The sequence below is a fragment of the Vulpes lagopus genome, chromosome X (genome assembly GCF_018345385.1).
Source record: "Vulpes lagopus strain Blue_001 chromosome X, ASM1834538v1, whole genome shotgun sequence".
In the NCBI taxonomy this organism is placed as follows: Eukaryota; Metazoa; Chordata; class Mammalia; order Carnivora; family Canidae; genus Vulpes; species Vulpes lagopus.
Window position 1 is genome coordinate 105,603,485 of NC_054848.1, and position 72,089 is coordinate 105,675,573.

Sequence of the window (72,089 nt, forward strand, 5' to 3'; positions counted from 1 at the left end):
ATTCCATTGTATACATAAACCACATCTTCTTTATCCATTCATCTTTCGATGGACACCGAGGCTCCTTCCACAGTTTGGCTATTGTGGCCATTGCTGATAGAAACATCGGGGTGCAGGTGTCCCGACGTTTCATTGCATCTGAATCTTTGGGGTAAATCCCCAACAGTGCAATTGCTGGGTCGTAGGGCAGGTCTATTTTTAACTCTTTGAGGAACCTCCACACAGTTTTCCAGAGTGGCTGCACCAGTTCACATTCCCACCAACAGTGTAAGAGGGTTCCCTTTTCTCCGCATCCTCTCCAACATTTGTTGTTTCCTGCCTTGTTAATTTTCCCCATTCTCACTGGTGTGAGGTGGTATCTCATTGTGGTTTTGATTTGTATTTCCCTGATGGCAAGTGATGCAGAGCATTTTCTCATGTGCATGTTGGCCATGTCCATGTCTTCCTCTGTGAGATTTCTCTTCATGTCTTTTGCCCATTTCATGATTGGATTGTTTGTTTCTTTGGTGTTGAGTTTAATAAGTTCTTTATAGATTTTGGAAACTAGACCTTTATCTGATATGTCATTTGCAAATATCTTCTCCCATTCTGTAGGTTGTCTTTTAGTTTTGTTGACTGTATCCTTTGCTGTGCAAAAGCTTCTTATCTTGATGAAGTCCCAATAGTTCATTTTTGCTTTTGTTTCTTTTGCCTTCGTGGATGTATCTTGCAAGAAGTTACTGTGGCCAAGTTCAAAAAGGGTGTTGCCTGTGTTCTCCTCTAGGATTTTGATGGAATCTTGTCTCACATTTAGATCTCTCATCCATTTTGAGTTTATCTTTGTGTATGGTGAAAGAGAGTGGTCCAGTTTCATTCTTCTGCATGTGGATGTCCAATTTTCCCAGCACCATTTATTGAAGAGACTGTCTTTCTTCCAATGGATAGTCTTTCCTCCTTTATCGAATATTAGATGGCCGTACATTTCAGGGTCCACTTCTGGGTTCTCTATTCTGTTCCATTGATCTATGTGTCTGTTTTTGTGCCAGTACCACACTGTCTTGATGACCACAGCTTTGTAATACAACCTGAAATCTGGCATTGTGATGCCCCCAGCTAAGGTTTTCTTTTTTAAAATTCCCCTGGCTATTCGGGGTCTTTTCTGATTCCACACAAATCTTAAAATAATTTGTTCTAACTCTCTGAAGAAAGTCCATGGTATTTTGATAGGGATTGCATTAAACGTATAAATTGCCCTGGGTAACATTGACATTTTTACAATATTAATTCTGCCAATCCATGAGCATGGAATATTTTTCCATCTCTTTGTGTCTTCCTCAATTTCTTTCAGAAGTGTTCTATAGTTTTTAGGGTATAGATCTTTTACCTCTTTGGTTAGGTTTATTCCTAGGTATCTTATGCTTTTGGGTGCAATTGTAAATGGGATTGACTCCTTAATTTCTCTTTCTTCAGTCTCATTGTTAGTGTATAGAAATGCCATTGATTTCTGGGCATTGATTTTGTATCCTGCCACGCTACCAAATTGCTGTATGAGTTCTAGCAATCTGGGGGTGGAGGCTTTTGGGTTTTCTATGTAGAGTATCATGTCATCCGCGAAGAGGGAGAGTTTGACTTCTTCTTTGCCAATTTGAATGCCTTTAATGTCTTTTTGTTGTCTGATTGCTGAGGCGAGGACTTCCAGAACTATGTTGAACAGCAGTGGTGAGAGTGGACATCCCTGTCTTGTTCCTGATCTTAGGGGAAAGGCTCCCAGTGCTTCCCCATTGAGAATGATATTTGCTGTGGGCTTTTCGTAGATGGCTTTTAAGATGTCGAGGAAAGTTCCCTCTATCCCAACACTCTGAAGGGTTTTGATCAGGAATGGATGCTGTATTTTGTCAAATGCTTTCTCTGCATCTAATGAGAGTATCATATGGTTCTTGGTTTTTCTCTTGCTGATATGATGAATCACATTGATGGTTTTACGAGTGTTGAACCAGCCTTGTGTCCCAGGGATAAATCCTACTTGGTCATGGTGAATAATTTTCTTAATGTGTTGTTGGATCCTATTGGCTAGTATCTTGTTGAGAATTTTTGCATCCATGTTCATCAGGGATATTGGTCTGTAATTCTCCTTTTTGGTGGGGTCTTTGTCTGGTTTCGGAATTAAGGTGATGCTGGCCTCATAGAACGAATTTGGAAGTACTCCATCTCTTTCTATCTTTCCAAACAGCTTTAGTAGAATAGGTATGATTTCTTCTTTAAACGTTTGATAGAATTCCCCTGGGAAGCCATCTGGCCCTGGACTCTTGTGTCTTGGGAGGTTTTTGATGACTGCTTCAATTTCCTCCCTGGTTATTGGCCTGTTCAGGTTTTCTATTTCTTCCTGCTCCAGTTTTGGTAGTTTGTGGCTTTCCAGGAATGCGTCCATTTCTTCTAGATTTCCTAATTTATTGGCGTACAGCTGTTCATAATATGTTTTTAAAATCGTTTGTATTTCCTTGGTGTTGGTAGTGATGTCCCCTTTCTCATTCATGATTTTATTAATTTGAGTCTTCTCTCTCTTCTTTTTAATAAGGTTGGCTAATGGTTTATCTATCTTATTAATTCTTTCAAAGAACCAACTCCTGGTTCTGTTGATCTGTTCCACAGTTCTTTTGGTCTCGATATCATTGAGTTCTGCTCGAATTTTAATTAACTCTCTTCTACTGCTGGGGGTGGGGTCTATTTGTTGCTTTTTCTCTAGTTCCTTTATGTGTAAGGTGAGCTTTTGAATTTGAGATCTTTCCAGTTTTTGAATGGATGCTTGTATTGCGATGTATTTCCCCCTCAGGACTGCTTTTGCTGCATCCCAAAGATTTTGAACGGTTGTATCTTCATTTTCATTAGTTTCCATGAATCTTTTTAATTCTTCCTTAATTTCCTGGTAGACCTTTTCATCTTTTAGCAGGATGGTCCTTAACCTCCACGTGTTTGTGGTCCTTCCATATTTCTTGTTGTGATTAAGTTCTAATTTCAAGGCATTATGGTCTGAGAATATACAGGGGACTATCCCGATCTTTTGGTATCGGTTCAGACCCGATTTGTGACCCAGTATGTGGTCTATTCTGGAGAAAGTTCCATGTGCACTTGAGAAGAATGTGTATTCAGTTGAGTTTGGATGTAAAGTTCTGTAGATATCTGTGAAATCCATCTGGTCCAGTGTATCATTTAAAGCTCTCGTTTCTTTGGAGATATTATGCTTAGAAGACCTATCCGAGGGTAGAAAGAGCTAGATTGAAGTCACCAAGTATAAGTGTATTATTATCAAGGTATTTCTTGAGTTTGGTTATTAATTGGTTTAAATATTTGGCAGCTCCCACATTCGGGGCATATATATTGAGAGTGTTAAGTCCTCTTGTTGGATAGATCCTTTGAGTATGAGATAGTGTCCCTCTTCATCTCTCACTATAGTCTTCGGGGTAAATTTTAATTTATCTGATATAAGGATGGCAACCCCTGCTTTCTTTTGAGGACCATTTGAATGGTAAATGGTTCTCCAACCTTTTATTTTCAGGTTGTAGGTGTCCTTCTGTCTAAAATGAGTCTCTTGTAGACAGCAAATAGATGGGTCCTGCTTTTTTATCCAGTCTGAAACCCTGCGCCTTTTGATGGGGTCATTAAGCCCGTTCACATTCAGAGTTACTATTGATAGATATGAGTTTAGTGTCATCATATCTATTCAGTCCTTGTTTTTGTGGATTGTTCCACTGAACTTCTTCTTAAAGGGGAATTTTAAGAGTCCCCCTTAAAATTTCTTGCAGAGCTGGTTTGGAGGTTACATATTCTTTCAGTTCCTGCCTGTCTTGGAAGCTCTTTATCTCTCCTTCCATTTTGAATGAAAGCCTTGCGGGGTAAAGTATTCTTGGTTGCATGTTCTTTTCACTTAGGACCCTGAATATATCCTGCCAGCCCTTTCTGGCCTGCCAGGTCTCTGTGGAGAGGTCTGCTGTTACCCTAATATTCCTCCCCATAAAAGTCAGGGACTTTTTTTCTCTTGCTGCTTTAAGGATCTTCTCCTTATCTTTGGAATTTGCAAGCTTCACTATTAAATGTCGAGGTGTTGAACGGTTTTTGTTGATTTTAGGGGGGGATCTCTCTATTTCCTGGATCTGAATGCCTGTTTCCCTTCCCAGATTCGGAAAGTTTTCAGCTAGGATTTGTTCAAATACATATTCTGGCCCTCTGTCCCTTTCCGCGCCCTCGGGAACCCCAATTAAACGTAGGTTTTTCTTCCTCAGGCTATCATTTATTTCCCTTAATCTATCCTCATGGTCTTTTAATTGCCTGTCTCTTTTTTCCTCAGTTTCCCTCTTTGCCATCAACTTGTCTTCTATGTCACTCACTCGTTCTTCCACCTCGTCAAGCCTCGTCGTTAGGACTTCTAGCTTGGATTGCATCTCATTTAATTGATTTTTAATTTCTGCCTGATTAGATCTAAATTCTGCAGTCATGAAGTCTCTTGAGTCCTTTATGGTTTTTTCTAGAGCCACCAGTAGCTGTAAAATAGTGCTTCTGAATTGGCTTTCTGACATTGAATTGTAATCCATATTTTGTAACTCTGTGGGAGAGTGGGCTGTTTCTGATTCTTTTTTTTGAGGGGTTTTCCTTCTAGTCATTTTGCTCAGTGCAGAGTGGCCAAAAACAAGTTGTATTGGGAAAAGGAGAAAAAGAGAGAGAAGGAAAGAAAAGAGAAAAAGAAAAAAGAGAAAGAAGAAAAAAATAGGGGAAAAAGAAGAAAAAGAAAGAAAAAGAAAGAAAGGAGAAAAAAGAAAAAAGTGGGGGTGGGGGAAGCAATCAGAAATCAAGAAGAAAGAGAGAAAAAAAAAGCGCAAAACAAAACAAAACAAAAAAAAACAAAAACAAAAACAAAAACAAAAAAACAAAAAACAAAAAAAAACCACGGGGGAGTATCTTCCGATTCTGTGTAGTTTAAGTCCCTTGACTTCCCTTGGAACTGGTCCGTCTCGCTGGTCTTCTGGGGGAGGGGCCTGCTGTGCTGATTCTCAGGTGTTGGCACTTGGGGGAGCTGCTCTGCCCCTGCCTGGTGCAGGGCTCGGTGGGGGTTGTTGACCCCGTGAGGCCCCGGGAGGAAGCCACAGTGGCGGGGGCAGCTCTGGGACCCTGGATCCAGCCCCCGCAGTAGCTCCGGGGCTCTCCGTCTGCAGGGCCTGGGGGCTCCGGGGCGGGGCCGCTGATCTGCTCAGTTCCAGGCAGGAGCGTCCTTGCTGTCCTGGGCCCTCCCGGCCTCTGCCTGTCCCGGGGGAGGCCGGATCCTGGGCTGTGTCCCGGCGCCCTGTGCTCCGGGGCCTGCGCTGTTGGATTCGCGCTCCCGGCGGTGCAGCCCCCTCCGCGGAGCCGCCGCCCGAGCCTCTCCGAGCTGTTCCCGGAGCCGCGCAGCCCCCTCCGCGCGGAGCTTCTTCCTCTGCGCGAGCCGCCGCCGCTGAGCTGTTCCCGGAGCCGCGCAGCCCCCTCCGCGGAGCCGCCGCCCGAGCCCCTCCGAGCTGTTCCCGGAGCCGCGCAGCCCCCTCCGCGCGGAGCTTCTTCCTCCGCCCGAGCCGCCGCCACTGAGCTGTTCCCGGAGCCCCGCAGCCCCCTCCGCGGAGCCGCCGCCCGAGCCCCTCCGAGCTGCTGCGGGTCCCGCCGAGCGCTGCAGCCCTTAGGGAGCTCGGCGCACTCTCCGGGGCGCAGTTCCTCTGTTACTGTCCCAGGGAGCCCGAGGGCGTCCCCGCCTTTCTGGGGATCCTGCTCCAATTCCCGGGGAGCCCCTTTCCGCGGGGAAGGTCGGTGCAGCTCCTGCTCCTCCGGGCCGGGGCTCTCCTGTCCTGGGGACACTCGCCCCGGCCTCAGCCCGGCTCCTCGCGGGGCCCCTCCCCCTTGGAGGCCTTTTGTGTCTTTATTTCTTTTTCCCCGTCTTCCTACCTTGATAGAAGCGCGAACTCTTCTCACTGGAGCGTTCCAGCTGGTCTCTCTTTAAATCTCAGGCCGAATTCGTAGGTTTTCAGGATGATTGGATGGTTTTCTAGGTAATTTGCTGAGGACCAGGTGACCTGGAGACCCTACTCCGCCGCCATCTTGCCCCTCCCCCCCCTGCAAATATATCCTCTCACTACTTTTTATTTGACGTGTGCTTCCCCCAAATATGCCACTCACAGATTGTGCCTGCTAATGCTTTCATCCGCATTATATTCTCCCAAAAGTTTTCTTATGCAGGTATTTAGATATTTCTGCATGCATGTATTGATATGTCTATGTACAAAAGATAAGATGTCATATTACACATAGTTGTGTAATCTTGTATCACTGTAGTGATTGAATTTTGCCCCCCCCCCAAGAAGATATGTCCAAATCGTAATCCCCTATGTCTGTAAATATCACCTTATTTAAAAATAGAGTCTTTGTAGATGTAATTGAGTTAAAGATCTCAGGATGAGATCAGCCTGAAGTTAAGGCGGTCCCTAGATTCAAAGACTGCTGTCCTCCTAGGAGAAAGGAAAGGGAGCTTGCACACACACACAGGGAAGAAGATCGTGTAAAAATGGAGGCAGAGACTGGACTTGCACTGTCACAAACCAAGGAAAGCCAGGAGCTACCAAAAGCTGGATGAGGTAGGGAAGGATTCTCTTCTTGAGGCTTTGAAGAGAATGTGGCCTTGCCAACACCTTGATTTTAGACTTCTGATCTCCCGAACTGTGAGATACCAAGTTTCCCTTGCTCTAAGCTACAAATTTTGTGGTATTTTTAAATGGCAGCCCTAGGAAACTAATACACCTATTAGCAACATATTTCAATGTCATCAGTTGTCAATACATGTCAGTCTAAATCCCATTTTTAAAATCACTATGGGAATGGTAATACCAATTATGATATGTAAAAAATAAATAAATGTGGCTAAAATTTTTCATGTGCTAGATATTTTATGTATGGTTTCATTTAATGCTCACAGCACTCCAGTGAGGTAGATACTGTTGCTAATTCCCATTTTGTGGGAAAAAAAGCTGAGGGACACAAAGAACAAGGACTTGGCCAGGACTGCATATTCAAGGAGCAGGACAGGTGGGGTCTGTACCCAGTACTTCATGCTCCAGAGCCTAGAAACTGCCAAAGATTTGCTGTTCATTGACAGAAGCAGTCTGCATAAATATTCATATTTTAGGAGGCTATTTAAATGAACACTCAGTAAGTTAACATACTGAGATGAAAAAGCTGGACCTGGTGACAAAAGATGGCTAGTGACCTCAGTGAAAGCACATTCATTGTAACCATGGGGAAGGAGGACATAGTGCAATGAGGTAAGGAGTCTGTGGGAAGTTGGGAAGTGAGGAATAATAACAGGGAATGCAGAAAACAATTTCTGGAACTATGTCTTTGAAGGGGGCAAGAAGAGAGAGAGACAGAGATGGAGAGAGAGAGAGAGAGAGAGAGAGAGAGAGAGAAAGAGAGAGAGAGCCGGAGCATGAGCGAGCCACCTCTGGCTTAACAGGGATGAGGGGTCCAAGGAGGGACTTTTTTTAATCTTTAATGCCTATAAACGAATCCATTTAAAAGTTTATGTGAAAAGGGAGCCTGGGTGGCTCAGTCGGCTAAGCGTCTGACTCGGTTTCAGCTCAGGTCATGATCTCAGAGTCAGAAGATTGAGTCCCATGTCAGGCTCTTTGCTCAGCATGATGTCCGCTTAAAATGGTCTCTCTCCCTCTCCCTCCCCACTCTGCTCCTACCCCTTCCCCTGCTCAGGCAGTCTCTCTCTCTCTCTCACACACATAAATAAATAAATAAATAAATAAATAAATAAATAAATAAAATCTTTAAGAGTTCATGTGAAGGAGCCGTCTCATCTCACATTTAACATTTGAATTTTCCCATATATTTACTTCTCTTCTTACCCCCTTGTTTTAACTACAGAGTTAATGAGATGACTCTAATGGAACAGTATGAGTACTGTTGAATATATATAGTACCACATATATGTAGTTATTAGTGAATGAAAGCATGAATAATTGTGTATCAAAGAAATGTTAGTTATTTGGAGGTTTTTGCCTTTCGAGGGGGCAGCAGACAGCTGTAATCCTGGTGGAAGTGGCTGGATAACATATGACCCGAGGACCCCTGTACTGGTGATTGCAGGAAAGGTCCAAAATTTTCCTATAAATGTATTACTATACTAAGCAGTCCAGAAGCAGCAGTTAAGCAAATACCACACTTTGCTATCCTGGTATTATTTATCACTAAGCTCATCAGGTGAGTCAAAGACAGCCTGTCTTCCTGGTGTGGAGGACTACATCAGGGTCAGCTCAGAGGCAGGATGGTATTCAACAGCCGTTTTGGGCTCCTGAGTCACCGAAGAAAGTGGAGAACCTTCCCTCCAATACCAAGGACCCTCAAAGGCAATGTTGTTTAGCTGAATGTGGGTCAGTGTTATGGACTGATGTCTTCTGCCCCCCTCTCACCCCACCACCAAGTCTATGTTGAAGTTCTATCTTCTAAGGTGATAGAATTTGGAGATGGGGCCTTCAGAAGCTATTTAAGATTACATGAGCTCATAAGGGTGGGACCCTCATGATTGGATTAGTGTCCTTAAAAGAAGAGATACCGGAGAGCTTGCTCTCTCTCTCCCTCTCTGCCAAGTGAGGACCCAGCAAGAAGACAGCCATCTATATCTACAAGCCAGAAAGAGAGCTCTCCCCGGATACCAACTATGCTGGAATCCTGATCTTGGGTTTACAGCCTTCAGAATCATGAGAAAATAAATGTCTGTTGTTTAAGTCACCCAGCCTATGGTATTTTGTTATGACTGCCCAAAGCTGACTGATGTGTTCACTTTCACTTTCTCCTTATTTGTATGTCTTGTAATATCTTTGAAAACGAGACATTTTACATAACACATGTTTGCAACTCTGGCTTCTGATTTTCCCCAATGAATGTTCTGTTGTTGCTGGATCTATCGTTTGTTTGTTTAGCAATATATCTGGGATAAACCTTTGAAATGTGTTTCCTTTGTCAAATACAGCAGATGATGCCTTGTTCAGTTTTGTGGGCATGCGTGTGCGTGTGAGCAGGGGGTGTATGTGTATTTGTGTGCACATGTGGGTGCATGTGTTGCTCAGTTTTGTTCTTGCTTCTATTTATAGGTCTGTCTTACTAGAAGGTATCCACTGGTTCTGTATAGTCTAAGGGTGAATAAATAAAGGGTTGGATAGAGTTTGTATTCTGACAACTCCAGTAAGGCTTCCATCTTCTGTCATTCTATCTGTGTGCGAGTAGGGGAACACATTCAAAGTTCTGAGTCTTGTCACATCTCCTCTGCCCGTGAATGCTCCTCACCACTAGTCAGGAGTGTGTGGTTAGCTGGGCCCTTTCTGATCTCTGCTGCACATTCACACAGCTGCAGCCAGGAATTTGCTTGTCCCAACCATGACCACAAGCTCAGGTTAGCAGAGCCATTACAGCTCCCACTTATCCACTTCAGAGATAATCAATTTCACCAGCAACTCCCCAAATCCAGCCAATCCTGTTAAGCACATCATAAAACCTCCTGTTCCTTGTGACCTCCCACACTGTAGAATTCCATACCTATCAAGCTTGGGGATGGGGTGAGATGGAATAGGAGCAGCCCCTACCCGAACATCAGAGAATCCCACTATTTTACACAAAGTTCAGCAGTTTTCGAAGCATAAACATTTCTCAGATTATTGTTCACCTCTGGCCATTTTCCAAGGCATGGAGATAGTTGGTTATTGAAATGTTGTCCAGCGTCATAGTTGCTTTTGGGGGACAGGACTTACCAGTCCTTTCAGTGGCCATAGCCAGAAATCCTCCTCCTTCTGAAGCCAACCCTTCTTTCACAATTGTAAGTAACATTGTTCTTGTTGGCTACTCTCTGAGCTCCCAAGATGAAGAAACACTTTGTGATGTCAGCTTTGGGTCTGCTGCTGCCACTGCCCTCTTCATGTGCTAGTGATGACTCAGCCTGCAAAGGTGGCAGTGGTTGCAGCCATACCCTCTGGTGAATCTCATTGAGTAAGAGTTGAATCAAGTTCTCATAAAAACAGCATATGTATTTTGGTTTAATAGACACTAATCATCAGAGGCTTGTAAGGATATGGGGACTGATGGTGAAGGCTTTACACATTTCCAAGCCCTTGTTTAGAATCCCAGTAAGAAAGACCCCTGACACCTCCTGCTTGTAGGTAATGTGTAGGCTGAAGGCCAAAACCTGAAATAAATATTGCAGCTGGGGATCATGACCTCAACTTGTAAGAAAGACTGTCTTCTGTCCATGGCCAGCTTTCACACATAAATCTGCATTTATTCTATTTTTATTTATTTTATTGGGGGGTATTATTTTACTTAGTAAGATGATAAATCCACACAGAGAAAATTCTTAACTTCACTTTCTTTAAAGACATTTTTTAAAAAGCAACTTTAGGTCTACAACAAAATTGGAGGGAGGGAGAGATTTCCCAAATACTTCTTGCCGCCACATATGCATAACCTCCCCCCATTATCACCATTATCATCATTATTATCATCATTATTCACCAGAATGGTACTTTTTCTTTTTAACCAAGGATGAACCTACATTGACAGGCCATAATTGCCCAATGTCCATAATTTGCCTTTGGGCTCACCATAGGTGTTGTACACTCCATGGATTTAGACAAATAAATAATGACACATTTCCATCACTACAATATTACACACAATATTTTCATTGCTCTTAGAATCCTCTGTGCTCTGCCTATTATTTTTCTTACCCTCCACACACACACTGTCAACCTTTTCATTGAGTCTATAGTTCCGCTTTTTCCACAGCGTCATATAATTGGAGTCCTACAGCATGCAGCCTTTTCAGAATGGCTCCTTCCACTTAGTAATATGTATTTAAGGTTCTCCCATGACTTTTCACAGCTTGATATCCTACTTCTTTTTTGTGCTGAATAATATTCCATTGTCTGGGTACATCACAGTTTATCTATTCTCAGACTGAACGGCGTCTTGGTTTGCTTCCAAGTTTTGGTAAAATTGTGAATGAAGATGCTATAAACATCTGTATACAGATTTCTGTGCATACAAAGGTTTTTAACACCTTTGGATAAATGAACAAGATATATGTTTGTTGGATAGTATGATTAGAGTATGTCTAGTCTTGTAAGAAAGAACCAAACTGTCTTACAAAGTGGCTGTACCATTTTGCATTCCCTCCAGCAATGAAAGAGCATTCCTGTTGTTACACATCCTTGCCAGCATTTTAGGTTTTCAGTGTTCCGAATTTTGGTCATTCTAATAAGTGTGTGGTGGTCTTAATTTGCATTTTCCTAATGACGTATGATGTGGATCATCTTTTCATAGGCTTATCTGCCATCCGCATAACTTATCTGATGAGGTTTCTGTTAAGATCTTTGGCCCGTTTTTAAATCAGGTTATTTGTTTCTTGTGGTTGAGTTTTAAGAATTCTTTGTATATTTTGGATAGCAGTCCTTTGTCACATGTGTCTTTTACGATATTTTCTTCCACACTGTGGCTTGATTTCTAATTTTCTTGATATTGTGTTTCACAGAACAGAAGTTTTTGTTTTAATAGAGTCCAACATACCAATTATTTCTTTCATGAATAGTGACTTTTGAATTTTACCTGAGAAGTCATCACCATACCCAAGGTCATCTAGATGGTCTCCTATGCTATCTTCTTGAAGTTGTATAGTTTTCCATTTAGGTCTGTGATTTACTTTTTTTTTGAATTAAAAAAAACTGTTTATGTTTATTATTTTCTTTTTTTAAGATTTTATTTATTTATTCATGAGAGACACAGAGAAAGGCAGAGACGCAAGCTGAGGGAGAAGCAGGCTCCCTGCAGGGAGCCCGATGCAGCACTCGATCCCAGGACCCCGGGATCACAACCTGAGCTGAAGGCAGACGCTCAACTGCTGAGCCACCCAGGCGTCCCAGGTCTGTGATCTATTTTAAGTTAATTTTTGTGAAGGGTATAAGGCCTGTATCCAGATTTTTTTAATCATTTCTTTTCTTTTCCTTTAAAAAAAATTTGGCATGTGGATGTCCAGTTTTTCTTGGACCATTTTTGAGGAGAAAATTTTTGCACCACTCCTTTTTTTTTTTTTTTTTTTTGCCTTTGCTCCTTTGTCAAAGATTGGTTGACTATATTCACGTAGGTCTATTTCTTTACTCCTCTATCCTGTTTCATTGATCTATTTGCCCATGATTTTTGTCAAAATTACACTGTCTAGATTGCTGTAGATATACAGTAAGTCTTGAAGTCGGGTAACTTCAGTTCCCTTTGCTGTTCTCCGTCAATATTGTGTTGGCTATTCTGGGTCTTTTGCCTCTCCATATAAACTTTAGCATTCATTAGTTCTTCTAAACGGGTTTAGATAAATTGATTATCAAATATATTGGGCAGAAAAAGCAGCAAACATAATCAATAAACTCTGAAAAAGAGTGTTTTGGGAGGGGGTGGCAGCTAGTCCGAACAGATACTGAAACATAGAATATGCACAATAAATGAGTGTGGCATTTCCCATGAATAGATAGAGAGACTGATAAAAGAATACAGAGAATACTTAGACCCAACTATATGTGGGAATTTAGAATATAATTAAGGCATTATTTCAAACCTGCCAATATATCATGGATAATTTACAAAATGGTACTGTGAAAACTTGATGACCAATGTTTAGAAAGTATAAAAAGGTCCATTCCTCCAACTCACTATAAATCTCAAAAGTTTCCAATTTAAATGTAAAAAATAAATCCAGCCAAGCGTTAGCAGAAAGAATTTTGAATCCTCCTAAAATCTATGATTGAAGAAGACTTTCCTAGCTGTGACTCGCAAGTCAAGAGCATAAAAAAAAAAGAAAAAAGAAAAAAAGATTGATAAACTTAACTATATAAACATCACAGCAACAGCTTCGTATGGCTAAATAAATAAATAAGTGTTAGCCAATAAAAACACACTGTGAAAAAAACATTCCCAAATAATATCTCTGACAGAGTCTTGGTATCTTTTACATATAAAAGCATTTTAGTGTAGTGGCATTAAAAACCTAGACCTTATCAAGGATGTGTAACAAATATGAACAATTAACTGGAAAAACAATACAGCTAGCCTTTACATATATAGGAAGAGGTTCAAACTTGGTTTAATAAGAGAAATAAAATTAAACTACACTAAGATTCCATTCCTCAACTCTCAGATTGTCAAATTTCCAAAGGTTTGTCAACACACTCAGTTGGTGAAGATATGGAAACATGTGTGCTTTTGTACCCTGCTCACAGGGATGCAAAACAGTATGATCACTGTAGCAGGCTTAATACTGCCCCCCAAAGATGTCAGGTTCTAACCTCTACAGTCTGTATATGTTGCTTATGTGTATATGTTGCTTATGTCTGGGCTGATGTAATTAAGAAAAAGATTTATAATGTAGAGATTATCTGGGATTATCCAGATGAGCTCTAAATGCAAACCCAAGTATCTTTAAAACAGAGAGGCATAAGGAGAGTCAACACTGATGGAAAAGAAGAAGACAATGTGACTAAGAATGCAGAGACTGGACTAATGTGGCCACAGGCCAAGAATGTTGGCAGCCATCAGAAACTGGAAAAAGCGGGGAACAGATTCTCCCCTGGCACCTCCAGAAAAAGTGTGTTCCCAACGCCTTATTTTTGCCCAGGGACACTTATCTTGGAATCCTGGCCTCTAGAACCGTGAGACAGTAAATTTCTGTTCATTATATACATCAGTACTTTTGGCAATTTGTTATAGTACCATAGGAAATCAATGAAACCACTCTGGAGAGGAATTTGGTAACATCAAATATCTAGAACAATTAATGTTTGCTCTTACACACTGAGTAATGTATAGAGTTGTTGAATCACTATACTGTACACCTGAAACTAATATAACACTGTATGTTAACCATACTGGAATTAAAATTGAAAACTGATCAGGGAAATACAAATCAAAACCACAATGAGATACCACCTCACACCAGTGAGAATGGTGAACATTAACAAGACAGGAAACAACAAATGTTGGAGAGGATGTGGAGAAAGGGGAACCCTCTTGCACTGTTGGTGGGAATGAGAACTGGTGCAGCCACTCTGGAAAACTGTGTGGAGGTTCCTCAGAGAGTTAAAAATAGAACTGACCTACGACCCAGCAATTGCACTGCTGGGGATGTACCCCCAAAGATACAGATGCAGTGAAACGCTGGGACACCTGCACCCCTATGTTCATAGCAGCAATGTCCACAATAGCCAAACTGTGGAAGAAGCCTCGGTGTCCATCGACAGATGAACGGATAAAGAAGATGTGGTATATGTATACAATGGAATATTCCTCAGGCATTAGAAATGACAAATACAAAAAAAAAAAAAAAGAAATGACAAATACCCACCATTTGCTTCAACGTGGATGGAACTGGAGGGTATTATGCTGTGTGAAATAAGTCAATCGGAGAAGAACAAACACTATATGGTCCCATTCATTTGGGGAACATAAAAAATAGTGAAAGGGAATAGAGGGGAAAAGAGAGAAAGTGAGTGAAAATATCAGTGATGATGACAGAACATGAGAGACTCCTAGCTCTGGGAAACGAACAAGGGGTAGTGGAAAGGGAGGTGGGTGGGGGTTGGGGTGACTGGGTGACGGGCACTGAGGGGGGCACTTGACGAGATGAGCACTGGGTGATATGCTATATGTTGGAAAATTGAACTCCAATAAAAATAAATAAAAAGAAAAGAAAAGAAAATTGAAAACTGAATAAAAAACCAAAAAGCAATTATGTTTGCTCTTACATTTTGACTCATTGCTCACATTTCCAGGAAAAACTATATATGAGTACATATACATGTGAATGAAAAAATATATATAGTGTAAGAGCATATAGATATAGATATGACCCCAAAAACTATATTGACAATGACACAAAAATTTTATAGATAATAGCCATTGTGATGGTATTTGCATAGCGGAAAAATAGAAGCTACTTAAATACCCACCAGTTGTGTATTGGATGAATGAATGTTCTACAATGATGTAGACTAAGTAACTTTAAAGAAACATGATCAAAGTCTTTATATAAACTTATGGAGGGATCTCCAAGGTATACTATTAAGTAAAAAAGCCAATGCGCACAGTGCTGTGATTGCCATGGTACTTTTATTTAAAATCAGTGGATGGGATGTTATTTTATAAGATTTTACTTGTACTAGAAATTGAAGGAAGAGGCTTCTATTTGGAGTACCAGAAGGAGCGAACTCACTTCTTCCCATTACTTCTGGTAGATGCACCTCAAATCCCTGGATGTTGTTTGAAGTAAAGCAAATATAAGGCTCTGAATGGCTCTCATTAGGCAAAGAATCAGGTAAGGGTCACTAGCAAGCAAGAAATCTTTTAGATCGTAACTATCCTACTACAGCCAAATACCACAGAGGAAAACCCAGCTCCGCTCCCACCAGGCCAGCAAAGTCTGAGTGGGGAGCACATCCATACTCAACGGACTATAACCAGGCACCTCTCCCCAACCTCCAGGATGTTATCAGAGACCACATGGAGAACCTAAACTTGCATCCCCATCCAGCTGTTATGAGATGACAACCTCCTCTCTCCATTGGAATGGTATCACAGAAGGTTATCTAAAAAGTACAATTTAAGTAAGATGCAATATTGCATAGCATAAGATCCTAAAGTCTTGAATACAATAAAAATCCATCTTCTAAGTACCAGGAAAATGTCAACTTGAAAAAGAAATGATAATCAACAGACAACAATATCAAGATGACACAGATGTTGGAATTCTCTGACAAAGATTTTAAAGTATCATAAAAAGGTTTCAGTTTGTGAACATGTTTGAAACAAATGAAAAAAAAAAACAAAAAGTCTCAGAAGAAATATAGAAAATATAAAGAGGAATAAACAAAAATAACTTTCAGAACCAAAGTGTTTTAGGGTTCTTGGGCGGGGGGAAGGACACACACATAGAGGAAGAGAGAGAGAGAGATTCATTTTAAAGACTTGCTCACGTGATAATTGGTAAGTTCAAAATCTACAGTGGGCTGCCCAGGCTTGAGAAGAATTGCAGGGAAGAATTGCAGTTCAAGCCCCAAAACAGTTTGCTGGCAGAATTCTTTCTTGCTCAGGAGAGGTCAGTCTTTTATCTATTAAGGCCCTCAACTGGTTAAATGATGCTCACTCACATTATGAAAGGTAATCTGCTTTAGTGGACTCAAAGTCCACTAATTTAAATTATAACTTCACCCAAAAAAAAAAATAACTTCACCCAAAAAACAACTTCACTGAAAGATCTAGAGTAGTTTTTGGCCAAATATCTGGGTAAGAAGGCCCAGACAAGTTGACCCATAAAATTAACCATCACACAAGTCTTACAATAATTGAAAGAAAACCTGAATGGATAAACTCAACAGAAGACCCACCATTTGCTTCAACGTGGATGGAACTGGAGGGTATTATGCTGAGTGAAATAAGTCAATCGGAGAAGGACAAACAGTGTATGTTCTCATTCATTTGGGGAATATGAATAATAGTGAAAGGGAATATAAAGGAAGGGAAAAGAAATGTTGGGAAATATCAGGAAGGGAGACAGAACATAAAGACTCCTAACTCTGGGAAACGAACTAGGGGTGGTGGAAGGGGAGGAGGGCGGGTGTTGGAGGGGAATGGGTGACGGGCACTGAGGTGGACACTTGACGGGATGAGCACTGGGTGTTTTTCTGTATGTTGGTAAATTAAACACCAATAAAAGTTAAAAAAAAAAAAAAAAAAAAAAAAAAAAAAAAAAAAAAAAAAAAAAAAAAAAAAAAGAATGGAGAAGAAAGAGAAAAGATTCTGTGAACCTGATGATAGAACAGTAGAAATTACCCAACCTGAAACAGCAGAGGAAATAAACTAAAATAGACAAAAAAATAAGTAAATAAAACAAAGCTTCAAGGGCCTGTGGGACTCTAACAATACTCATGTCAGTGTTGTCCTGAATGGAGAGGAGAAAGAGTGCACAGGAGGAAAAGTATTGGAACAAATAATGGCTGACAGCCTTCAAATCTGGCCAAACACTTTCAGAGGCTAAGTAAATCCCAAAGAGAATAAGCCCAAAGAAATCCTTGAAAGGACACATCATCAAACTTCAGAAGGCTAAAGACAAAGAAAAAGCTCTTTAAGAAGCAGGAGGAGGAAAAAAAAAAGCATTCTCTAGAGGAGAAAAACTGTACAAAGAATAGCAACTTGGGACGCCTGGGTGGCTCAGAGGTTGAGCGTCTGCCTTTGGCTCAAGGCGTGATCCCGAGGTCCTGGGATCGAGTTCCCTGCGGGGAGCCTGCTTCTCCCTCTGCCTGTGTCTCTGCCTTTCTCTCTGTGTCTCTCATGAATAAATAAATAAAGTCTTAAAAAAATAAAGAATAGCAAATTTCTCCTCAGAAACCATGACGACCAGAAGAAAACAGCACACCGTTCAAGTGCTAAAAGAAAAGAACTGTCAATCGCAAATTCTGTATGCAGATAGATTATCCTTCAGGAATTAACAGGGATATAAAGACAGTTTCAGGTGAAGGAAAATAATAAGAATTTGTCACGAGTAGATGTACCTTAAAGGAACGGCTAAAGAAATTTCGAAAACAGATGGGTATTGATAAAACAAGGAATCTAGGAATATCTGGAAGGAAGAAAGAACACCAGAAAGAACACAAACATGATTAAATACGGTAGATTTTCCTTCCCCTCCTAAAACTCCTAAATGCTTCTTGATGGTTGAAGCAGAAAGTATAATACTACCTGATATGTTTCTCAGTGTATGTAGAGAAATATTGAAGACCATTCTAGCATAAGTGGTGGATAGTAAAGGGAGTTTATTGACCGTACCAATGGAAGGAGTTGGGCATGCAGGCACTCACCACTGTTCGGGGTCGTTACCATGCATATATGAATCAGTGAATGAATGAATGGTGGATATCCTGGAATAAGAACATACACACTTTCCGTATTTTATGAGTATACAAGATCAGAAATCACCCTCTTGGAACCTCAGTTACTTTAGTCTCGATGCTCTCCCCTCTCCCCTTACAAAATATCTCTGTTGTAACATAATGCTTTCTATACGCTTCACTCTGCCCTAATATCTCCAATTACATTTTCTTGGATCCACTCCCTGGGTATTTAATGCCTCTGCTCCAAATCAGAAGATGCAAAGCAGCCTAGGAATCATGTTTTGCACAGAATATATAAAGAACACGGTACAATAAGCCAGATAGTGTGGATGATTGTAAAAATTAAATTTAAATGAAGTATGCCAAGCCTGTGTGTCTACACCAACAGAGAGTTGCCCAACCATAAATGATTGTGTGGTCAACAAATGCAGATCTGTTCTGAGGTAGAGGTCAGATTTTAGCTCTGCATAAATGATAAGTGCACAAACACAACATATAAAAGACAGTGAGAGTGAGTGTTTTTGTCACAGTTCTCCAGAGAAACAGAACCAATAGCATGTATGAATATACATATATATATATGTATATGAAGATATATGTGTATATATACATATAAATGTGTATATTACACACATACACACATTTATATATGTACATATAAACATATAGGTGTATATATGCATATACACACACATATATACATATACATATATATACATATACACACATATATAATGGAATGGGTTCACATGATTCTGGGACTTTAGGAACCGGCAAGTCAGAAATGTGTAGGGCAAGACAGTAGGCAGGAAATTCTAGCGGGTGTTGATGTTGCCATCTCAAATCCAAAGGCAGCCTGGAGGAAGAAATCTTTCTTCCTCAGGGTACCCCAGTTTTTTTCTCTTAAGGACTTCAACTTTTTCCATGAGGCCCAGCCACATCATGGAGGTGATCTGCTGTACTCAAAGTCTACTAGTTTAAATATTATTCGTATCTTCAAAACAGCTTCACAGAAGCATCTAGACTAGTCTGCCACCAAAACACCTGGGTAACAAATCTTAGCTGAGGTGACACATAAAATTAGCCATGATAGGACACCCCCCCCTTTTAACTTGGCACCCATACACATCTCCTTAAACCATACTTAGTCCCCAATAAAACACAATAACAAGGTCATATTTCTGCCTAGCATATACAGCTGTCCTGTATATAAGTGAAAAGGCCTGACCCATTCTGCTGAAGATGGTGCAAAGTACTTGGGTGATTGGTTTACTCTTCTCCTTGCTATCATGTAACTTATGTAACTCGCTATCATGTAGCTATCAGGTAAACTTAATACTTAAATACTATGATGTAAAGCCAATACATCTAATGTTACATGATACGAGGATAAAAGAGGAAAGAAAAATATGCCGTTCATATCATAATATATAACAAACATATGTTTACACACACACATTCAACAGAATTAGGAAGACATCTTCACAACAATTAGAGTTGTATCTGGTCATGTGGTTGTAGCTAGTATTTTGGACTACATTCTTCCACTAACCATTTTGTGTTCCCATTGCTTTCAATTCTCCTGGTTCTTTGCTGGGTGGAGTATCCAATACTTTGCCCCCTGAAGGACCTGAGCCACTAGTAGTCTCATTCCTGAATTGGGTTGTTTTTGTTTTCCATTGACTCACATCAACAGAGCATGATAGCACTGGGAGACACCCTAAGGGAGCTCCTGTATTCCAGACACCCCATTCCTTACCATCGTTGTAGAGGTAGTAAAATTAAAATTTCTTTTAATGGGAATCAATCACCCTGTCCTGTAGAGTAAATCCCTTCTTTGCCTGTTGATTGAGAGACATGAGGAGCCCATAGTGACTGGATGGCAGTCTTCACTTCCAGTTCAATGAAATCATTGGGTGTCTCTTGGTGGAAGCATTCCTCCCTTTGGAACTAACACCTCTAGACCAGCAGAGCATAAGGTGGCAGAACAGAAAGCAAATTTTTGCTGGTGGACTGCTGGCGGTAATAGTGAGTGGTGTCACACTCATTTCCAACCCATGATCCCTAGACCCATGAATCCTAGCAATGGGAGGATACATATGGGATGCTGATGTAGAACACAAACAGATTCCCAAAGCACCTTGCCTCATGCCTGCAATGTATTGCCAACTAGCTGGCACTGTATCTGAGTCTTCAGAAAACCATTCCATTGTACTATCAAACCAGCTACTGCATGATGGTGGGAAACATGGTAAGACCAGTGGATTTCATGAACGTAGTAGTCCCATTGCCCCACTTCATGTGCGGTGAAGTGAGTTCCTTGTTCAGAAGCAATGCTGCATGGAATATCATGGCAGTGGATAAGGCATTCTGCAAATCCAAGGATGGTAGTTTTGGCAGAAGCGTTGCATGCAGGGAAGGGAAATCCATATCCAGAGTTATTCTAGTAACTACATACTCCAGTAAGAACCTAATACTGCCCCCTCCATGATGGAAGTGACCCACTGTAATCAACCTGCCCCTGGTTAGCTGGCTGTTTGATCTCCTCCATTTACCTGAGCCAAGCATACCCTTCTTCCTTGCCACCCTGAACCACGTTGGTCATGATCCCATCGGGCAATGACAGCAGGGACTGGAAGGGAAGCTGACTGATATCCAGAAAAAGAACCATCCTATCCCTTTGTTAAGTAAAACTTCTTCCTCTGATGAGGCCACCCCTTGTGGACCATTTGCATTCACATGGAACAAGAATATCCACACGTTTCTCACCCATTTAGACTCTACCACCCCTCCATTTCTTCTCCAGACTTCCTTGCCACCAGCTTTCTAATTATGTTCCTTGTATGTCCTTGACCCTCCACCCAAATAATTGCCTGCAGCCCATGACTTCCACTCATCAAGGCCGACCTGGCTACAGTCACTGTTGAGGGCCCAATCTTCCAGCATCTGACACCAACAATCAGTCCCTGGATATGGCATCACTCCCTCAGGGAGAACATCTAGTTACCTGATGGCAGTATGATTATGTTGGATCACTTCGGTCATGGAAGGGGCAGCATTTTGTTCTTACTGGAATGTGTTATTATTGGAATACTCTGGATGTGGGTTTGACTTCCCTACACACATAGCTACTGCCCAGACTACTGTCCCTCCATGCAGAAAATACCTTATCCACTATCATGGTATTCCACACAGCATTTGCTTCTGAAAAAAAAAAAAATGAACTCGCTTCACAGCAGATGAAGTGCAACAATGGGTCTACACTCCTGGAATGTACTGATCTCCCTGTGTTCCCCACCATCATACAGAGAGTAGTTTGATAGAGCAATACCTGAACAGGGGACTTGATGTTGTCTACTAAAAATACTTAGGTATTTACTCTTGGAACTGGCGCTCTCTCTTTCAAGAATCTATCCAAAAGAAATGATGGAAAATGACAAAAAGGCATAAGCATAAGGCCATCCCACGTAGAACATTTCCTAGCAGCAGAAGACCAGAAACAGCACTAATGTCCACCAATAGGTAGATAGTTGAATAATCTAATGTACATCCACGCTAGAGAATACTATGTCACTATACAAACAATAGGGATTCCCTCTCTGTCTTGCTATGGAGTATTCTCTAGGATATATTGGTAAGTGAAAAACAGAAAGATGCAGAAATGTGTGTAGAGCTGCTGCATTCCAATACAGTGTCTACTGGCTACATGTGGCTATTTACATTTAAATGTGTTAAATTTAAAAGACATTCAAAACTCAGTTACACCAGGGTTGGAGGAACAGCAAGCATGGAAACTGATGATGTAGATTTTTCTGAAAAATAGAATACATATTTACTGAACTGAGAAGGAAAGAAAGAGTGATCAATCCAGTAGTACTGAGCAATTCTAAATCAACCCAGATTGATTCCCCCAAAATGACTTCCTACTGAAAGGAAGCCAGGACTCCTTGGAGAAATGGTGGGTTCCAGGTCTGGGGTAGAGTTTGTTTCAGGATAGTCTGGACCAAGCTATCATTCCTGAAAGCATGTCAAAAGCATTCAGAGGCCAGGGGCGCCTAGGTGGCTCAGTCGGTCAAACGTGTGACTCTTGGCTCTGAATCAGGTCATGATCTCACAGTCGTGAGATCGAGCCCCATGTCAGACTCCATGCTCAGCACAGAGTTTGCTTCATATTCTCTCTTCCTTTGCTTCTCTCCCTGCTCTCTCTCCCTCCCTCTCTCTCTCTCTCTCTCTCTCTCTCTCACACACACACACACACACACACACAAATAAATAAATAAATAAATAAATAAATAAATAAATAAATAAAACCTTTGAGAGACACAAAACAAAACAAAATCCAACATTCAGAGGCCAACCTAAAGAGGCTCCCACTGGCCAAACATAGAACATCAAATAAAATAATGACTACAATGGATCAAAACACATCACAGGTACAAATACCTATGAACTCCCGATGGCAGTCTAAAAGCAAAGCAAAGTAAAACAAAACAGCAAAGCAATGTAAAACAAAACAACAAAGCAAGATGAGCTCACTGCTCATCTTTGGAGGCTCCTAGAGAAACAACTCATTATTTTGAAAAGTAGAAATGTTGCCAGAGAATTAAGCAGCCATCCTTACCCTTCCTGTGCATACCATACTCAGTGTAATCTAATAGTTGATGAAAGGAAGTTTCTGGTATATATGGAGTCCAGCTAATAAATGAAGAAGTAATTATAGAATTAGAATAGCACCCCTTTGCAACCTTTAATGAAATGCAATTCCAGCAACTATCTTCAGACCACACAAAACAAGATATGAAAAGCAGACAGAAAGTTTATACTGGATGGATCAGGCTGAGAACACTCATACCCAACAATCAACCTTAACATCAGAGAAGAGATAAGACACAATGAACCTGGTGTAACTCTTTAAGAAGTACAACTTCACTGTCAGAAGGCAAGAACTGTAGGTTACCTCGCTGGGTCTTTGTGTACTGATAATACTCTCCTAGTATTTCTTTGTGTCTTTTTCCCCAGTTTTATTGAAATATGATTGACATTCCACATTGTACAGGTTTGAGGTGTGCAGCATAGTGACTTGACATACATATACACTATGAAATGAACATCACAATAAGGTAACATTCATCAACTCATGTAGTTACAAAAAAATGTTTTTTCCTGTGATGGGAACTTTTAGGATTTATTCTCTTAGCAACTTTCAAATACACCATAAAGCATTGTAAACTATAGTCACTATGCTATACATTACACCACAAGACTTTATTTTACAGCTGGAAATTTTTATTTCTTTACCATCTTCATCCATTTCCATCCCCTCCCCTCACCACTGCTTCTGTTAACCACTAATCTGTTCTTTGTATCTACAAGTTCAGGGTGGTATTTTATTTTATTTTATTTTATTTTATTTTATTTTATTATTTTTGAATTTTTTTTTTATCGGAGTTCAATTTGCCAACATATACTATAACACCCAGTGCTCATCCCGCCAAGTTCCCCCCTCAGTGCCCATCACCCAGTCACCTCAACCCCCCGACCACCTCCTTTTCCACTACCCCTTGTTCGTTTCCCAGAGTTAGGGGCTCTCGTGTTTTGTCACCCTCACTGATATTTTCACTCATTTTCTCTCCTTTCCCCTTTATTCCCTTTCACTAATTTTTATATTCCCCAAATGAATGAGACCACATAATGTTGTCCTTCTCTGGTTGACTTGCTTCACTCAGCATAATACCCTCCAGTTCCATCCACATTGAAGCAAATGGTCAGTATTTGTCGTTTCTAATGGCTGAGTAATATTCCATTGTATACAAGTACCACATCTTCAGGGTGGTATTTTAGATGCCACATATAAGCAAAATCATATGTTATTTGTCTTTGACGTATTTCATTTAGCATATCGTACTGTCTCTTTTTAAAGCACACAAAATCTTTGACAAGCACTAAGCAGAATTCTGCCAATCACCTGGGTCCAAATCTATCTACTGCCTCTAGTATGCTTTCTGAATCAGTGGTCTGACGACCTAAGGTGTTTTATTTTCAAGCAAAAAGGTTAGGGACCTAGAGCAGTGTCAAGGTAGGACAAACCAGTGCGTCATGGTTTCCATAGAAAGCTGATGTTATTATGGTGAACATGATGACTTTTCATCATGACTTTACAGACAGACATGGCCGAGGAAGTGAGCAGATCCTGCCTTCAGTTATTTAGGTCTCAGCAGAAAATGTGAGTGTCTTACTGTGGTAGCTGAATCAACCTGGGCTGTGGGGAGACAAAGGGATCCCAGATCCATCCACCTCTTTCCTACTTTGGGACGGACTCGATGTCCCAGCCATCTCTGAGAGAGAGGGATGGGCGTTTGGGGTCCCCACCTGGCCCCAGTGAGTATGGTGTCCTGTTCCAGGGGTGTGCTGGAGCTACTTTCTTTTAAGAGGCAAGGGTGACTGACTTTCTCTGAACTCCAGCTTCTCCTTCTGCAAAGCGGGGATGAGAATGCTTCGCCTACAGGATCACTGAGAACACACGAGCAAGCCCATGGACCTGTGGTTACTGCAGAATTATGAATGCCTATATGATTTCAGGCCACTTCTTACTCCTTTTCAACTTTGTTGTTAGGAGATAGTCAAGGGAAGGAGAAGAAAAAGGCCCTGTGGGAAGTCCATTATAACATGTGGCTGTTATATTGTATCAGTGTCATTGTCACTAACCCAGTGCTTTGCAGGGCTCCTGGCACAACGTTACATCAGAAAAACATGGTTATTGCTGGATCTGTCACTCCCTGTGCAGCTCTTCATGTTGGTGGCCAAGCTCATATCAAGAGCCCGAAGGAGGCAGGTTCTGAGGTTCTGTGTCCTGATGGCTGCTAAAGCTTCTGCTCCAGAATCAAGGGCGGCAGTCCTCAGAAGACCCCAACATTTTGCATGTTTGTTGGGATATGATGCCTGGCTCAAGTGAGTTCATAGATCTGAAAAAAAAAAGCATATTGTGGAATAGCTCCTGTGAGGTTCACACACTAGCCTAAAAGTAGAGAAGCTCCTTTGATCTCATCATGGGAGAAGAGGTTTAGCAGGTGGAATTTCATTCCACCAGCCACTACACGCCATGTAGTCGCCCTTGAGCCCCATCTTAGAGATGCCATCTTTTGATGAACTTGATCTTCAACATACATTTGGAATAAATATACCTAAATGGTTCTCACTTTATAAATACTATTCAGAGATTCCCATGTTTCTCTCAGATGGATGTAGATATATGCAGCTGGCTAGAAGTTCTTCCTGGCAATTTGAGATTTTAGCATGGCAGCCACATTTTATTCATTTTATAATCAATATCTTTTAAATATACAAATTTTGCAAGTGTTACTTAGAAATTTCCAGTTACAAGAATTTAATAACTTCTAGAGGGGCCGGGTAAGATGTCAGAGGAGTAGGGTCCCCAAGTCATCTGAGCCCACCAACTTACCTAGATAACTTGCAAATCATCCTGAAAACCTATAAATTCGACCTGAGATTTAAAGAGAGAATAGCTGGAACACTACAGAGAGAAGAGTTTGCGCTTCTAACAAGGAAGGAAGGTGGGGGGATAAAGAAACAGAGAAAAGAAAAAAGAATCAAGTGGGAGAGGGGCCCCCGAAGAGGCAGGAACTTTAAAAATCCACACCGGATTCTTTCCAGATGGAAAGGCACTTAGCAGGGAAACCGAGCAGAACCGCAGGAGGGGCAGTGGAGCCTTCAGGTTCCCGGGGTCACTAACAGAAGAAATGCGCCCTGGGAGAGAGCGCACCACAGACTGTGGGCCGAGCTCAGTAAAGGGCTGGAGCGTGCTCCCCATCGGGGCCTGGGAGAAGTTCAGGGGGTGGCTCCAGGCGGAGGGGGCTGTGCCCTGCTGCCATCGGGAGCCATGGCCCCAGGAGCACGATTCCATCAGCACAGGCCCTGGATCCCAGGGTGCCGGGGGACACAGCCCAGGATCCTGCACTCACCCCGGGACAGGCGGAGGCAGAGAGAGCACAGGACAGTGAGGACTCTCCTGCCACTGGGCGCCCCAAGCTGTGCAGATCTGCACCCCCCACCTCCAGGAGCATCCAGGCCAGTGTGGACTGGGAGACTGTGGTAGTTACTGAGGGAGCTGACTCCAGAGCTGGAGAGCTGGCCGCCACCAGTGTTGTTGCTCCTCCTGGTGTCACCCTGTGCCTGGGACAGTGTGGGGCCGCCAGGGAACAGGGCCCTCGCAGGATAAACAGCTCCCACTGAGACATGCACACACTTGAGAAACAGTGCAACAGGCCCCTCCCCCAGAAGATCAGCTGGAAGGACAGGGGAAGAGCAAGTTCTTGGATGAGCAGTCCTGGAAAGCTCCAGGGGAAGTCGATGGATTTAAAGTATATAGAACCAGAGGATACCCCTCCTTGTTTTCTTATTTGTTTTTGTTGTTTTTGTTTTGTTTCTCTTTTTTTTTCTGTTTTCTTCCTTTTTCCAGTACAACTCGTTTTTAGCCACTCTGCACTGAGCAAAATGACTAGAAAGAAAAACTCACCACAAAAGAAAGAAACAGAAACAGTACCTTCTGCCACAGAGTTACAGAATTTGGATTACAATTTGATGTCTGAAAGCCAATTCAGAAGCACAGTTAGAAAGCTACTGGTGGCTCTAGAAAAAAGCATAAAGAATTCCAGAGACTTCATGACTGTAGAATTTAGATCTAATCAGGCCGAAATTAAAAATCAATTAAATGAGATGCAATCCAAACTGGAGTTCCTAACGACGAGGGTTAATGAGGTTGAAGAAGGAGTGAGTGACACAGAAGACAAGTTGATGGCAAGGAAGGAAGCTGAGGGAAAAAGAGAAAAACAATTAAAAGACGATGAGGAAATGTTAAGGAAAATAATAGACAGGCTCAGAAGGAAAAATCTACGTTTAATTGGGGTTCCAGAGGGTGCTGAAAGGCACAGAGGACCAGAAAGCATATTTGAACAAACCATAGCTGGGAACTTCCCTCATTTGAGGGGGGAAACAGGCATTCAGATCCAGGAGATAGAGAGATTCCCCCCCCTCTCCCATTCAATAAAAACCATTACACACCTCAACATTTAATAGTGAAACTTGCAAATTCCAAAGGTAAAGAGAAAATCCTTAAAGCAGCAAGAGACAAGAGATTCCTAACTTATATGGGGAGAAATGTTAGATTACCGGCAGACCTCTCCATAGAGACCTGGCAGGCCAGAAAGGCCTGTTAAGGATATATTCAGGGTCCTAAGTGAGAAAAACATGCAGCCAAGAATACTTTATCCATCAAGGCTTTCATTCAGAATAGGAGAGATAAAGAGCTTCCAAGATAGGGAGAAACTGAAAGAATATGTGACCACCAAACCAGTTCTGCAAGTAATATTAAGGGGGACTGTGTAAAAGAAAGAGGACACCCAAAGAAATAATCCACAAAAGCAGAGACTTATTAGGTATTATGAGGACACTAAATTCATATCTTTCAATAGTAACTCTGAACGTGAAAGGCCTAAATGATCCCATCAAAAGATGCAGGGATTCAGACTGGATAAAAAAGCAAGACCCATCCATTTGCTGTCTACGAGAGACTCACCTCAGACCTAAGGACACCTACAGACTGAACATGAAAGAGTGGAGAACCATTTATCATTAAAACGGTCCTCAAAAGGAAGCAGGGGTAGAAATCCTCATGTCAGATAAATTAAAGTTTATCCCAAATCCCAAAAACTGTATTAAGAGATGAAGAGGTACACCATATCATACTTAAAGGTTCTATCCAACAAGAGGACATAACAATCATGAATTCTTATGCCCCGAATGTAGGAGCTGCCAAGTATATCAATCAATTAATAACCAAAGTAAAGACATACTTAGATAATAATACACTAATACTGGAAGACTTCAACACGGTGCTTTCTGCAAATAACAGATCTTCTAAGCGCAACATCTCCAAAGAAACAAGAGCATTAAATGGTACACTGGACCAGAAGGATTTCACAGATATTTACAGAACTTTACATCCAAATGCAACTGAATACACATTCTTCTCAAGTGCACATGGAACTATCTCCATGATAGACCACGTACTGGGTCACAAATCAGGTCTTAACCAATACCAAGAGATTGGGATTTCCCCTGCATATTTTCAGACCATAATGCTTTGAAACTTGAACTCAATCACAAGAAGAAATTTGGAAAAAATTCAAACACGTGGATGCTAACGAGCATCCTGCTAAAAGGTGAAAGGGTCAACCAGGAAATTAGGGAAGAATTAAAAAGACTCATGGAAACTAATCAGATGAGGATACAACCATTCAAAAATCTTTGGGATACAGCAAAAGCAGACCTGAGAGTGAAATACATCACAATAAAAGCATCCCTCAAAAAATTGGAAAAAACTCAACTACACAAGCTATCCTTGCACCTAAAGGAACTGGAGAAAGATCAGCAAATAAAATCTACACCAAGCAGAGAAGAGAGTGAATAAAGATTCGAGCAGAACTCAATGAAATAGAGACCAGAGGAACTGTAGAACAGACCAACACAACCAGGAGTTGGTTCTTTGAAAGAATTAATGATAGATAAACCATTATCCAGCCTTATAAAAAACACAAAAGAGGAATTACTATTTAATAAAATCATGAATGAAAAAGGAGAGATAAAAAAGAAAACAACAAAAAGGAGAGATCACAAACAATACCAAGGAAATACAAAGATTTTAAAAACATAATATGAGCAGCTATACACCAATAAATTAGGCAATCTAGAAGAAATGGATGCATTTCCGGAAAACTACAAACTACCAAAACTGGCACAGGAAGAAAGACAAAACCTGAACAGGCCAATAACCAGGGAGGAAATTGAAGCAGTCATCAAAAACCTCCCAAGACACAAAAATCCAGGGACAGATGGCTTACCGGGGGAATTCTATCAAACGTTTAAAGACGTTTGATATTCTTCTAAAGCTGTTTCGAAGGATGGAAAGGGACAGAATACTTCCAAACTCACTTTATGAGGCCAGTATTACTTTGATTCCAAAACCAGACAAAGACCCCACCAAAAAGGAGAATAATAGACCAATATCGCTGATGAACACAGATGCAAACATTCTCAACAAGATGCTAGCCAATAGGATCCAGCAGCACACTAAAAAGATTATTCACCATGACCAAGTGGGATTTATCTCTGGGATGCAAGGCTGCTTCAACATTCATAAAACAATCAGTGTGATAGACCATAACAACAAGAGAAAAAACAAGAACCTTATGATCCTCTCAATAGATGCAGAGAGAGCATTTGACAAAATACAGCACCCATTCCGGATTAAAACTCTTCACAGTGTAGGGATAGAGGTAACATTCCTCAGCATCTTAAAAGCCATCTATGAAAAGCCCAGAGCAAATATCATTCTCAATGGGGAAACACTGGGAGCCTTTCTCCTAAGATCAGGAACACGACAGGGATGTCCACACTCACCACTGCTATTCAACATAGTACTAGAAGGAATAGCCTCAGAAATCAGGCAACAAAAAGAAATAAAAGGCATTCAAATCGGCAAAGAAGAAGTCAAACTCTCCCACGTTTCGGATGACATGATACTGTACCTAGAAAACCCAAGAGACTCCACCCCAAGATTGCTAGAACTCATACAAAAATTCAGCAGTGCGGCAGGATACAAAATCAATGCCCAGAAATCAGTGGCATTTCTAATACACTAACAATGAGACGGAAGAAAGAGAAATTAAGGAGTCAATCCCATTTACAACTGCACCCCAAAGCCTAAGATACCTATGAATAAACCTAACCAAAGAGGTAAAGGATCTATAACGTAAAAACTACAGAACACTTGTGAAAGAAATTGAGGAAGACACAAAGAGATGGAAAAATATTCCATGCCTATGGAATGGAAGAATTAATACTGTGACAATGTAAATGCTACCCAGGGCAATTTACATATTTAATGCAATCCCTATCGAAATTCCATGGACTTTCTTCAGAGAGTTGGAACAAATATCTTAAGATTTGTGTGGAATCAGAAAAGACCCCGAATGGCCAGGGGAATATTTTTTTAAAAAGCATATCTGGGGGCATCACACTGCCAGATTTCAGGTTGTACTACAAAGCTGTGTTCATCAAGACAGGGTGGTACTGGCACAAAAACAGACACACAGATCAATGGAACAGAATAGAGAACCCAGAAATGGACCCTCAACTCTATGGTCAGCTAATATTCGACAAAGCAGGAGAGACTATTCCCCGGGTAAAGAACAGTCTCTTCAATAAATAGTGCTGGGAAAATTGGACAGCGACATGCAGAAGAATTCAACTGGACCATTCTCCTACACCATACACAAAGATAACCTCAAAATGGTTGATAGAACTGAATGTGAGACAAGAATCCATCAAAATCCTAGAGGATAACCCAGGCAACACCCTTTTTGAACTTGGCCAAAGCCACTTCTTGCAGGATACATCCATGAAGTCAAGGGAAACAATAGCAAAACATGAATTATTGGGACTTCGTCAAGATTAAAAGCTTCTGCACAGCAAAAGAAACTCAACAAAAGTAAAGACAACCTACAGAATGGGAGAAGATATTTGCAAATGACCTATCAGATAAAGGGCTAGTATCCAAGATCTATAAAGAACTTATTCAACTCAACACTCAGGAAACATGCAGATGCAGGGATTCAGGAAACAAACAATCCAATCATGAAATGGGCAAAAGACATGAACAGAAATCTCACAGAGGAAGACATAGACATGGCCAACAAGCACATGAGAAAATGCTCCGCATCACTGGCCATCAGGGAAATAGAAATCAAAACCACAATGAGATACCACCTCACACCAGTGAGAATGGTGAACATTAACAAGACAGGAAACAAATGTTGGAGAGGTTGTGGAGAAAGGGGCACCCTCTTGCACTGTTGGTGGGAATGGGAACTGGTGCAGCCACTCTGGATGACTTCATGGAGGTTCCTCAAAGAGTTAAAACTAGATCTTCCCTACGACCCAGCAATTGCACTGCTGCAGACTTACCCCAGAGATACAGATGCAGTGAAACGTCGGAACACCTGCACGCCAATGTTTATAGCAGCAATGTCCACAATAGCCAAACTGTGGAAGGAGCCTCAGTGTCCATCGAAAGATGAATGGATAAAGAAGATGTGGTCTATGTATACAATGGAATATTACTCGGCCATTAGAAACGACAAATAGCCACCATTTGCTTCGATGTGGATGGAACTGGAGGGTATTATGCTGAGTGAAGCAAATCAATCAGAGGAGGACAAACATTATATGGTCTCATTCATTTGGGGAATGTAAAAAATATTGAAAGGGAATAAATGGAAAAGGAGAGAAAGCAGTGGGTAGTATCAGTGAGGGTGACAGAACATGGGAGACACCTAACTCTGGGAAACGAATAAGGGGTGGTGGTTAGGGAGGCGGGCGGGGAGTTGGGGTGAGTGGGTGATGGGCACTGAAGGAGGCACTTGATGGGATGAGCCCTAGGTGTTATGCTATATGTGGGCATATCTAACTCCAAAAGTGACATTACCCTAATAACTAACGATGATCAGTATATTTTCATGTGCTTATTTGTTATTCATATGTCTTCTTTGATGGAATGTATGCTGAAATCTTTTGCTCATTTATTTATTGAACTGTCTCTTTCTTACAGACATTTGTTTAATTGCGGTACAAAGACATAACTTAAAATTTACTATCTGACCATTCTAACTGTACAATACAATACTGTTGACCATATGAATCCTGTTGTGCAACAGGGCTCCTAAATTTTTCATCTTGCAAAACTACAACTCTATGGCCACTGAACAACTTCTCTTTTCTCCCTCCCTAAGCTCCTGGCAACTGCCATCCTACTTTCTGTTTCTAAGAGTTTGACCACTTTAGATACATCATACCAATGGAATCGTGCATTTGTCTTTTTGTGACTGACATATTTAATTTCACATAATGTCCTCAAGATTCATCTGTGTTGTAGCATATGACAGAACTTCCTTTTTTAAGAATGAATAATTATCCATTGCAGGTATATACCACTTTTTTAATTCATTCATCCTGTGATGGACATTTGGGTTGCTCCCACCTCCTTACTGGGAGTAATGCTATGATGAACATGGGTAAGTATCCCTTTGAGACCCCATTTCGATTCTTTTGGATATATACCAGAAGTGGTATTGTTGGATCACATAATCATTCTATTTTTAGTTTGTTGAGGCACCTCCATGCAGTTTTCCAGAGCGGCTGCACCAGTTTACATTCCCACCAACAGTGCTCAAAGGTTCTATTTTCTTTGCATCCTCACCTCCACTTGTTATTTTCTGTTTTATTTGAGATTGGCCATCCTAACTGTTGTGAGGTGATATCACATTCAGTTTTTATTTGCACTTCCCTGGTGGTCAGAGATGTTGCACATATTTTCATATGCTTGTTATCCATTTTTATATCTGCTTAAGAGACATGTCCATACAAATCCTTTGCCCGTGCTTTAATTGGGTCATTTAGGTTTTTGTTGTTGTTGTCGCTGACTTGTAGGACATCCTTTTTTTTATTCATTTATGATAGTCAGAGAGAGAGAGAGAGAGAGAGGCAGAGACATAGGCAGAGGGAGAAGCAGGGTCCCTGTGGGGAGCCTGATGCGGGATTCAATCCCAGGACCCTGGGATCACGACCTGAGCCAAAGGCGGACGCTCAACCACTCAGCCACCCAAGTGTCTTCGTGTTTTCATGTTCATTTGCCTCCATGAATTTTTAAAATTCTTGTTTAATTTCCTGGTTGGCCCATTCATTCTTTCGTGGGATGCTCTTTGACCTCCAAGTGCTTGAGTTCCTTACAAATTTCCTCCTATGATTCAGTTCAAGTTTCAAAGCACTGTGATCTGAAAATATGCAGGGAATAATCCCAATCTTTTGGTATCGGTTGAGACCTGTTTTGTGACCCAGTATGTGGCCTATTCTGGAGAATGTACCATGTGCACTCGAGAAGAATGTGTATTCTCTTGCTTTAGGATGGAATGCTCTGAATATGTCTGTGAAGTCTATCTGATCCAGTGTGTCATTCAAAGCCCTTGTCTCTTGTTGATCTTCTGCTTTGGTGGTCTGTCCATTGATGTGAGTGGGTATTGAAGTCACCTACTACTATTGTATTATTATCAGTGTGTTTGCTTTTTTTAAAAGATATTATTTATTTATTCACAAGAGACACAGAGAGACAGCAGAGACATAGGCAGAGGGAGAAGCAGGCTCCCTGCGAGGAGCCCATTGCAGGACTCAATCCCAGGACCCTGGGATCACAACCTGAACCAAAGGCAGATGCTCAACCACTGAGCCACCCAGGTGCCTTAATTTGCTTTTTAATTGGCTTATATAATTGGCTGCTCCCATGTTAGGAGCACAAATATTTACAACTGTTAGATCTTCTTGGTGGAAAGACCATTTAGGTATATGATATAGTGTCCCTCCTCATCTCTTACTACAGTCTTTGGTTTGAAATATAATTTGTCTGATATAAGGATTGCTACCCTAGCTTTCTTTTGACACCCATTATCATGATAAATGGTTCTCCAACCCTTCACTTTCCATCTGGAGGTGACTTTGAATCTAAAATGAGACTCTTGCAGACCGCATATCAATGGATCTTGCTTTTTTATCCAATCTGTTACCCTGTGTCTTTTGATTGAAGCATTTGGCCCATTTACTTTCAGAGTAACTATTGGAAGATATGAATTTAGTGCCATTGTATTGACTCTAAAGTCCCTGTTTGTGTAGATTGTCTCTGTTCCTTTCTGGTCTATGTTACTTTTAGGCTCTCTCTTTGCTTAAAGGATCCTCTTTAATATTTCTTGTGGGGCTGGTTTAGTGTTCACAAATTCTTTTCGTTTCTGTGTGTCCTGGAGGCTCTTTATCTCTCCTTGCATTCTGAATGACAGCCTTGCAGGATAAAATATTCTTGGCTGCATATTTCTCTCATTTAGTACCCTGAATATATCATGCCAGCCCTTTCTGGCCTGCCAAGTCTCTTTGGATAGGTAGGCTGCCAGTCTAATCTTTCTACCCTTGTAGGTTACAAACCTCTTGTCCCGAGCTGCTTCCAGGATCTTTTCTTTATCTCTGAGATTTGCAAACTTCACTATTATGTCAAGATGCTGACCTGTATTTATTGATTTTGAGTGGGGTTCTCTGTGCCTCCTGGGCTTGAATGCCTGTTTCCTTCCCCAGATTAGGGGAGTTCTCGGCTGTAACTTGCTCCAATCTATCATCTGCTCTCTCTCTCTCTCTCTCTCTCTCTCTCTATCTCTCTCTTCATCTTCTTGAATCCCAATTACTGTAGTATTGCTTTGCTTTATAGTGTCACTTATCTCTCACATTCTCCCCTTATGAGGTTGTTTATCTCTCTTTTTCTAGGATTCTCTATTCTCCATCATTTTGTATTCTATATCATTAATTTTCTCTTCTGTCTCATTCATCCTAGCCATAAAACCCTCCATTTTTATTGCATCTTATTAGTAGCCTTTTTATTTCGATTTGATTATATTTTAGCTCTTTCATTTCTCAAGAAAGGGATTCCCTAGTGTCTTCTATGCTTTTTCAAAAGCCAGCTAGTATCTTTATAATCGTTATTCTGAACTCTAGTTCCAACTCTAGTTCTTATTGTATCTTTACTGATCAGGTCCCTTGCAAGCTTTACTGCCTCTTGTTCTCTTCTTTGAGCTGAGTTTTTCCATCTTGACATTCTGCCCAGAGAAGAATAGATGAAAGAGAAAACAAAATATTAAAATGGCTACAATGACCCCAGAGAAATATACACTAAAAAAAAAAAATCAGAAGCCACGTGAAACCGAAAAAAAAATTAAAAGAGAGAGAGAGTGAGAGTGAGACTATAAACACACAGGTGAACAAAACAGAGCCATATACTGGATCCTGTGTGCATTTTGGTCCAAACTTCAAGTTATATTACAAAGCCGTAATCATCAAAACAGTATGGTACTGGCACACACACACACAAACAAACAAACAAACAGAAAACAGACACATAGATCAGTGGAACAGAATAGAGAAGTCAAAAATGGATCCTCTACTCTATGGTCAACTAATCTTTGACAAAGCAGGAAAGGACATCCAATGGAAAAAAAGACAGTCTCTTCAATACATGGCACTGGGAAAATTGGACAGTCACATGCAGAAGAATGAAATTGGACCATTTTCTTACAACATACACGAAGATAAACTCAAAATGGATGAAAGACCTAAATGTGAGACAAGAATCCATCAAAACCTTAGAGAAGAACACAGGCAGCAACCACTTCAACCTCAGCCATGGCAACTTCTTGCCAGACACGTCTCCAGAGGCAAGGGAAACAAAAGCAAAAATGAACTATTGGGACTCCATCGGGATAAAATGCTTCTGCACAGAAAAGGAGACAGTTGGCAAAACTAAAAGGCAACCTACAGAATGGGAGGAGATATTTACAAGTGACATATCAGGTAAAGGGCTAGTACCCAAGATCTATAAAGAACTAATCAAACTCAACACCCAAAGAACACACAATCCAGTTGAGAATTGAGCAGAAGACATGAACACACATTTCTCTGAAGAAGACATACAAAGGGCCAACAGACACATGAAATAATGCTCTACACCACTCAGCATCAGGAAAATACTAATCAAAACCATGATGAAATACCACCTCACAATGGTCAGAATGGCTAAAATTGACAAGACAGGAAACAACAGATGTTGGCGAGGATGCAGAGAAAGGGGAACCCTCTTACACTGTTGGTGGGAATGCAAGCTGGTGCAACCACTCTGGAAAACAGTATGGAGGTTCCTCAAGAAGTTGAAAATAGAGCTACCTTATGGCCTGGCAATTGCACTACCAGGTATTTATCCCAAAGATACAAATGTAGTGATTCGATGGGGCACCTGCACCCCGATGTTTATAGCAGCAATGTCAACAAAAGCCAAACTGTGGAAAGAGCCAAGATGTCCATCCACAGATGAATGGATTAAGAAGACGTGAGATATATACATATATATAGGAATATTACTCAGCCATCAGAAAGGATGAATACTTACCATTTGCATCGATGTGGTTGTAACTGCAGGGTATTATACTGAGCGAAATAAGTCAATCGGAGAAAAACAATGATCATATGGTTTCAATCATATGTGGAATATAGGTAACAGCACAGAGCATCATAGGAGAAAGGAGCGAAAACTGAATGGCAAGTCATCAGAGAGAGAGAAAAACCATGAGAGACTCTTAACTATAGGAAACTAACTGAGGGTTCCTCAAGGAGAGGTGGGTAGGGGAATAGGGTAACTGAGTTATAGGCATTAAGGAAGACAGGCACATGATGTGGTGAGCACTGGGTGTTATAATGCAACTGATAAATTGTTAAGCACTATATCTGAGACTAATGATACTCTGTGTGTTGGCTAATTGAATTTAAATTTAAAAAGATACCTATGGGACGCCCGGGCAGTTCAGCGGTTGAGCATCTGCCTTCGGCTCATGATCCTGGGGTTCCAGGATCAAGTTCCACATCCGGCTCCTTGCAGGGAGCCTGCTTCTCCCTCTGCTTATGTCTCTACTTCTCTCTGTTTGCCTCTCATGAATAAATAAATGAAATCTTTTTAAAAATTAAGAAAATTTTAAAAATTAAAATATATCTATATTTCCATTGGGAGAAACAATGAGAAATACCTTTTCAGCCTTAGTCCTGAGCAGCCTCAGCCAGTCCCTACTACTATGTCTCAACTTCTAAAGGGCCCTTGAAGTCGCACCACATGCCATATACTCTGAGCAGGTTTTCTCATTTTCCCCTTGGGGCAAAATGACAATTTGCTGTGTGACAATGGCCTCCCGAGTCCCATTTCACAGATGGCAAAGTTCAGGTTCACAGAACCTACATTGCCTCTCCAAATAAATGGCAGGATGGGAATGAGGTTCCATCCTTCGCCCTCTCTAGAGGACACAAAGCAGGACTTCTCTTAGAAGATGAATTTCTAAGGTTTGAGAATTGAGCATTTTACACTCCCCTGGTCTTGTGGCATCATGGGTATTTACCCCAAAGTCCCTTCTGACGATGAAGACAATAGTGCACATGCATGTTCACATACATTCTTCACTGCATAAGCACTCATTATATTCAATTTTGTAGGAGAATGAAGTACATTTCAAAATTGAATTGACAGCATGTATGTGTTTCTATGCCTCCTGTAGGTCAATCGCCCCACCTCACAAGCTAATTCCATATTCAGGTCACACAGGGGAGGGATTCTGATCACAGATTTAGATGCACACCGAGGAATTACTGCCATGAACTGAAAAATTCCCGAAACCTTGGCTGAAACCATTCAACCAACATCACAAACTTCCTCTTTCCCTCCTCCTTGCTGAGACCCTTGGTCCAAGCCTCGGAGCTACAATCCCAGCTCTGGCCACCAAGTGGCATCCATCTGCATTTTTCTTTCTCAGATCAACCGAGCACATTTTGCAGACTAAGAAAATTCTTGGAATCGTTTATTTACTAAGATACAGATTCTGTTTGGAAAATTCATATGTGCAATAAAGCAGTTCCATTTGCTGTTGGCCCCAAATCTGTATCGCATTTATTGATGTACTTCTTCCCGCTTCAGTGCAGATTGACGCATCCACACTGTGGCGGGATTGGGGTGGGGAGCCCTCCCAGAGATTCGGGGCTTTCACCCTCCACCATCCCACCTCTGTACAAGCTACCCAAACACCGCTCCACGGTGTTCCCCGTTCTCTCTCAGACACCTCCCACCTGTCCTGCCCTGTCCTGCCCTTAGCCCACCTGCTGCCTATTGCCTTGGTGCACAACTGTCATCTGTGTTTCATCTTATGCATGTCCCGGAACGTGTGTGTGTGTGTGTGTGTGTGTGTGTGTATGTGTGTGTGTGTGTGTGTGTTCTTTTACACTCATCAGTTCTATCAGACAGAATTTAAACTATTCTGTTCATTGGTTCACAGGCTGGGTCTTAAGGGAAGGTGGAAGATTTTCTTTCTCCTTGAATAAACAAACCTCTTTGCAGAGAAATTGACGGTGGAAGTACGTTGGTGCCACCTCGTGACACAAGCCTGAACTGCAGCTTGAACATCGCTGAGCAGGAAGGTGGGAGGGAGGGGCTGTGGTCAAAACCCAGCAGACAGCTTTCAGGACATCTGGGTAGAAAGGAGGCATTCCCAAGGATACAAGGACATTCCCAACGGTGTCTGTCTGAGATATCCAGATGGATAATGCAGCCTCTTTCTATGATGAATAAAAATCTCTACATGACTGGAACAACAAGATCATTTTCATTTTTAGGCTTTGAGACTTCTGGATAAATAGGTATATGCCTATATAAGCAAAACAATGGATCTGTGTCCTTTACAGTCCTTGTAACCTGTTTTTGCACATATTGTTACCATATTTCTATGTAAACCCATTTCTGTGATAACATTTTCAATTACTTTACAACAAAATTTCACTTTTTTTTTGTTGTTGTTGTTTTATAAAGTCCAGTTTGGCATCACATGAATGGCCCAACATTTATTTCTCCAGTACTAGTGATGTAAACATACTTCATTTACCACGTTTTCTATTGCAAACAATAGTATACTAACATTCTCTTTATTTTATTTTAAATCCAGTACGGTTAACGTGATGTGCTCTCTCTCTCTCTTTCCCTTTGCTCATTTGTTTTGTTTCTTAAATTCCACATAGGAGTGAAATCATATGGCATTTGTCTTTTTCTGACTGACTTATTTTGCTTGACATTATACTCTTTAGATCCACCCATGTCACTGCAAGTGGCAAGATTTCATTCATCTTTTATGGCTAAGTAATATTCCATTGTGTGTGTTTGTGTGTGTATATCGTATGATATACATATAGATATATAATGTATTTGATATATTTATAATAAATATGTAACTTCTTCTTTATCCATTCATCTATCAATGGACACTTGGGCTGCTGTCACAATTTAGCTATTGTAAATAATGCTTCAATAAGCATAGGGGTGCATGTATCTTTTCAATTTAGTGCTGAGGCCCCCAAATGAAGAGAAAATGAAGATAAAGAGGAGGTAGGACTCACAGGCCCTTGACCCTGATACCAGACCCCCTGACCCCTATGCGACCATGCACTGGAATTTCATCCATACCATCAGCTTCTTCAAAGAGAAGTGTTGGGGACTGTGTACCTACATAGGCACAATACTAGAAATGTGTAAAACTGCAACTTTTCAAGTCCTAGAGAAGGTTGTCATCTGTCAAGGAGACTGTTGGTTGCTCATTGGGGCATGTAAGAGGTACAATCCCATTCCTGTTCCTGCCTAGATGACTCTGGAAGATGGATCTTCCATTGTGAAGAGTCTGAGTTTCTCATCTCTCTGACCTGGTGGGTCATGATCAAGAGTGCAGTAGCTGACAATGACCTCACTTTCTCCTCTCATAGATGTTACCAATGTCTCTGCAAGGAAGTTGTACCAATTAGGCCTCCCCCAGCAGAGTATGGAGTTCTCATAGCCCCACACTTTCCATTTAAGGAGGATGCAGCACAAACGCAGAATCAGCGATTGGGTTTGGGGCAGGGTTGTTTTGGTTTTTGCAAGCCCTGGAATTATTACAGGATATATTCTGAAACACAAATATGAAGCATGCCATTTGCAGGGAAATATAACAAGGAGAAATGAAAAACAATCTAACATTCTATTCCAGTACCAGGGCATTAGATTAGCAAATATTAAGAAAAAAATAACACTCATTATGCACTCAGATCTGCAGAAACAGGTGCTCTCGTCTTTTAATTGTTTGGGCTATGCTCTAACACGAAGATTGTAAAGTTTGACCAGACAGTAAGCACAATGTTTAACGTTCATGCTCCTTGACAAATCAGTCCCACTTGTAGGATCTAGATGTAGCCAGGGGAGGCCCCTGCCATCGTCGGTCATCTGTCCACACTGTTCAGGGTTGAGCTGACCATCAAACACAGCTGACTCAGTGTCTTCAGGCCCCCTGACACTTTGATACAAGGAGGAAACTCTGTCTCACCACTGGTTGCACAGCCTCAATGGACCGTCTGTGGAACCACCACAAGCATTAATATGGAGCAGTGTTAGGTCCCTACTCTTGGAGGGATATGTAGATCTCTGACCTCATTTCTGTGTGGGAGGAATCTCCCTTCCTCGCCTTCCCTGTGCCCTTAGGAACCCTTCCCACCATAACAGGTACAAACAGTCCAACGCTTACTGTAAATTTAAGTTTTCTTTGGGGGGGGGGCAGAATTTATTTCTTTTCTTTTTATCGAAGTATAGTTGACACATAATGTTACATTAGTTTCATGTGTACAACATAGTGATTCACAAGTCTATACCTTATGCTACGCTGACCACAAATATAGCTACCATCTGTCACCATGCAATACTATTACAATATCATTGACTATATTCCCTATGCTGTACCTTTCATCCCTGTGACTTATTCATTCCATAACTAGAAGCATGTACCTCTCACTCCCCTTCACCCACTTGCCCATGCCCCCTCCTCTGGCAACCATCAGTTTGTTCTCTGTATTTATGGGTCTGTTTCTGCATTTTGTTTGTTTATTGGTTTGTTTCGTTCTTCAGATTCCGCATATAAGTGAAATCACACAGTATTTGGCCTTTTCTGACTTATTTCACTTAGCATAATATCCTCTAGGTCCATCCACGTTGTCACAAATGGAAAGATCTCATCCTTTTTTATGGCTGAGTAATATTTCCATATAGATAGATATGATATGATATGATATAGATATAGATATAGATACAGATATAGATAGATATACACAAGTTATTTATACAGGATGGAAGAAACATAGGCTTCAGGCAGCTTCTGCTTTCATCCCTGACCCAATCCTCCCTGGAGGCAAGGGAAAGGGGTGCCAAGCCTGGCTTCCTATTGCAGGGAGGGTAAACACAGCGAGACCAGAGATTAACCATCTCAGCAGTATGTACCTTGATACGTTTTCTAAAGATCTGTCACCAGTAACTAAGGGTGCCCAGGCTTCCAGGTCCCATCCATGGCCCTGGCAGCAGGGGTGGTAAGCAACTTCTTCACAATCCATCTCTGTATACATGAGCATGTGATTTAGAGTCACATAAATCCATGAAGAGAAGGCAGTGATACCTCACTACCAAGGTTGTCTTGAGGATTAAATCTGGCCACTGACATAAAGAATGTTCCATTTGGGTTTGGCTATGCAATCTGCCCCATAAGCATTAGCTCTATTTCCTCTCTAGAGCAAGAAATGTATAAGGCACCTCATCTGCCTCTTCAGCCAGGGCCCCCTTAGGCAGATGGCAGGTCACAATCACCCCGGTATCATTTTCTAAAGTCTCATCTGAAATTCCCTTTTTGGTGGAAATAGGACATCTGTATCAAACGCCATTCCAGTTATTAGGCCATAGTAGTACGGGCCTGGGAAAATGGATATGCTCAATTGGCACAAATGTGTATGCCAGTGTCTGTTTCCCCTTTATCCCACCAACATCAGGTATTGCCGGCTTTGTCTTTATTGCCAAGCTGACTTAATTTTCCCCAGACCTGCCCTGTTGGAAGTGTCATCTCCCATGCTCCTTTAAGCACTAGATTCTTCCCCTGGGGGTTTCCTGATGTAGCAAATAAAAATAAAGCACACCAAATTAAATTTCATGTCCAGATCAACAGTCACATTGCATGTGACATACTTAGACTAAAAATTATTCTTTAGTTCTCTGGAATTCAAGTATAACTGGCTATCCTGATTTTATCTGGCAACCATCCATAGGGAGAGTTCTGTAAAGGAGAACCAAGGTGCTCTGGTGAACAGCCCCAGCTGAGCCCCCAGGCAACAACCAGCACCAATCATCCACGTAAGTGAGCCCTCTTGGATGGCACTGCCCCACAGTGGAGCCTCCAGATGACTGTAGCCCCAAATGACAGAAACCACTTGGAGCAGAAAAACACCCAGCTGAGCACACTCAACACACTGACTCCTGAGACAATAAATGACTATTGTTTGGGGAATTTTGTGAAGCAGAAATGGATATCCGAAACATGTGTTTTGGGTGTACTTTTCCTCTTCCCCTGTGGTCTGTAATCGTTGGATAGGATAGAGATTTGCTGATCATTGAAGGTTTGGCAGGACTTTATTTTAGTTTTTGGCTACAGTCTACAGATGGGTTTATGCATGGGTATCAATTTCTGAACATCTCTTCAATTCCTTCCTCAGCAGATTTCCAGAGGAGATTTTCATGACATATGCATTTTCACCTGGTCTTGGAATTTTGAACCGAATTCCAATCCCCCTTCATAAGATGGGTTTCCACTGCAATCTCCCGTGTTAAGGGACTGAGAGGCTGTTGCTACAATTGGCTCCATGAACCACATGGAATGGCATATCTTCAGAACATTGCGTGGCAAGTATGCAATCAGAACAAGGGCTGTTTATTCACTTAGAAATGTGGTTCTCGAGGATTGTTTCCTGGTACACTCTCCTGCCACAGGGATAACCTTTGGCAAGGAACCTACTTTCTTTAAGCACGTATAGACAGGGCTCCTTCACCAGAGAGCAGGTAGCTCTGCATTGATTGCACTCTTTGGCCTTTGTGACTATCTCATGCAGCACTGCTATGTGGCCAAGTCAGTATAATTCAGGGGTTCATTAAAAGGAAGCCCAACTGCCTGCATATCTAAGCCACTTTCTGCAATAGTACCTTTATAAAAGCAATAGAGTCAATATATTGGTTTTTTTCATTCTTTTGTCATAGTTCTTAGTTGGTTCAGAGCTCAGATGGGGAGAAGAGGTGTGCTTTGGGAGACCCTTAAAGACAAAAGAATTTTTTTGATCTTTTTTTAAGTTTTTATTCTAATTCCACTACAGTTAACATTCAGTGTTATATTAGTTTCGCATGTACAATGTAGTGATTCAACAATTCCATATGTCACTCAGTGATCATCACTGACCAGTGTGCTCCTTAATCCCCATCACCTATCTCCCCCTTCCCCCCTCCCCCCACTTCCCTTCTGGTACTCATCAGTTTGTTCTCTATAGTTAAGAGTATGTTTCTTGGTTAAGACAAAAGCATTTTGAAACAGACCATAGGTATAGCTGAGGAGCCAGCAAGACACAGAAAACAGGAGAATACCTGTGGTTCTATTACCCACCCCTGAAAGCAGAGAAAACCTGTGCTCTATAGACAGCTTGCTACAAGAATTTTGAAGGGAGAGGGGCTGAGATGTGTGTTTCCCACCCCAAAGTCACAAATGAGGTAAGTGATTCCCACAATAGAGAAGAAGTGGATTATAAGAGAAGGTAGAATTGCTTTGATCACGGATGTCCTTCCACATGGAAGAAAATACCAGGAATGGAGGATAAGAATTTCCCCAAGAGAAACTGTCGTATGGTTCAGAAAATAGGTTTCTGCCTACTGGATGATTGTATTATTCTAGGACTGCCACCCTGAAGCACTTCTGAATGTTTCTTTAAATGACATTTTTCTGTGTTCCTAGATCATTCAATCATGTGATTATAAAACAATCTCTTCGTTTTCTGCCAAGAAACTGCTTAGCATGGCCTTGATTTCACATGCTCACCCTCTGAGGCCTAGCTCATCTCCAAGAACCCTAGGACACCTCCCTAGGTCTCCGTGTACTGATAATGCCCCCCTCCTGTTCCAGTGTAAACAAAATTCCTGAAGATACAAACATTCTTTGTTCCATCAATCCGGGAAGATTTCCACCAATTGCCCAGGTCCCAGGCTAGTCTTTGATTACTATGCTTTCTCACATGGTGGTGTGAAAGCTATGATGTTTTCCTTTCAAGCGAAATGTCTAAAATGTCCCAGGGACCAAGGGAGGGGGTGGCAGGAGAGTGGTAAGGAAGACTCTGAATGCATTTCTGCTGTAAAGGACCTTGCCATGGAAACCCAAGGTCAATGTAGCGACCCTGAGGACTTTTCAGTAGATCCAGTCCCACCTTCAGGTGTTTGGGACTCAGCTGAGAGCCTGGGTCCTGCAGTGGGGGCTGAACTGCCCTGGGGTGTGGGGAGACAACGGGATCCAGATCCAAGTCGCCTCTTTCCTGCTTTAGGGCTCAGTGCCCCTGCCGTCTTGTAGGTAAAGCCACTGGGGTCCCCCATTGATCTCAGTGAGTGTGGGTCCTGCCCCAGGGGTGCCCTGGAGTTGCTTTCCTTCCAAAGGCAGGGGCACTAGAGGTATTACAACCATCGGCCCTCTATAGACACATCTGCTCCAGATCCAAGGGCAGCAGTCCTCAGGAGACCCCAACACTTCCCATCCCTGGTGGGATCTGACACCTGGCTCAAGTGAGTTCATAGATCTGAACAAAAGCATTATGTGGAATAGCTCCTGTGAGGTTCACAAGCTAGTCCAAAAGTAGAGATGCTACTTTGATCTTATCACAGGAGGAAAGGTTTAGCAGGTGGAATTTCTTTCCGTCAGCAGCTTCAGGCTATGGAGTAGCCCTGAGGCCCATCATAGAAATGCCCTATTTGTGCAAAAGCAATGAATTCTACAGCCTGAGGAAAGAAACTGTTTAATATAAATTTGCAATCAGTTTGCATATATTTTGCTGGATGTACAAATAATAATCAGTGATTCCCATGTATCTCTCAGATAGGTCTTGAAATAAACATTTGGATAGATTGTTTTTCTAGCAATTTGTATTGTAACAAATGGATTCTTCCCTACTCACCACATTTTTATCCATTGTATAATGAAACATTTTAAATGCCAAAGTTCCCACCCAAGTGTTAGTTAAAAATGTCAGTGGCAAGAATTTAGCATTTTCAAAAATAATAATTACTAAAATAATAATAATAATAATAATAATAATAATACTCTAGAGCTTGCCCTATTATATTGATACTCAGCCATGATATTCTAAAATATCATGATTCTTTTCCAAGAAATAATATTTTTTAGTTCTGTACTTCAGAAGAACATGTGCTCTGACTTTCACTAAATATTTCTGTATACCCCATTGCAAATGGTGATTTCTATTTTGGTCATATGTTGTGCAGACCAATTTGGTAAGATATAGTGTGGACGTGCTAATATGACAAGAGTGTATTAATGGGAATCCTGGTTAATTTCACTGCATTAGAGACTTGGAAAAATTCAAATATATTCCAAATGCCTTATTGGCATATGACTGACACACGATGCACTGCACGCATTTGAAGTATATGCTTTAATACGGTTTGACATATGTATACATCGTGAAACCCATACTGCAGTTGAGATAATAAACATCTCCATAACCCCCAAAAATCTCCCCATGCCCTTTTGTAAACTCCTCATCCACTCTCCTCTAGCTTCCAACTCCCTCCCCTGAACCTCTCCCCGTTTTCAGGCAACCACTGAACTTCCGTCACCATTAATTTCTTTTTTTATAACTTCATGTCAGTAAAATTGTACAGAATGTACTCTTGTTTTCCAGCTTCTTTCATTCAGCCTCTTTGTAGAGCTATCCATGTGTTGCATGCATGGATAGTTCCTTTTTATTGCTGAATAATATTCCATTACTTGTATATGTCACAATTCATTTCAGCCATTCACCTGGTGATAGGTGGGTTGTTTTCAACTTGAAGCTCTTTTCAATAAAACTGGTATTAATATTTGTGTACAAATCTTCACATTGGACACATGCTTTCTTTCTGTAAGGTAAATACTTAGGGGCTCGGGATCCCTGGGTGGCGCAGCGGTTTGGCGCCTGCCTTTGGCCCAGGGCGCGATCCTGGAGACCCGGGATCGAATCCCACATCAGGCTCCCGGGGCATGGAGCCTGCTTCTCCCTCCGCCTGTGTCTCTGCCTCTCTCTCTCTCTGTGTGACTATCATAAATAAATAAAAAATTAAAAAAAAAATACTTAGGGGCTCAATGGCTACCTACCCCCATCTCCGCATCAGGTCCAAGCCCTTTTCCTGGGGAGATGGTTATCATACTTTATTCCATAACTCTCACGTGAATCCACTTCCAACCGGCTATGAAGATGAATAAACAGAACTTGGACCACCACCCAGTGGGGACCACAGGACTGGTTTGGACCATGACTCTGCACACAGACCAGAAAAGTATATGGGACCTTAAGCTCACCTTCCTTACTTTGATGACCAGTATACTGATCCTCCATCCTTTTGCTTATGGCAGGAGATGGCTTAAATACATAACTTAGATTGGTCCATGAAAAAAAAAAAAGGTAGATGTTAAGATGAACAATGTAAGAAACTCCCTGACTAGTTCCAAACCGGTTGTTTCATTTTTCATTCCTACCAGCAGTGTATGAAAGTTCCATCCTCCACAATGCTTAGTGCAGTCAGTATTTTTAATGTTGGCCATTCTCATGGGGGTTGTAGTGATAGTTAATTGTAGTTTTAATTTACATCTCCGTATTAACTAACTAATGATGTTGATCATCTTTTCATGTGCCTATTCGCTATTTGTATAATTTCTTGGATGAAGTGTTTGTTCAAATTGATTGCTCATTTATTTCGTGGAGCATCTGTTACTGACTTTTAAGGGACTTCTCATATTTTGGATATGGGTCCTTTATCAGATAAATGATTTGCAAATATTTTTCTCCCAGTCAGTGGCTTGTCTCTTCATTCTCTCAACAGTGTCTTTGGAAGAGTAGAAGGTTTTTTGTTTTTGTTTGTTTGTTTGTTTTTTCTTCATGTTGAGGCATCCTAATTTATCAGTTTGTTCATTTATGGATTGTGGTGTTGATGTGGCATTTAATAAAGCCTCACCTAAGCCAAGGTTGCAAGGATTTTCTCCCAGGTTTTCCTCTTCTGTGTTTTCTTCCATGTTTTTATAGCTTCAGGTCTTATACTGAGATCTATGATCCATTTTCAGTAGACTTTGTATATATGACGCAATTACATGGATCACAGTTTCTATTTGTTTTTGTATAGTCTAGGTCTTTTTGCCATGTGTACATGAATTTTAGATTCAGCTCTTAATTTCCAAATAATAATAATAATAATAATAATAATAATAATAATAAAGCCCTCTAGGATTTTGATTTGGATTGTATCGAATCTATAGATGAGTGTGGTGATTTTTCATCCTAACAATTTTCCCGTTAACAATTCTGAGCTTTCCAACCCAAGGATATGGAAAAATGTCCCAGAGACAATCTTTAGGTCATCTACAGAAAACTTAGTCACTAAAAGAAAATAGTTATGGTACTTTCCCACTTGATAAGTGTGATTAGAATTGAATTTGTTGAATTGTGGATGTTTTCTTCCTTACTCCTCTGTAAATCCACTTCAGTGAATTCCTGGGAACCTGGATGTTGAAAATGAGAGTAGGGCATAGCATGCATGTATTTGGGTCTGTATGCACATTTGTAAGTATGTTTGTTTGCATGTATGTATGTGTACGTCAGTGAAACTCTAGGAGTATTTATTTTGAGAAATAGGTGGGGTTAATCACTGCACATCACAGCTGTGCTATACAGATCCTAGTACACTATTAGGAATGAAAACAAAATGGTGGTGGCTTACTGTTTTTCCAGCATTCCTGGGCAGGCATGGCTGCCATGGTGACTGTGCCTACTGTGGGATTTGGTGCTGACTGAGCTCCCATTCAGGACTCTTGCCTAAATCAGTGGTGACTATGATAGTGGTGAAGTATTGCTTTTCTCATTCTGTCAGTCTTTCTAGATTTGTTAGTTGGCATTTGACTGTATGGTAGACTTTCCCTTCTCCTCTAAGGCTTATTTAGTTATGGGTTTATTCAAGTATTTGTTTATGTCAGTATGACCTATAGATTCCTATCTGTCCTAAGGAAATAGAGTAACAGATGCTAACATATAAACATATGGGTTTATTCAAGTATTTGTTTATATCAGTATGACCTATATTCCTATCTGTCCTAAGGAAATAGAGTAACAGATGCTAACATATAAACATATGGGTTTATTCAAGTATTTGTTTATATCAGTATGACCTATAGATTCCTATCTGTCCTAAGGAAATAGAGTAACAGATGCTAACATCTGTCCTAAAGTGTTAGCATCTGTTACTCTATTTCTTTTGATGCTCTGTTACTCTATTTCTTTTGATGCTCGAATTGGGCAGCGTTTAGCTCTTCAAGTTGGCCTCTGTGTCCACGAAACCTCCCTAGACTTCTCCTAATATGTACTTTGCTCTCTGAGCCTGCCTATTTCTCCATGTGTAGAAAGGAAGTAATGATGTCACCTCAGAGGATTACTTTGAGTATTTGAAGCAATAAAGTCTGAAAAATAACAACCTGCAACGTGTGGCATCTAGAGAGCCCTCAACAAATATTATTAGTTGCCCCGTCCAGCTTTGGCTCCTCCATTCTGTCAATGTGATGCCTCTGATATTAACATTATAGCATGACTTAATAGAGAGAATACTTAGACGTGGAGCGGCAAGCAGGGATGAGCCCACACTTCCGTGATGTGAGAGCTTCAGTGTCACTGCTGTGTGCAGGAGGGGGCTGTGGAATGGAGCTGGGGAAGAGGCACAGCATCACTGCACAGCTTCCAGTGACCTGAGTGGGGACAGGCAAGCACATCTTCACCCCTTTCCCCTGCCTTTCATGTGCTCCCCTTTCCTCTCACTTTCCTCTCTATTACATGTGCTGTCTGATACCCTGCCTCTCCTTTCTAGTGGAACGGCAGAGAAGGGTGTGGACTCTGAGCCCCTGAAACAGGAGGTGATAGAGAAGAACCAAGTGTGGTGCCCAGTGTATTAGACAAGTTGCTGGAGCAAGAGCAAAGAGATTAGGGTCCCATCACTGGGGTTTTCTTTGAAAGTCATGACCCTTCCACCAGCTTCATCTATGCAACAGGATAACACTACCCAATGCTCCAATCACTCAGGCATATTGTGGACTTTAAGCGTGATCCCCTGCGGGAAAGGAATCTGTGGTCACAGGTGGGAGGGAAAAACCGGTGCCCTTTTGAGTAATGATATTAACAGACACTCCCCAGTTATCACGGAACTCTGCATGGTAGCCATCACATTAATGCTATGCAAATGTCAGCTGTTTAGGTCACGATTTCTCCAAGTGTGGTTCTCAGACCACTACATTAATCACCGGAGCGTGTTAAATTTCCAGATTCCTGGGCCCACACTAAGTCAGCTCAATCAAAAACAGGGAGGCGGAATGGGGAGCATCTACATTTTGAGTGATATCCACTGTTGTTTCTGGTGCCCATCCAAGTTTGAAATGTACTGCTGTGGATTTGCAACAAACACTCAGAGCAGTAGCCGCTGCTCGGGAAACATGGCGGAGCAAGAGCAAAGAAAAAAGATCCCTTTGGTTCCAGAAAATCTCCTGAAAAAGAGGAAGGCTTATCAGGCCCTTAAAGCCACTCAAGCAAAGCAGGCGCTTTTGGACAAGAAGGAGCAGAATAAAGGAAAAAAGCTCAAGTTTAAGCGACTGGAGTGGTTCCTACATGATTCCTGGCGGCAGCAGCGTGACAGGGTGCACCTCAGACGCCTGGAAGTGAAACCTCATGGCTTAGAAGTGCCAGATAAACATTCCTTGGCCTTCGTTGTACACATCCAAAGGATTAATGGGGTGAGTTCACTGGTACAGAGGACCATTGCAAGGCTGCGCCTGAAGAAGATCTTCAGTGGTGTCTTTTTCAGAGTAACCCCCCAGACCATGAAGACACTGCGGATAGTGGAACCTTATGTGACCTGGGGATTTCCAAATCTGAAGTCTGTCCGGGAACTCATCTTGAAACGTGGACAAGCCAAGGTCAAGAATAAAACCATCCCTTTGACGGACAACACAGTGATTGAGGAGCATCTGGGGAAGTATGGTGTTATTTGCTTGGAAGACCTCATTCATGAAATTGCCTTTCCGGGGAAGAATTTCCAGGCCATCTCTGCGTTCTTACGTCCTTTCCACCTCTCAATGGCCCGACATGCTACCAAGAACAGAGTGGGCTTCCTCAAGAAGGTGGGCTTACCTGGCTATCGAGGTGAACGCATCAATCAGCTCATTCGACAGCCGAATTAAACCCAGAATATCTGGAAGCACAGTGCATTGGTGGCATGTGTTTTGTCTTCTGGAATTGTTACCAGTATCTTGAAAGAAGATTATTTTCTGCTATATCTTCAGAAACTAGAGGGAGGGTCAAGGAAAAGATGATGATGCTCCTGGCAGGCACTTCTGACCACAGCAGTTTCAAGGAAAAATTCCAGTGTATTTTCCACATTGCCTGCCACTGCCACCTCTCAAATCAGCAGAGGACTCATGCCATAGAAGGAGTCCTGCGGCGTCACATCTTCTGTCCTGAGGTTTAATGGTGAACGAATACCCAAACGTGAATGGAAGACGGCAGTGGACCAAGCTCAGGGACATACTTGAACCTGGGGGTTCTGGGGCCTTGCTTTGGACAGACCTTGAAATAGTTACAAAGAAGAGCACAAAAACAGTGCTCAGCTGTCTCTGTTGTGAGTCTGTGTTCTAACTTTTTGGTGACAGCTTTGCGAGTTCTCACACTTGGCTGGCCCCTGAAGTGTATTTGGTGGCATCCTTCACCTAGCCTGCCATTGGTTTGGTCCATTGCTTTAGCTCAGGATCTTAACCTGTTCTTAAGTCTATGAGAAGGGAATAGCACTTTTCCCAGAAAACCTATACACTCAGATTTTTGCTTGGAAGTTTTGTATGTTCATAGACTCTTCTTAGGGATCCATGCACCTATGTAAGGAAGTCCTGCAATACCTGTATTGGTCACCTGGGCCCTGACATTGTTAGTCTTCTCTGGTCTCATGGCCTGTGGAAGACCAAAGCTTACCAAGATAGCTTTTCCCCTTGAATCCAATTGGGTGTTTCCTAGGAACACAGTGGTAGGGCAGCCCGGGTGGCTCAGTGGTTTAGCACCGCCTTCAGCCCAGGGCATGATCCTGGAGACCCAGGATCAAGTCCCACATCGGGCTCCCTGCAGGGAGCCTGCTTCTCCCTCTGCCTGTGTCTCTGCCTCTCTCTCTCATGAATAAATAAAATCTTTTAAAAAAAAAAAGTGGTAGGGATGCCTGGATGGCTCAGCAGTTGAGCTCTGCTTTCAGCTCTGGGTGTAATCCTGGAGTTCGGGGATCAAGTCTCACATCAGGCTGAGGGGAGCCTGCTTCTTCCTCTACCTGTGTCTCTGCCTCTCTCTGTCTCTCATGAATTAAAAAAAATCTTAAAAAAAAACACTCATTAAAAAATTAGAATTCTTAAATGTTTGACTTCCTTGTCAACTTCTCCTGCCATTCAGTTCCAAGTATCTGTGTCTTCTCCAGTGTGTCCCATAGGTATCAATTTCTTCTTGTAAGTAATATACATTCAGTGATATATATATATATATATATATATATATATATATATATAAAGCACTGAACAAGAAACAGGGGACTCAGCACAGAGGACCAGATAGGAAAGGTCCCTGGAGCTTTCATTCCAGTTTGGGAACACTGGCAATAAGCAGATAAATCAATAAGTGGGGAAATTCCATAAGGGGATTTGTGCTTTAAGAAAAATGAACACATGAATACAGTAGAAAATGTCTGGTCAGGGACAACTATAAATGGTGTTTTCAGTGAAGCTCTTTCTCACGAAGTGCCTTTGAACTGAGTCCTGAACAACAAGAAAAAGCCAGGCCCAGGCAGGCCTTTTTGTGTATACACAAGCATTGTGTGTGAGTACCCATTGTTCCAGAAGCAGACAAAAATCGCAGGGGGCTGGAGCTTGGCAGACAAAGTACAGATGGTAGGAGATCAAGTAGAATGGGAAGACAGGGGCCAACCCAGTGACTATAAGGAGAAGTAAGGTATTCACACTTACACAGTTAGTAAGTGGCAAAACTTGGTTTTAGAACTAGTCTACTATCAGAGCCCACATTCCTAACCAGTACATTTAGCAAGAAGAAAAAGACATGTGTTGAAGTATATCAACTCATGGTGGTAGATGTTAGGCTGGGGTCTCCTGACACTCTAAAAAGAAGCAAAGCAAGACAAAACAAAAACAAACAAACAAACCCAACAAACAAAACTAACTCCCTGGAGTGACTCACAGGATCTGTTTGGTGGAAACTATGCTTCAGAAGCATTTTGCCTTGTGCTAGGAGGTGATTATTTAATAAAAGTGGCAAAGGTAATAATTATAAAAACAGAAAAGTTAATAATTCTCACAGTTACTACACATTAGACAACTTGGCTGTTAAGATAATTCCTCAGACTTCCATGGTGTATTTGTTTTCCCCTTTTACTAACTCAGAGTGCCTTTCTAGATGGGGATCACATTTCTCTATGCCTGCAACCTCCCTGCCAACCAGGGATGTTGCAGAGTTGGTCTGATCCACTTTGGCAAGTTAGGTCAGAAGGAGTGTTGTCTAGAGTTAGTGGGTTAGGTCTGTCACTGTGGCCAGGTATGTCTCCTGTCATGCACCCAGTTGCCTGTCCATCAGACATAGTATTAGCTTTGTTCTTCTGCTCAGTAAGTCACTTTTCAGGGGCTCAGAGGATGCATATTTGTCTGAGGTTACCCTGCAGATAATTTAAGACAACACTGTATTAGTCAGCATTCCCCAGAGAAATAGAATCCACAGGATGTGGAGTGTGTGTGTGTGTGTGTGTGTGTGTGTGTGTGTGTGTGTATAGAGGTGGGGGGCAGATAATAGGTAGATTTGAAGGAATTGGCTCACACAATTATGGAGGCTGAAGGCCCTCTGCTGCCTACCTAGTTCATCCTTGCTCAGGGGAGGTCAATCTTTTGTTCTATTCAGGCCTTCAACTGATTGGATGAGGCCCACTCACAGTATGGTTTATGCAAAGTCACCAATTTAAATGTTATTCTCATTCAGAAACACTGACAGAAACATCCACAATTGACCAAATACCTGGGTACTGTGGAAAGCCAAGTTGATACTTAACCATCTCAGATACTAAGTACCTTAAAGTAATAGGAAATGAAGAGCTGATTTTCCTCTCTTTCTCTATCCATCTAGAATAGTTTCCAGATGTTCTAATTCCTGCTGTTAGGCTTTAAATTGGCCAAAAAAGAGTGAGCCCACAAAACCTGAGACACTCCAGTCTCAAACCTTAATAATTAATAAAGGCAGATCCTAGGTCCATGCTTGCTTGCACTCTCTCTCTCTCACTCCCCCCACAACCACATACTGTCTAGCCTTCGGGTGCGTCATGCATCCTCCCATATCTGTGAGTAATAAATCTTGTTCCTCAAAGTTCCCTGATGGTTTTTTGCTGAAGCACATCCTGCAATAATAATGCAATCATAATAAACCACAGGGAAGAACCACAAGGGCCATTCCAGCCACAACATTGGCCCCTGTGGGGGAAATGCCTGTGGGGTCTTCCTAGGAGTAAAACAGGTGTGGGTGAGTGCCTCAGGCATTCCTAGCCGCTATCAATAGGCTGGCTGTTGTGATACTGACAGTGATAGCATCACTATCAATAGGCTGGGACTGACACAACAATAGAGTATTGCATTGTGTGACTATTTTACAATCTATGCGCATGTTATGGGGACTTGGGTATTTTCCATATTTTGACTTATTATGATAATGCGGCTCTGAACATTCTTGTACATATCTCTGGGTGGACATTTCCTTCCTTTCTCTTGGGCAGGTACCAAAGAGTGGCATTTCCAAGTTGTAGGGCGTGTGCATGCTGAGCTCAGAAAATACTCTGAAGCAATTTTCCAAAGGGTTTGTTCTCATCTGCATTCTCACCAGCAGTGTGTAAGAGTTGCCCTGCTCCACAGCTTCGCCAACACTTGGTATTTTCCATCTTTTTCATTTTTGTTGCTTTGGTGGTATCCCATTGTGGTGTTAATTTTAATTTCTCTATTTTAATTAGGTTCTCCTAAACTTAACTCTCTCTGAACTGTTTAGTCTCATTTGGTCTAAAGAAATCTCATCTTCTTTTTTTAACCTTCCTATTCATTTACTTAAGAAACTGGATCTTTGGCCTATGGAGTTTGCATTCCGGATTTTGCCAATCATATCCTTATTGTTTATTACGTTCCTCTGCCTTTCCTCCTTCCTTCAAATCACTAATTAGGGTTAGAGGCTTGCAGTGATTTGGGTCTTTGGGCAAGAGTACCTCAGATGTGGTGGTGGACTTCCCATAACCTTACACCAGGAGCCTAGTAGTGTCTGGTTGTCTCTCCTCCTGTAATGATGAGATTGATCACTGGGCTCAGCTGTTGTCAGCCTGATCCAGTCAGTATGAAATCTTCCATCTGCTTCTCACCTCATATTTTTCACAGCCTCTGATGACTGTTGCCTAGAACCGCATTCCAGTAAGGTTACAAAAGTATGATGCACTATTTCATTGATTTCTTCTTTGTTTAAAAACGTTTTATTTATTTATTAGAGACACAGAGAGAGAAAGAGAGAGGCAGACACATGGGTAGAGGGAGAAGCAGGCTCTCCAACGAGCAGGGAGCCCAATGCGGGACTCGATCCCAGGACCCCGGGATCATGACCTGAGCCAAAGGCAGACGCTCGACCACTGAACCACCCAGGTGCCCCTTCTTTGATTTCTTTTGCATGTTCTTTTATAAAAGAAACTTCCCCTCATCAATTATTAGGTTATGCATATGTATAGTAAGCACAGGATGGTAATGTGAATGCTTAGTTCTTTTGCAATATTTCCACTGTCTAAAATAATGAGTTGTTTCCCTAGGATCCTCAAAGGTGAGCATGAGTAGGCTTTGTTGGTGGTGGTGGAGGTGGTGGTGTTTTCCTTTTTACATTCTCATCGTGAGTTCAGGGATGTTGCTGTATTTGATGTGCTTTAGTGTCTTGTAGTCATTAATGTTTTTGATAATTGTTCTACTTTCGGCCAGTGGGAGCCTCTTCAGGTTGGCTTCTGTCTCTTTTTGGCATAGTTTCTGGTATGAGAGTTCAATCCAGACTTACCTGGTACAACCCCAGCTTAGACCTGGAATCAGCCATTTAGTGGGAAATGTGCCTAAAGGATTCAGTCTGGGGACTAGAGTTGCTCATTGCTACTGGGTTGGTCATTGTTTCTTGCCTTTTCCAGTGCAGGGAGCCTGTGAATCTATGTTTTATTTTTTAGGGAATACACATTGGAGGGGAGGGGGCAAGATGGCGGAAGAGTAGGGTCCCCAAGTCACCTGTCCCCACCAAATTACCTAGATAACTTTCAAATCATCCTGAAAACCTACGAATTCGGTCTGAGATTTAAAGAGAGAACAGCTGGAATGCTACAGTGAGAAGAGTTTGCACTTCTATCAAGGTAGGAAGACGGGGGAAAAAATAAATAAAAAAGCATCCAAGGGGGAGGGGCCCCGTGAGGAGCTGGGCTAAGGCCACCCTGAGAGTGCCCCCAGGACAGGAAAGCCCCGTCCTGGAGAAGCAGGAGCTTCACCAATCTTCCCGGATGGAAAGGTGCGTGCAGAGAGTCGGGGCAGGATCCCAGGAGGGGCGGGGATGCCCTCAGGCTCCCAGAGGCACTAACAGAGGAACTGCACCCCAGGGGAGAGCGCGCCACACACCTCGGAGGAGCTCCCTAAAGGTTTGCAGCGCACACAACCGGCTGAGGACTGCGGAGGCCCGGGAGCAGTTTGGTGGTGGCACCGACTGGGGCTCCTCGCAGAGGGGCCTGCGCAGGCCCCGGAGCCCAGGGCGCCGGGGGGCACAGCCCAAGATTGGGCGCTCCCCCTGGGACAGGCAGAGGATGGGAGGACACAGTACAGCAAGGACGTTCCTGGCACTGGGCGGCCCCGAGCTGTTCAGATCAGCGGCCCCCACCCCGGAGCATCCAGGCCCCTGCGGACTGGGAGCTATGGTACTAACTGCGGAGCTGACTCCAGGGCTGGAGAGCTGGCCTCCGCCACTGTTGTTGTTCCTCCTGGGACTCACAGGATAAACAACTCCCACTGAGCCATGCACCAGGCAGGGGGCTGAGCAGCTACCCCAGGTGCACACACCTGAGAATCAGCAAAGTAGGCCCCTCCCCCAGGAGTCCAGCTAGAAGGACAGGGGAAAAGCAAGTTATTGTCCAAGCAGCACTGGAAAGTTCTAGGGGAAGTTGAGGGATTTACAGAATATAGAACCAGAGGATACTCCCCCTTGTTTTTTGTTTTTTGTTTGCTTCCCCCTCTTTTTCCTTTTTTCTTTTCTTTTCTTTCCTTTTTGCCCTTCTCTCTTTTTCTCCTTTTTCCAGTACAATTTGTTTTTGGCCACTCTGCAGTGAGCAAAATGACTAGAAGGATAAAATCATCTCAAAAGAAAATATCGGGGGGGGAGGGGCAAGATGGCGGAAGAGTAGGGTCTCCAAGTCACCTGTCCTCAACAAATTACCCAGAAAACCATCCAATCATCCTGAAAATCTACGAATTCGGCCTGAGATTTAAAGAGAGACCAGCTGGAACGCTACAGTGAGAAGAGTTCGCGCTTCTATCAAGGTAGAAAGACGGGAAAAAAGAAATAAAGAAACAAAAGGCCTCCAAGGGGGAGGGGCCCTGCGAGGAGCCGGGCTGAGGCCGGGGCAAGTGTCCCCAGGGCAGGAGAGCCCCGTCCCAGAGAGGCAGGATCTGCACCAACCTTCCCCGCGGAAAGGGACTCCCGGGGAATTGGAGCAGGATCCCCAGAAAGGCTGGGATGCCCTCGGGCTCCCTGGGACAGTAACAGAGGAACTGCGCCCCAGGAGAGTGCGCCGAGCTCCCTAAGGGCTGCAATGCTCGGCGGGACCCGGAGCAGCTCGGAGGGGCTCGGGCTGCGGCTCCGCGGAGGGGGCTGCGCGGCTCCGGGAGCAGCTCGGCGGCGGCGGCTCGGGCGGAGGAAGAAGCTCCGCGCGGAGGGGGCGGCGCGGCCCCAGGAACAGCTCGGAGGGGCTCAGGCGGCGACTCCGCGAAGGGGGCTACGGGGCGGGAGTGCGAATCCAACAGCGCAGGCTCCGGAGCACAGGGCGCCGGGACACAGCCCAGGATCCGGCCTCCCCCCTGGACTGGCAGAGGCCGGGAGGGCCCAGGACAGCGAGGACGCTCCTGCCTGGAACTGAGCATATCAGCGGCCCCGCCCCGAAGCCCCCAGGCCCTGCAGATGGAGAGCCCCGGAGTTACTGCGGGAGCTGACTCCAGGGTCCCAGAGCTGCCCCCGCCACTGTGGCTTCCTCCCGGGGCCTCACGGGGTAAACACCCCCCACTGAGCCCTGCACCAGGCAGGGGGCAGAGCAGCTCCCCCAAGTGCCAACACCTGAGAATCAGCACAGCAGGCCCCTCCACAAGAAGACCAGCGACACGGGCCAGTTCCAAGGGAAGTCAAGGGTCTTAAAGTATACAGAATCGGAGGATACTCCCCCGTGTTTTTTTTTGTTTTGTTTTTTTGTTTTCTTTTTGTTTTTGTTTTTGTTTTTGTTTTTTTTGTGCTTTTTTTTTCTTTCTTCTTGATTTCTGATTGCTTTCCCCACCCCACCCCCCCTTTTTTTCTTTCTTTTTTCTCCTTTCTTTCTTTTTCTTTCTTTTTCTTCTCTTTTTCCCCTTTTTTTCTTCTTTCTCTTTTTTCTTTTTCTCTTTTCTTTCCTTCTCTCTCTTTTTCTCCTTTTCCCAATACAACATGTTTTTGGCCACTCTGCACTGAGCAAAATGACTAGAAGGAAAACCTCACCTCGAAAAAAAAGAATCAGAAACAGCCCTCTCTCCCACAGAGTTACAAAATATGGATTACAATTCAATGTCAGAAAGCCAATTCAGAAGCACTATTTTACAGCTACTGGTGGCTCTAGAAAAAACCATAAAGGACTCAAGAGACTTCATGAGTGCAGAATTTAGATCCAATCAGACAGAAAGTAAAAATCAATTAAATGAGATGCAATCCAAGCTAGAAGTCTTAACGACAAGGGTTAACGAGGTGGAAGAACGAGTGAGTGACATAGAAGACAAGCTGATGGCAAAGAGGGAAACTGAGGAAAAAAGAGACAAGCAATTAAAAGATCATGAAGATAGATTAAGGGAAATAAATGACAGCCTGAGGAAGAAAAACCTACGTTTAATTGGGGTTCCCGAGGGCGCGGAAAGGGACAGAGGGCCAGAATATGTATTTGAACAAATCCTAGCTGAAAACTTTCCTAATCTGGGAAGGGAAACAGGCATTCAGATCCAGGAAATAGAGAGATCCCCGCCTAAAATCAACAAAAACCGTTCAACACCTCGACATTTAATAGTGAAGCTTGCAAATTCCAAGGATAAGGAGAAGATCCTTAAAGCAGCAAGAGAAAAAAAGTCCCTGACTTTTATGGGGAGGAATATTAGGGTAACAGCAGACCTCTCCACAGAGGCCTGGCAGGCCAGAAAGGGATGGCAGGATATATACAGGGTCCTAAATGAAAAGAACATGCAACCAAGAATACTTTATCCAACAAGGCTTTCATTCAAAATGGAAGGAGAGATAAAGAGCTTCCAAGACAGGCAGGAATTGAAAGAATATGTAACCTCCAAACCAGCTCTGCAAGAAATTTTAAGGGGGACTCTTAAAATTCCCCTTTAAGAAGAAGTTCAGTGGAACAATCCACAAAAAACAAGGACTGAATAGATATGATGACACTAAACTCATATCTCTCAATAGTAACTCTGAACGTGAACGGGCTTAATGACCCCATCAAAAGGCGCAGGGTTTCAGACTGGATAAAAAAGCAGAACCCATCTATTTGCTGTCTACAAGAGACTCATTTTAGACAGAAGGACACCTACAACCTGAAAATAAAAGGTTGCTGAACCATTTACCATTCAAACCGTCCTCAAAAGAAAGCAGGGGTTGCCATCCTTATATCAGATAAATTAAAATTTACCCCGAAGACTATAGTGAAAGATGAAGAGGGACACTATCTCATACTCAAAGGATCTATCCAACAAGAGGACTTAACAATCCTCAATATATATGCCCCGAATGTGGGAGCTGCCAAATATTTAAACCAATTAATAACCAAACTGAAGAAATACTTGTATAATAATACACTTATACTTGGTGACTTCAATCTAGCTCTCTCTATACTAGATAGGTCTTCTAAGCACAACATATCCAAAGAAACGAGAGCTTTAAATGATATACTGGACCAGATGGATTTCACAAATATCTACAGAGTTTACATCCAAACTCAACTGAATACACATTCTTCTCAAGTGCAAATGGATCTTTCTCAAGAATAGACCACATACTGGGTCACAAATCGGGTCTGAACCGATACCAAAAGATCAGGATAGTCCCCTGTATATTCTCAGAGCATAATGCCTTGAAATTAGAACTTAATCACAACAAGAAGTTTGGAAGGACCACAAACACGTGGAGGTTAAGGACCATCCTGCTAAAAGATGAAAAGGTCAACCAGGAAATTAAGGAAGAATTAAAAAGATTCAAGGAAACTAATGAGAATGAAGATACAACCGATCAAAATCTTTGGGATGCAGCAAAAGCAGTCCTGAGGGGGAAATACATCGCAATACAAGCATCCATTCAAAAACTGCAAAGATCTCAAATTCAAAAGCTCACCTCACACATAAAGGAACTAGAGAAAAAGCAACAAATAGACCCCAACCCCAGCAGAAGAAGACAGTTAATTAAAATTCGAGCAGAACTCAATGATATCGAGACCAAAAGAACTGTGGAACAGATCAACAGAACCAGGAGTTGGTTCTTTGAAAGAATTAATAAGATAGATAAACCATTAGCCAACCTTACTAAAAGAAGAGAGAGAAGACTCAAATTAATAAAATCATGAATGAGAAAGGAGAGATCACTACCAACACCAAGGAAATACAAACGATTTTAAAGACATATTATGAACAGCTGTACGCCAATAAATTAGGCAATCTAGAAGAAATGGACGCATTCCTAGAAAGCCACAAACTACCAAAACTGGAGCAGGAAGAAATAGAAAACCTGAACAGGCCAATAACCAGGGAGGAAATTGAAGCAGTCATCAAAAACCTCCCAAGGCACAAGAGTCCAGGGCCAGATGGCTTCCCAGGGGAATTCTATCAAACGTTTAAAGAAGAAATCATACCTATTCTGCTAAAGTTATTTGGAAAGATAGAAAGAGATGGAGTACTTCCAAATTCGTTCTATAAGGCCAGCATCACCTTAATTCCGAAACCAGACAAAGACCCCACCAAAAAGGAGAATTACAGACCAATATCCCTGATGAACGTGGATGCAAAAATTCTCAACAAGATACTAGCCAATAGGATCCAACAACACATTAAGAAAATTATTCACCATGACCAAGTAGGATTTATCCCCGGGACACAAGGCAGGTTCAACACTCGTAAAAACATCAATGTGATTCATCATATCAGCAAGAGAAAAACCAAAAACCATATGATCCTCTCATTAGATGCAGAGAAAGCATTTGACAATATACAGCATCCATTCCTGATCAAAACCCTTCAGAGTGTTGGGATAGAGGGAACTTTCCTCGACATCTTTAAAGCCATTTACGAAAAGCCCACAGCAAATATCATTCTCAATGGGGAAGCACTGGGAGCCTTTCACCTAAGATCAGGAACAAGACAGGGATGTCCACTCTCACCACTGCTGTTCAACATAGTTCTGGAAGTCCTCGCCTCAGCAATCAGACAACAAAAAGACATTAAAGGCATTCAAATTGGCAAAGAAGAAGTCAAACTCTCCCTCTTCGCCGATGACATGATACTCTACATAGAAAACCCCAAAGCCTCCACCCCAAGATTGCTAGAACTCATACAGCAATTTGGTAGCGTGGCAGGATACAAAATCAATGCCCAGAAATCAATGGCATTTCTATACACTAACAATGAGACTGAAGAAAGAGAAATTAAGGAGTCAATCCCATTTACAATTGCACCCAAAAGCATAAGATACCTAGGAATAAACCTAACCAAAGAGGTAAAAGATCTATACCCTAAAAACTATCGAACTCTTCTGAAAGAAATTGAGGAAGACACCAAGAGATGGAAAAATATTCCATGCTCATGGATTGGCAGAATTAATATTGTGAAAATGTCAATGTTACCCAGGGCAATTTACACGTTTAATGCAATGCCTATAAAAATACCATGGACTTTCTTCAGAGAGTTAGAACAAATTATTTTAAGATTTGTGTGGATTCAGAAAAGACCCTGAATAGCCAGGGGAATTTTAAAAAAGAAAACCATAGCTGGGGGGATCACAATGCCAGATTTCAGGTTGTACCACAAAGCTGTGGTCATCAAGGCAGTGTGGTACTGGCACAAAAACAGACACATGGATCAATGGAACAGAATAGAGAACCCAGAAGTGGACCCTGAAATGTATGGTCAACTAATATTCGATAAAGGAGGAAAGACTATCCATTGGAAGAAAGACAGTCTCTTCAATAAATGGTGCTGGGAAAATTGGACATCCACATGCAGAAGAATGAAACTGGACCACTCTCTTTCACCATAACAAAGATAAACTCAACATGGATGAGAGATCTAAATGTGAGACAAGAGTCCATCAAAATCATAGAAGAGAACACAGGCAACACCCTCTTTGAACTCGGCCACAGTAACTTCTTGCAAGATACATCCACGACGGCAAAAGAAACAAAAGCAAAAATGAACTATTGGGACTTCATCAAGATAAGAAGCTTTTGCACAGCAGAGGATACAGTCAACAAAACTAAAAGGCAACCTACAGAATGGGAGAAGATATTTGCAAATGACATATCAGATAAAGGGCTCGTTTCCAAAATCTATAAAGAACATATTAAACTCAACACCAAAGAAACAAACAATCCAATCATGAAATGGGCAAAAGACATGAAGAGAAATCTCACAGAGGAAGACATGGACATGGCCAACATGCACATGAGAAAATGCTCTGCATCACTTGCCATCAGGGAAATACAAATCAAAACCCAATGAGATACCACCTCACACCAGTGAGAATGGGGAAAATTAACAAGGCAGGAAACAACAAATGTTGGAGAGGATGCAGAGAAAAGGGAAGCCTCTTGCAGCGTTGGTGGGAATGTGAACTGGTGCAGCCGCTCTGGAAAACTGTGTGGAGGTTCCTCAAAGAGTTAAAAATAGACGTGCCCTACGAGCCAGCAATTGCACTGTTGGGGATTTACCCCAAAGATTCAGATACAATGAAACGTCGGGAAACCTGCACCCCGATGTTTCTATCAGCAATGGCCATAATAGCCAAACTGTGGAAAGAGCCTGGGTGTTCATCGAAAGATGAATGGATAAAGAAGATGTGGTTTATGTATACAATGGAATATTACTCAGCAATTAGAAACGACAAATACCCACCATTTGCTTCAACGTGGATGGAACTGGAGGGTATTATGCTGAGTGAAATAAGTCAATCGGAGAAGGACAAACAGTGTATGTTCTCATTCATTTGGGGAATATGAATAATAGTGAAAGGGAATATAAAGAAAGGGAAAAGAAATGTTGGGAAATATCAGGAAGGGAGACAGAACATAAAGACTCCTAACTCTGGGAAACGAACTAGGGGTGGTGGAAGGGGAGGAGGGCGGGTGTTGGAGGGGAATGGGTGACGGGCACTGAGGTGGACACTTCACGGGATGAGCACTGGGTGTTTTTCTGTATGTTGGTAAATTGAACACCAGTAAAAATTAATTAAAAAAAAAGAAAATATCAGAAACAGTCCTCTCTACCACAAAGTGACAGAATTTGGATTACAATTCAATTTCAGAAAGGCAATTCAGAAGTACAATCATAAAGCTAATGGTGGCTCTAGAAAAAAGCATAAAGGATTCCAGAGACTTCATGACTGCAGAATTTAGATCTAATCAGGCAGAAATAAAAAATCAATTAAATGAGATGCAATCCAAACTGGAGATCCTAACGACAAGGGTTAACGAGGTAGAAGAACGAGTGAGTGACATAGAAGCAAGTTGATGCCAAGGAGGGAAACTGAGGAAAAAAGAGAAAAACAATTAAAACCTCATGAGGATAGGTTAAGGGAAATAAATGACAGCCTCAGAAGGAAAAATCTACGTCTAATTGGGGTTCCCGAGGGCACCGAAAGGGACAGAGGTACAGAATATGTATTTGAACAAATCATAGCTGAGATCTTTCCTAACTTGGGAAGGGAAACAGGCATTCAGATCCAGGAGATAGAGAGAACCCCCTTATATATAAAAACAAAAAAACTGCACCACACCTCTACATTTAAGAGTGAACCTTGCAAATTCCAAAGATAAAGAGAAGATCCTTAAAGCAGCAAGAGGCAAGAAATCTCTAAGTTTTAAGGGGGGAAATATCAGATTAACAGCAGACCTCTCCACAGATACCTGGCAGAACAGAAAGGGCTGGTAGGATATATTCAGGGTCCTAAATAAGAAGAACCTGCAGCCAAGAAAACTTTTTCCAGCAAGGCTCTCATTCAGAATAGAAGGAGAGATAAAGAGCTTCCAAGATAGGCAGAAACTGAAAAAGTATGTGACCACCAAGCCAGCTCTGCAAGAAATACGAAGGGGGATTCTGTAATAGAAAGAGGAAGTGCAAGGGAACAAGGCACAAAAACAGGGACTGAATAGGTATCATGAGGACACTAAACTCATATCTTTCAACAGCAACTCTGAACGTGAAAGGGCTTACTGACCCCATCAAAAGGCGCAGGGTTTCAGACTGGATAAAAAAGAAGGACCCATCTATTTGCTGTCTACAAGAGACTCATTTTAGACATAAAGGCACCTACAGCCTGAAAATAAAAGGTTGCTGAACCATTTACCATTCAAATGGTCCTCAAAAGAAAGCAGGGGTAGCCATCCTTACATCAGATAAATTCAAGTTTCTCCCAAAGACTGAGTAAGAGATGAAGGACACTATATCATACTTGAAGTATCTATCCAACAAGAGGACCTAACAGTCGGCGATATTTATGCCCTGAATGTGGGAGCTACCAAGTATATCAATCAATTAATAATCAAAGTTAAGACATACTTAGACAATGATACACTTATACTTGGTGACTTGAATGTAGTGCTTTCTACAATCGACAGATCTTCTAAGCACAACATCTCCAAAGACACAAGAGCTTTAAATGATACACTGGACCAGATGGATTTCACAGATATTTACAGAACTTTACATCCAAACGCAACTGAATACACATTCTTCTCAAGTGCACATGGAACATTCTCCAGCATAGATCACATACTGGGACACAAATCCGGTCTTAACTGATACCAAAAGATTGGGATCATCCCCTGAATATTTTCAGACCATAATGCTTTGAAACTAGAACTAAATCACAAGAAGAAGTTTGGAAGGATTTCAAACACGTGGAGATTAAGGACCATCCTAGTAAAAGATGAAAGGGTAAACCAGGAAATTAGAGAAGAATTAAAAAGATTCATGGAAAGTAATGAGAATGAAGATACAACCATTCAAAATCTTTGGGATACAGCAAAAGCAGTCCTGAGGGGGAAATACATGACAATACAAGCATCCATCCGAAAACTGGAAAGAACTCAAATACAAAAGTAACCTTGCACCTAAAGAGGCTGGAGAAAAAACAGCAAATAGATCCTACACCCAGCAGAAGAAGAGAGTTAATAAAGATTTTAGCAGAACTCAGTGAAATAGAGACCAGAAGAGCTGTGGAACAGATCAACAAAACCAGGAGTTAGTTCTTTGAAAGAATGAATAAAATAGATAAACCATTAGCCAGGCTTATTAGAAAGGAGAGAGAAAAGACTCAAATTAATAAAATCATGAATGAGAAAAGAGAGATCACCACCAACAGCAAGGTAATGCAAACGATTTTAAAAACATATTATGAGCAGCTATACGCCAATACATTAGGCAATCTAGAAGAAATGGACGCATTTCTGGAAAACCACAAACTACCAAAACTGGCACAGGAAGAAAGAAAAAACCTGAACAGGCCAATAACCAGGGAGGAAATTGAAGCAGTCATCAAAAACCTCCCAAGACACAAAACTCCAGGGCCAGATGGCTTCTAAGGGGAATTGTATCAAACGTTTAAAGAAGAAACCATATTTATTCTACTAAAACTGTTCAGAAAGAATAGAAAGAGATTGAGTACTTCCAAACTCGTTCTATGAGGCCAGCAGCACCTTAATTCCAAAACCAGACAAAGACCCCACAAAAAAGGAGAATTATAGACCAGTATCCCTGATGAACACGGATGCAAAAATTCTCAACTAGATGCTAGCCTATAGGATCCAACAATACATTAAGAAGATTATTCACTATGAACAAGTGGGATTTATCCCCGGGATGCAAGGCTGGTTCAACACTCATAAAGCAATTAATGTGATTGATCATATCAGCAAGAGAAAAAGAAGAACCATAGGATCCTCTCAATAAATGCAGAGAAAGCATTTGACAAAATACAGCATCCATTCCTGATGAAAACTCTTCAGAGTTTAGGGATAGAGGGAACATTCCTCAGCATCTTAAAAGCCATCTACGAAAAGCCCACAGCAAATATAATTCTCAATGGGGAAACACTGAGAGCCTTTCCCCCAAGATCAGGAAAAAGACAGGGATGTCTACTCTCACCACTGCTATTCACTATTCAACATAGTACTAGAAGGCCTAGCCTGAGCAATCAGACAACAAAAAGAAATAAAAGGTATGCAAATTGGCAAAGAAAAAGCCAAACTCTCCCTCTTCACAGATGACATGATACTGTACCTAGACAACCCAAAAGATTCCACCCCAAGATTGCTGGAACTCATACAGCAATTTGGCAGTGTTGCAGGATGCAAAATCAATGCCCAGAAGTCAGTGGCATTTCTATACACTAACAATGAGACTGAATAAAGAGAAATGAAGGAGTCAATCTCATTTATAATTGCACCCAAAAGCATAAGATACCTAGCAATAAACCTAACCAAAGAGGTCAAGGATCTATACCCTAAAAACTACAGAACACTTCTGAAAGAAATTGAGGAAGTCACAAAGAGATGGAAAAATATTCCATGCTCATGGATTGGAAGGGGTTAATATTGTGACAATGTTAATGCTACCTAGGGCAATTTCCACATTTAATGCAATCCCTATCGAAATTCCATGGACTTTCTTCAGAGAGTTGGAAGAAATCATCTTAGGATTTGTGTAGAATCAGAAAAGACCCTGAATAGCCAGGGAATATGGAAAAAGAAAACCATAGCTGGGGGCATCACAATGCCAGATTTCAGGTTGTACTACAAAGCTGTGTTCATCAAGACAGTGTGGTACTGGCACAAAAACATACACATATATCAATGGGACAGAATAGAGAACCCAGAAGTGGACCCTGAACTTTATGGTCAACTAATATTCGATAAAGGAGGAAAGACTATCCATTGGAAGAAAGTCTCTTCAATAAATGGTGCTGGGAAAATTGACATCCACATGCAGAAGAATGAAACTGAACCAAAGATAAACTCAAAATGCATGAATGATCTAAATGTGAGACAAGATTCCATTAAAATCCTAGAGGAGAATACAGGCAACCCCCTTTTTGAACTTGGCCACAGTAACTTCTTGCAAGAAACATCCATGAAGGCAAGAGAAACTAAAGCAAAAATTAATTATTGCGACTTCATCAAGATAAGAAGCTTGTGCACAGCAAAAGAAACAGTCAACAGAACTAAAAGACAGCCTACAGAATGGGAGAAGATATTTGCAAATGACGTATCAGATAAAGAACTAGTATCAAAGATCTATAAAGAACTTGTAAACTCAACAGCAAAGAAGCAATCCAATTATGAAATGGGCAGAAGACATGAACAGAAATCTCACAGAGGAAGACATAGACATGGGCAACAAGCACATGAGAAAATGCTCCGCATCACTGGCCATCAAGGAACTACAAATCAAAACCACAATGAGATACCACCTGACTCCAGTGATAATGGGAAAATTAACAAGGAAGGAAACAACAAATGTTGGAGAGGATGTGGAGAAAGGAGAAGCCTCTTGCAGCGTTGGTGGGAATGTGAACTGGTGCAGCCGCTCTGGAAAACTGTGTGGAGGTTCCTCAAAGAGTTAAAAATAGACGTGCCCTACGAGCCAGCAATTGCACTGTTGGGGATTTACCCCAAAGATTCAGATACAATGAAACGTCGGGAAACCTGCACCCCGATGTTTCTATCAGCAATGGCCATAATAGCCAAACTGTGGAAAGAGCCTGGGTGTTCATCGAAAGATGAATGGATAAAGAAGATGTGGTTTATGTATACAATGGAATATTACTCAGCAATTAGAAACGACAAATACCCACCATTTGCTTCAACGTGGATGGAACTGGAGGGTATTATGCTGAGTGAAATAAGTCAATCGGAGAAGGACAAACAGTGTATGTTCTCATTCATTTGGGGAATATGAATAATAGTGAAAGGGAATATAAAGAAAGGGAAAAGAAATGTTGGGAAATATCAGGAAGGGAGACAGAACATAAAGACTCCTAACTCTGGGAAACGAACTAGGGGTGGTGGAAGGGGAGGAGGGCGGGTGTTGGAGGGGAATGGGTGACGGGCACTGAGGTGGACACTTCACGGGATGAGCACTGGGTGTTTTTCTGTATGTTGGTAAATTGAACACCAGTAAAAATTAATTAAAAAAAAGAAAATATCAGAAACAGTCCTCTCTACCACAAAGTGACAGAATTTGGATTACAATTCAATTTCAGAAAGGCAATTCAGAAGTACAATCATAAAGCTAATGGTGGCTCTAGAAAAAAGCATAAAGGATTCCAGAGACTTCATGACTGCAGAATTTAGATCTAATCAGGCAGAAATAAAAAATCAATTAAATGAGATGCAATCCAAACTGGAGATCCTAACGACAAGGGTTAACGAGGTAGAAGAACGAGTGAGTGACATAGAAGCAAGTTGATGCCAAGGAGGGAAACTGAGGAAAAAAGAGAAAAACAATTAAAACCTCATGAGGATAGGTTAAGGGAAATAAATGACAGCCTCAGAAGGAAAAATCTACGTCTAATTGGGGTTCCCGAGGGCACCGAAAGGGACAGAGGTACAGAATATGTATTTGAACAAATCATAGCTGAGATCTTTCCTAACTTGGGAAGGGAAACAGGCATTCAGATCCAGGAGATAGAGAGAACCCCCTTATATATAAAAACAAAAAAACTGCACCACACCTCTACATTTAAGAGTGAACCTTGCAAATTCCAAAGATAAAGAGAAGATCCTTAAAGCAGCAAGAGGCAAGAAATCTCTAAGTTTTAAGGGGGGAAATATCAGATTAACAGCAGACCTCTCCACAGATACCTGGCAGAACAGAAAGGGCTGGTAGGATATATTCAGGGTCCTAAATAAGAAGAACCTGCAGCCAAGAAAACTTTTTCCAGCAAGGCTCTCATTCAGAATAGAAGGAGAGATAAAGAGCTTCCAAGATAGGCAGAAACTGAAAAAGTATGTGACCACCAAGCCAGCTCTGCAAGAAATACGAAGGGGGATTCTGTAATAGAAAGAGGAAGTGCAAGGGAACAAGGCACAAAAACAGGGACTGAATAGGTATCATGAGGACACTAAACTCATATCTTTCAACAGCAACTCTGAACGTGAAAGGGCTTACTGACCCCATCAAAAGGCGCAGGGTTTCAGACTGGATAAAAAAGAAGGACCCATCTATTTGCTGTCTACAAGAGACTCATTTTAGACATAAAGGCACCTACAGCCTGAAAATAAAAGGTTGCTGAACCATTTACCATTCAAATGGTCCTCAAAAGAAAGCAGGGGTAGCCATCCTTACATCAGATAAATTCAAGTTTCTCCCAAAGACTGAGTAAGAGATGAAGGACACTATATCATACTTGAAGTATCTATCCAACAAGAGGACCTAACAGTCGGCGATATTTATGCCCTGAATGTGGGAGCTACCAAGTATATCAATCAATTAATAATCAAAGTTAAGACATACTTAGACAATGATACGCTTATACTTGGTGACTTGAATGTAGTGCTTTCTACAATCGACAGATCTTCTAAGCACAACATCTCCAAAGACACAAGAGCTTTAAATGATACACTGGACCAGATGGATTTCACAGATATTTACAGAACTTTACATCCAAACGCAACTGAATACACATTCTTCTCAAGTGCACATGGAACATTCTCCAGCATAGATCACATACTGGGACACAAATCCGGTCTTAACTGATACCAAAAGATTGGGATCATCCCCTGAATATTTTCAGACCATAATGCTTTGAAACTAGAACTAAATCACAAGAAGAAGTTTGGAAGGATTTCAAACACGTGGAGATTAAGGACCATCCTAGTAAAAGATGAAAGGGTAAACCAGGAAATTAGAGAAGAATTAAAAAGATTCATGGAAAGTAATGAGAATGAAGATACAACCATTCAAAATCTTTGGGATACAGCAAAAGCAGTCCTGAGGGGGAAATACATGACAATACAAGCATCCATCCGAAAACTGGAAAGAACTCAAATACAAAAGTAACCTTGCACCTAAAGAGGCTGGAGAAAAAAACAGCAAATAGATCCTACACCCAGCAGAAGAAGAGAGTTAATAAAGATTTTAGCAGAACTCAGTGAAATAGAGACCAGAAGAGCTGTGGAACAGATCAACAAAACCAGGAGTTAGTTCTTTGAAAGAATGAATAAAATAGATAAACCATTAGCCAGGCTTATTAGAAAGGAGAGAGAAAAGACTCAAATTAATAAAATCATGAATGAGAAAAGAGAGATCACCACCAACAGCAAGGTAATGCAAACGATTTTAAAAACATATTATGAGCAGCTATACGCCAATACATTAGGCAATCTAGAAGAAATGGACGCATTTCTGGAAAACCACAAACTACCAAAACTGGCACAGGAAGAAAGAAAAAACCTGAACAGGCCAATAACCAGGGAGGAAATTGAAGCAGTCATCAAAAACCTCCCAAGACACAAAACTCCAGGGCCAGATGGCTTCTAAGGGGAATTGTATCAAACGTTTAAAGAAGAAACCATATTTATTCTACTAAAACTGTTCAGAAAGAATAGAAAGAGATTGAGTACTTCCAAACTCGTTCTATGAGGCCAGCAGCACCTTAATTCCAAAACCAGACAAAGACCCCACAAAAAAGGAGAATTATAGACCAGTATCCCTGATGAACACGGATGCAAAAATTCTCAACTAGATGCTAGCCTATAGGATCCAACAATACATTAAGAAGATTATTCACTATGAACAAGTGGGATTTATCCCCGGGATGCAAGGCTGGTTCAACACTCATAAAGCAATTAATGTGATTGATCATATCAGCAAGAGAAAAAGAAGAACCATAGGATCCTCTCAATAAATGCAGAGAAAGCATTTGACAAAATACAGCATCCATTCCTGATGAAAACTCTTCAGAGTTTAGGGATAGAGGGAACATTCCTCAGCATCTTAAAAGCCATCTACGAAAAGCCCACAGCAAATATAATTCTCAATGGGGAAACACTGAGAGCCTTTCCCCCAAGATCAGGAAAAAGACAGGGATGTCTACTCTCACCACTGCTATTCACTATTCAACATAGTACTAGAAGGCCTAGCCTGAGCAATCAGACAACAAAAAGAAATAAAAGGTATGCAAATTGGCAAAGAAAAAGCCAAACTCTCCCTCTTCACAGATGACATGATACTGTACCTAGACAACCCAAAAGATTCCACCCCAAGATTGCTGGAACTCATACAGCAATTTGGCAGTGTTGCAGGATGCAAAATCAATGCCCAGAAGTCAGTGGCATTTCTATACACTAACAATGAGACTGAATAAAGAGAAATGAAGGAGTCAATCTCATTTATAATTGCACCCAAAAGCATAAGATACCTAGCAATAAACCTAACCAAAGAGGTCAAGGATCTATACCCTAAAAACTACAGAACACTTCTGAAAGAAATTGAGGAAGTCACAAAGAGATGGAAAAATATTCCATGCTCATGGATTGGAAGGGGTTAATATTGTGACAATGTTAATGCTACCTAGGGCAATTTCCACATTTAATGCAATCCCTATCGAAATTCCATGGACTTTCTTCAGAGAGTTGGAAGAAATCATCTTAGGATTTGTGTAGAATCAGAAAAGACCCTGAATAGCCAGGGAATATGGAAAAAGAAAACCATAGCTGGGGGCATCACAATGCCAGATTTCAGGTTGTACTACAAAGCTGTGTTCATCAAGACAGTGTGGTACTGGCACAAAAACATACACATATATCAATGGGACAGAATAGAGAACCCAGAAGTGGACCCTGAACTTTATGGTCAACTAATATTCGATAAAGGAGGAAAGACTATCCATTGGAAGAAAGTCTCTTCAATAAATGGTGCTGGGAAAATTGACATCCACATGCAGAAGAATGAAACTGAACCAAAGATAAACTCAAAATGCATGAATGATCTAAATGTGAGACAAGATTCCATTAAAATCCTAGAGGAGAATACAGGCAACCCCCTTTTTGAACTTGGCCACAGTAACTTCTTGCAAGAAACATCCATGAAGGCAAGAGAAACTAAAGCAAAAATTAATTATTGCGACTTCATCAAGATAAGAAGCTTGTGCACAGCAAAAGAAACAGTCAACAGAACTAAAAGACAGCCTACAGAATGGGAGAAGATATTTGCAAATGACGTATCAGATAAAGAACTAGTATCAAAGATCTATAAAGAACTTGTAAACTCAACAGCAAAGAAGCAATCCAATTATGAAATGGGCAGAAGACATGAACAGAAATCTCACAGAGGAAGACATAGACATGGGCAACAAGCACATGAGAAAATGCTCCGCATCACTGGCCATCAAGGAACTACAAATCAAAACCACAATGAGATACCACCTGACTCCAGTGATAATGGGAAAATTAACAAGGAAGGAAACAACAAATGTTGGAGAGGATGTGGAGAAAGGAGAACCCTCTTGCACTGTTGGTGGGAATGTGACCTGGTGCAGCCCCTCTGGAAAACTGTGTGGAGGTTCCTCAAATAGTTACAAAGAGATCTGCCCTAGGACCCAGCAATTGCACTGCTGGGGATTTACCCCAAAGATACAGATGCAGTGAAAGGCCAGGACACCTGC

At 41.7% G+C, this 72,089-nt stretch overlaps 1 protein-coding gene across 1 annotated transcript; it reads left to right on the forward strand.

Moving 5' to 3' along the window:
• The first annotated feature begins 49,295 nt into the window (after positions 1-49,295).
• On the forward strand, positions 49,296-50,053 carry LOC121483282 (60S ribosomal protein L7-like 1). Its single transcript, XM_041741683.1, has one exon. The coding sequence runs from the start codon at positions 49,310-49,312 to the stop codon at positions 50,051-50,053; it is 744 nt and encodes a 247-aa protein (XP_041597617.1). The 5' UTR covers positions 49,296-49,309.
• The last annotated feature ends 22,036 nt before the right edge of the window (positions 50,054-72,089 follow it).

Coding starts and splice junctions, on each gene's coding strand:
- LOC121483282 (XM_041741683.1), top strand. CDS start 49,310: ATGGCGGAGCAAGAGCAAAGAAAAAAGATCCCTTTGGTTCCAGAAAAT.